This window comes from Amia ocellicauda, chromosome 1 (genome assembly GCF_036373705.1).
Source record: "Amia ocellicauda isolate fAmiCal2 chromosome 1, fAmiCal2.hap1, whole genome shotgun sequence".
Taxonomy (NCBI): domain Eukaryota; kingdom Metazoa; phylum Chordata; class Actinopteri; order Amiiformes; family Amiidae; genus Amia; species Amia ocellicauda.
Window position 1 is genome coordinate 45,372,809 of NC_089850.1, and position 72,089 is coordinate 45,444,897.

General features: G+C 36.1%; 1 protein-coding gene across 1 annotated transcript; it reads right to left on the bottom strand.

Annotated features, from left to right (window-relative positions):
* Positions 1-12,103: 12,103 nt before the first annotated feature.
* tfap2d (transcription factor AP-2 delta (activating enhancer binding protein 2 delta)) lies at positions 12,104-21,670 on the bottom strand. Its single transcript, XM_066706711.1, has 7 exons — positions 21,103-21,670; positions 19,271-19,331; positions 16,508-16,673; positions 15,978-16,096; positions 15,430-15,571; positions 15,084-15,197; positions 12,104-12,516 (listed from the first exon to the last, which is right to left on the bottom strand). Exons 1-7 carry the CDS (start codon positions 21,652-21,654, stop codon positions 12,297-12,299), a joined length of 1,374 nt encoding a protein of 457 aa, XP_066562808.1. The 5' UTR covers positions 21,655-21,670; the 3' UTR covers positions 12,104-12,296.
* Between the last annotated feature and the right edge of the window lie 50,419 nt (positions 21,671-72,089).

Genomic DNA, 72,089 nt, shown 5'->3' on the forward strand with positions numbered 1-72,089 from the left:
TTATTAATCGCAGTACACAAATATATTTACTTTGATCTAAAATTCGTTTTCACCTGCTGTTTATTATCTTACTCCAAATTTCCCCCAATCTAGTTTCCCTTTGTTAAGGGTAGACGAAAATACAAACACAAAATTGTGTCTAAGCCATAAAAAACACCTTATAATGTCCACCATATCCTGTTCACCTTCGATCTCTGTTTAGTTTCATTCACAGTCGTTTATTTATTTCTTTAGAAGAAAAGAAGAAAACCCAAAACACAGTCTGATCGTCACCGGTAAACATGCATTGGGCCTTAACTCCTAGAAACAAAAAGAAAAGTTGTTTTTGTCCTTTTCCTTGTTCTAGACTTGCTACGGTCCTTGACATTCTTCTTCTTCTGTTATTATAATTTTTTTGGCCCAATATTTTTTTTTCTTTTTTTTTTTTGAGGAAGTAACATGGTCTTTCCTTAATATTAGGTTGTCCTCTTATATTCAATTTCACAGAAACATTGTGTTATATATTGTGTTCATTATGATGATGATAATGATGAAGAATATTGAATGTGTCAATAAATGTTAATGTGACGAAACATGATCAGCTGTCAGTGTGGATTGGAATAGAAAACCTCGCCTGAGTTTCCACTGTGTTCGCAGCGCCCCCTTGTGGACATTTAATCACACTTTCATCTTCATCCAATATTTAACAATAATTTTTGTTTTGTTTTGATTGTTGTTTGTTTGCTTCTCTCTCTATATGTCTTTAATTTAATCACTGAAATATTGAAATTAGTAATTGATGGCAATTAGATACACGGTTGCCATAACCCTTCTCTCTCCTGCTATCCTGTGATGTCAGATGACGACTTAATCTCAGTTGTGTTACATGCATTGGATACGTATTGTCCCAGACATCATTAGACGTATTAGTTAGTTGACATATTTAATCAATCATTTAATATAATCAAATTGAAAATGTACACACAAACATAAAACCTTACTTTTAGTAATGTATTGACAAACGTCAAGTAGAGCCAAATGTGTATTAGTATATAATATTACATATTTACCTAAACATATTCAACTAATTATTTAAATAAAATATTTAATGAGGGTTGTGAATAACAACTATACCGAGGTATAGACGGTAAGATTAGTGTTTTGCTTTCCGTCCTGAGTTACTCTAGGAATTGATAAAGATGCAGAAACATGATTAGTACTAGGCAGTCATTAGCTCCCCCCAGTGGTAATAATAATAATAATAATAATAATAATAATAATAATAATAATAATAATTTAGCCTGTGTGTGAGTGTGTATGAAATTGTATGCCATCATTATATGGTTATTAATGTTCTTGAAAAACATTTCTTTCTTTTAGAGCTTATTAATCTTTTAAGAGAACAGAGAAACGGAAAGCAGACTGCTTGCTAGCTGTAGCTACATAAAATCATTGTGTAGGCCATTTCCCATTTATACCTCTTTCCTTGAACTCTAATGCACAGCAAATGCTAATCTAAGCTGTGATACAATAGAAGAGCTCATAGTGCGACTATACTGTTGCCAACCTTGTTTTCAGAGTACTGATTTTGTAATAAAACACAACATGTCTTGGGTAACAGAAGTAGGCAGGAAATAAATTCCCTTAGGGGGAGCTGTAATCACAAAACTGGGACATCCGCATCAGAAATGTGCCGGGCTCTTTCTCTTTGGTTTTTGTAGCTATTTTATTTTTGTATCTCAGTGATTTAGGATCGTATTTGCTGTACTTCTTAATTATAGACAGCAAAGGCAGCCGTGTTTCAGCAGTGTTAAAGATGTTCGTACTGTAGTTGTTCAGAGGTGCAGGGAATCTCACTGCATCGGGATTGATCAGTCTCCCCTCCCCCCATCGTGCACAAACACACACAAACACGACGTCTGGCAAATGTAGCAACTGGGCAGTGAGTGGAAACCGTGTAAAAGAAAAACAAAACTGCTTTTTGCAGGTAATGAATCAGTTCAGCCGTGTATTGTTGCTGTAATTGGATACACCAATGCTCTTGACAAAGTGTAGCGAACACTAGACCAGCACAATCTTGGTACCAGTTACTCAGCACTCCTTGAAATGTAAATGAAAAATACTACAGCAGGGTTTGAAGTGAAGGCGTGCCTCAGGCCAGGTGACTGGAGTGGACAAAAAGAAGGCACAAAAGGCTTGTGGGCCTAAACAATGCTGATACATTTTGTAATACGAGATCTCCTGTAGATAAAGGAAATAGTTGTTTTTCCCATACAGTCATGACATACTGGACTCTAGTCTTAGGCATATGATAATGCCACAGAGACTCCTAGTAGCTTAGTTTAAATAGATATTTATTGTAAGAATTGTATCTATATTTACTAACTTGGATTCTTTGGATTATTGGCGAACTATATTTGGATATCTTTCTTCTTTACAGGTGCATATTTTAACAGTTGTGCTTTCTGCTCAATTCTCCAGTGTTAGTAAATGTGAGGTTTGGACCATCAGAGCGCCCTGTCCTTTCGCAATGCAGGAGGCAGCTCACAGGCCCTGGGGAAGATTGCAGTATTTATGGTTTGGAATTTTTCTGAAAATTAATTTGGGGGGTGGAGACAAATTCCTTCTTATCACTTTAATTAACCTGAATGCTCCTGAGCTTTGTCATGTATCCTTTCCCACAGGTTACACTGCAAATGTACAAAAGTGCCGAGTACAGTATGTATAGTAAATCCTTACAAGTGTTTGAAATTAAAATGAAACGTTATCCCCTTGCGCTTGATGCCCTCAATACACCATGTGGAGATCAGCTTCTAAAATAGTCCAATGTCCTATGGTCATGAACATGCATGTGCATTTTAAATGAATTAAGAAGCTTGTTGCATATTTGTGTTTATTTTGCTGGTGGAGACTGGGAATCTATGACCTGAAAATATGTCCCATCACTCCACTTAAAGCATCTCTTATGTTAGTTTGGGGGGCTTATTGTGAAAGTCTGCGGGATAGGTGATTAGCATAACCATGGTTTTATACAGCTTCATTAAAAGTGAAAGGTGAAATAAAAGGTGTCATGATGTGAGGGTTTTACAGTGAGGGAAGTTGTTTTTCAGTAATTTATATCTGAAGCTCATCTCAGATGTGTTTGTGGTAAAGCTGCTCTCCTAAGATCATTAAATATTGCCAATATCTGAAATATTTATGTTAACATTCAATACTGAGAGTAGGCACAGTAACACAAGTGAATAATATAGTGTGGAAGTCTCTCCAGAGTGTGGCCTACTTTCATCCTAAAGAGGAATACAGAGAACCAGTCTTGTGATTGCCAATGTCCCGTAGCCAGCTACATAGATGCAAACTGGCACTGAAACAATCTCAATGGGTAAAGGGCTTGAAGCTCCAACAGATGTCCCTGTCAGTATGTGCAAATAACCAGCCAAATGCATTGTTTCAGAAGGTGAATTTTGTCATGTTATCCATATGAGCATCTTGGCGATTGTCATCGTGTTCACCTTGTTCGTGACCCTCACAGATCACGAACGCATCGAGCTACCTTTCTTTTCTTTTTCTTTTTGTCAGAGAGGTAATAGCGACCTAACATAATAGACATCTTGAAACCAATTGGTACCAACAGCTTGTCGCTCCATGCCCTGCAGAATTTGCTTTGAAGCTGTTGGCACATTGTAACAGATGCAGTGCTGCTAAACAGAATCTAGACAATAATTTAGTAGAGATTGTCACTTGGTACTTTACACGTCTTCTTTTGCTTGTGAATAAGTATCTGACACACACACACATTCACACACAAATTACATGTTTTACGAAACAGCTGTTGCTTTTCCTATATCTCAGCTGGTGCAGTTGAGTTGTTTATTTATGTTTTCCAGTTCATGTAGTCAGTAAAAGGACAAGGATATATGATACTGTAATAGATTTGTGACAAGGAAGACTCCTTACTGTCTGAATTTAGGAGAACTGCCCCTGTAATGTGGAGTACAGGGAGTCTATGTGAGTAAATAACCCCTTCAGAATCTGCCTGGCCCTGTGGGCACTTGATCACTATAAAGCACTGTGGAGCGTCAGAATAAATACAAACACACTCACACTGTACAACTGTATTTTGTTTGTGTGTGTGTGTATACAGTTGTAGTATTCACATCCTTCATTTGAATGAGTGCTTTCTGGCGATTCATTTAGTTTAATAAACATTGTTCATTAAACTATACGTATTGCTACCTGATATCCGAGTGTGTCGAACACTGACTCCGCCTAGACAGAAAAACGTTGATTGAATTTAGTTAATAAGGAGGTATGTCACCACTCAATTGTCACTTCATAGAAAGCCATGGAGTGAAAATTAAAAGTTCACACTTGTTCAAGTTTGCATTGGATGCGCCACTCATGGAGAATTATTGAAACCCAATTTGATTCGCATTTCATTACATTTAATTGACGTCTCCTTAAAGACAGTGAGGTTTTAAAACTGCACATCAACTTTGGTCCACAAGATGGCACTTAGGGACTGTTTGAAATGACTTTGTATGGGGAGAAGAGTGTGTCTCAGCTACCAACATGGTGAAGCTGTGTTGTGGCTCAGTAGGGAGAAGCATGTATTTCAATGGCTCACTTAAACACACTTGGTTTCGCATAACAACTCTACCCAGAGGCCTCTGTTATTAAACAACAACAATGACAATTCATATGCTCAACAATTGGGTGGGGCGGTGATTGAGAATTTCTGTGACATGCATTTTTGCTAGAACTTGTAAAGCTGAAGACTGTAATATTAATTTCTTAATGATAAAATAGCAACACCAGCAATAATGGTTCTGCAACTAATAATGCAAGGATTTTGCACTCATAGCATCCCTTAATGAGCATTAGTAAAAGCATAATCTGCAGTGTCATGTTTTGTGTTTTATTTAATCATTATAATTCATTTATCCGTGTGTGCATTCATTTATTCATACTTCTTTCACTGAAAAGCCTCTGTTAATTAGCATGAGTGAACAGCATCGCATTCTGTCTGGGATTTTATTTTCAGTGATCTTAAATTAGAGATGCAGCATTATATATATACACTCACCTAAAGGATTATTAGGAACACCTGTTCAATTTCTCATTAATGCAATTATCTAACCAACCAATCACATGGCAGTTGCTTCAATGCATTTAGGGGAGTGGTCCTGGTCAAGACAATCTCCTGAACTCCAAACTGAATGTCTGAATGGGAAAGAAAGGTGATTTAAGCAATTTTGAGCGTGGCATGGTTGTTGGTGCCAGACGGGCCGGTCTGAGTATTTCCCAATCTGCTCAGTTACTGGGATTTTCACGCACAACCATTTCTAGGGTTTACAAAGAATGGTGTGAAAAGGGAAAAACATCCAGTATGCGGCAGTCCTGTGGGCGAAAATGCCTTGTTGATGCTAGAGGTCAGAGGAGAATGGGCCGACTTGCTCTTCTATCAGCTTGAATCACTTTGACTGAAATAACCACTCGTTACAAACGAGGTATGCAGCAAAGCATTTGTGAAGCCACAACACGTACAACCTTGAGGCGGATGGGCTACAACAGCAGAAGACCCCACCGGGTACCACTCATCTCCACTACAAATAGGAAAAAGAGGCTACAATTTGCACAAGCTCACCAAAATTGGACAGTTGAAGACTGGAAAAATGTTGCCTGGTCTGATGAGTCTCGATTTCTATTGAGACATTCAGATGGTAGAGTCAGAATTTGGCGTAAACAGAATGAGAACATGGATCCATCATGCCTTGTTACCACTGTGCAGGCTGGTGGTGGTGGTGTAATGGTGTGGGGGATGTTTTCTTGGCACACTTTAGGCCCCTTAGTGCCAATTGGGCATCGTTTAAATGCCACGGCCTACCTGAGCATTGTTTCTGACCGTGTCCATCCCTTTATGACCACCATGTACCCATCCTCTGATGGCTACTTCCAGCAGGATAATGCACCATGTCACAAAGGTCGAATCATTTCAAATTGGTTTCTTGAACATGACAATGAGTTCACTGTACTAAACTGGCCCCCACAGTCACCAGATCTCAACCCAATAGAGCATCTTTGGGATGTGGTGGAACGGGAGCTTCGTGCCCTGGATGTGCATCCCACAAATCTCCATCAACTGCAAGATGCTATGGGCCAACATTTCTAAAGAATGCTTTCAGCACCTTGTTGAATCAATGCCACGTAGAATTAAGGCAGTTCTGAAGGCGAAAGGGGGTCAAACACAGTATTAGTATGGTGTTCCTAATAATCCTTTAGGTGAGTGTATATATCTGTGACCTATATATATGTGACCTTTTTCAAATGTATCACAAACTGAAAAATTGCCTCCGAGTGCATGATCTCATTTGTATTTAAACACCCTGACTATGAAACCATACGATATCTGAAGTGTTTTTTGGAGCTACAGACAAACCTTTCATCAGAGCTCGCTGTACCCAGTGTTTGGCTCATGAGTGCGGTGTCGTGATGGTGCTTCCCGGTGTCTTGTGCTGTCACCCCCTTGACAGGGAGCAGAAAGTCGACATCCAGATCGTGTCCAACTGAAAGCGCTGTTGTAAAAATCACCTAATTGTTTGTAATTAATGACTGCAGGCACGATGCGGGCCTTGACTCCCCAGGTTAGATTCAGTGCCCCCCAGAGTTTCCCGGTCTAAACTGACATAAAAAAGAACAACAAAATAATAAAGTAAAGCACAATATACGTATTTGCTGGCTGAAAAAAAACATATTTCCTGAAATACCGCGTTCCAACCCCCCGGCGAGCGGTCGCCTAGTGATGACGTGTACAGCCGTGCGTCGATGGCGCTGCGTCACTGTGCGTGAAGACAGAAACTTCGAGACTTTATTGTAAACGTATTTTTCAATCGGCTTTGAAAATGCCTGAAACGCAATGAAAGCCGACAATGTGGTGCTAGAGGCAGCAGTTTGTTACTTTAGCAGCTGTCCCTGAAGAAAACAGGTCGACAGTAACCGACGAAGGGCAGCAGGTGGCGACGGAGCTGCTGCCGCAACGGAGCAGCCGGGCCAAGGCCTCCGCAATGACAGCGCCTGACGATTGAGGCGAGCAAAATCCAGCACCGGTAACTTTCCTTATTGTGATATTGGAGTCAAGACAACAGCATTTGTCAGTTTTTGGTAGAAAACCAGAGAGTGTCTTAAATACTCACAGAAAAGTCCATACACTTCTTCAGGAAATGTTTATCTCGCATGCATTTCTAGGGGAGACTGATTGGAAACGTGACTGAATGTCATATTTGCTCATAATCATATACATCATTGCATTGAATAATGTAGCTCAGCTGCACTGCTGTCACTTTTCGTAGAGAAAATAGGTTCCAATAGTAGCCTGTTATTTTTTTGTTTAGTATAATTTGCCCTAGTAAATAATTGCGTCCAAGGGAATAGCGTTTATAAGAGTATGACTTTTATGTCAGTTGAAAGTAAGCATTATGTCCATTTCTGACTTTACAGTAAACATGGTGTGTATGTGAACCCATGGGACTGAGAAACCATAACCAGGCTGGTTTGCATGTCATTTTCAACAGATATAATATTGTAATGAGTGCAGTCTTCAATACAACATTAATTTCCCCCACAAAACTGGGTGATCCACCCGGGGACATATACGTGAGCTTATCAGTGATTCTCACATTTCTGTTTACTTACACAGTACTACCTATATATAATGAGGATAAACTTTATAAGTATCTCTATAACCTACTGAGGTACAGTTATTTCCTCCACAGATGCAACTTATATTACTTCCATTTGTACTACTACCGTGACTTCCACTACTGATAATAATCTTCATCATCATTATTCTCTTCCTCTTCATATCTTGCATTCATGTTTTGCACTCATCCAAAAGGCACATGTGCTCGACCACGAGGAGCTGCTTGCAGTGTGGGCTACAGCAGCCATTTTGCACCAGTTATTTCCCCCAACAGCATATAGGGTAAGAAGGAATTACATAGCCAATTAAACTTGAGAAGGAAATTAAATTAGAGCAGACTGAGAAAGTCAGAGCTGGACTTGTGCCAGGGTGCTGGGGTGATAAATCATACACGTCTGGACAGATGGATTGTTTAATGACCATAAGTAGTCAGAATCGCCTACAATGCAGGCTTAATGATCAACAAACTCAGGATTGGGTTTGAATTTGCTGCTCCAGAGGAGGGCATCTCATTGGTCCAGCAGAATCATGATTTCTGCCCTCCAAACACATATTAGACCCAGCTTTATCCAGTTTTTGGGGTCAGGGTGGTTTAGCTGCTGCCAGTTACTCTCATTATGTAGAGTATATGAGACCCTTTGTCCTTCCAGTGTATTATTTTGAAGAGCTTTGGTTTGTGCCATTCGTAAAACTGAACCCGACAAAGATCAATTAGATAATTACAGGGCCGAGATGTCCTATTCCATTGCAATATTTCCCTCCAGAGGCTTTGTTGTGAGGAAGAAGATTAACATGGCCAGTGATTACATAACTCATAACATCAGTGAGTAATGAGTGACCTTGAAAAGGGCAGCAGAGGTACAGTGAGAATAGTGAACACCTGACTGACATTTGTAGGAAAGGTAATTACTAGATTTATTACTGAGTAGGCACTAACCGCTATAGAAATCGAGCTAGGCCTGGTTATTGAGGAGCATTCCTAATAATTATGCAGAATATATAGATCAAGGTTTGGGTTTAAGAGCTGCAGCACTACTGTAGCCACCCTGAGAACCTGCAGAGTCACAGAGTGGGCTTTACAAATAAAGACAACTGGGATATATACAGACCAGCTCTCTATAATTTATACTGCAGGTATTGATTGCACGAGGTACCATTATAATTAATTTAGGGTCTGCTAAGCAATACTATTTTTTCTTTAACATTCAACAATGTACAAAATATCGATGCACATATTTTTCATGATAGGCTGAGAGGCTCATTCCCAGCTACAGAAAGCTTTACATTGTTTGCTATATTTATCTCCGTGTGGCAATCCTGAAATCTGCAGGAATGTTGTCTTTATTAACGGGTATAAGTGGTGGCAAACAGCTGATAAACATTTCCTCAGCTGTCCTCATTCAGCTCCTTAAAGCTGTACTTAGCATGCAGTCGGAGTTTAATTGGAAGTGAACTAAAATGGTTCTGGCAGAATGAAAGCCCACAGCCTGTTTTATTTAAAGATATATTTAAGATGTTCAAATTATGATTTTTCATACACATTACTGCTCACAACAGTCAACTTAGAGGGTAACATTGGACCTTATTATTTATTACAATGATACTATCCATATACTCCTCAATCAGTCTTGTAGAACATTGTCCAGTTGGTTCAATGATGATTCAGTGGTACCTCAAAGACTGGGAAAAGGCTCTAGGCTCCAAGTGTCTGCAGTCTGAAAACCTCTACAGATCACTGTTGCTATATTTGTAGAGCATTCTGAACACAACCAAACAAAATACTAACAATATATATATATATATATATATATATATATATATATATATATATATATATATATATTGAATTTAAGTCTATGAAATGTGACATCAAATGTGTTCCTCTTAAAAGTCAGTTTCACCTGTTAAGGAAAGTGTCTGGAAACGTATACATTTGTACCACTAACATTTCATTTGTGTTTTTGCGAAGTGGAACTTCTTTGATGAAACCGGGCTTATTCCTGCCCGATATATTTACACACTATTTCAGCAGTTTTACCTATTTCTACCAACAGCTGAATGTCCAGAATCAGTGTTTACCTTCAACTTTGGTGTGCTGTATTTATATGTATTTATATTTATCTTAATTATTTTCTAGTCACCTCCTTTGGATGAGGTGTAGATGTGCAAATCTTCAAACCCATATTTTCATACTGAGCTTGAGGATTGAGGCTTTTGTGAATAAAATGCAGGGACATTGTCAATGAAAAAGTCTTAAACTAATGATTTCAGTAAAAATGAATTGTTTTACCTTTAGCTAAAAACACGTGCCTTAACTATAATAATGGGACACATTTTCATTTCATTTAATGGCCAAATAAGGAGGTAAGGTCTTTTATACAACTGTAACAAGACATTCAAGAATGAAACAAATGATATTGGAGAAGAGGTGATCTTCCCAATACCTGTTCTCTGCTTGACCCTTTTAGTATGATAGGTCACTGTGGCCCAAAAAGACAAGCTTACAGGAAGAACAGTGCCCCTGTGGATCTTAATTTGAGAATCGTATCAATTTTAGAGGAATTGTCGCTTCTGAATCCCATATATATATATTAACATATATGTAATATGTGTGTATATATGCATTAATAAGGGATCCATGTCAGATAGCTAACTTTCGTAATTTTGTGGCTTCAGGTGTAGATTAATTTTAATTTACAATTATTATAGATGTCCGTGGGCTCTAGTGGTGCCATGAAATTTGTAGGGAATTCTTTATTGTATAATTTGAGATCATTGTGACTAAATAAGACAAGATTAAATTGAGTGATTTGTCCTGTTTTTCTTTTTTCTGAAGAACAAAACAGCATTTTCAGGCTCCTGGAAAAGTTTTTTCAAGGCAGCGTAATAAAAGACAATAGGCCTACTTCATACCATGTAGAACAGTTTTTAATTTTACATTTTATACAATGTTGAACTGTTATATTCACTTTTTGATGCAAAACTCCTTCATCTGAACCCTGCCAGGCTGTTTATTTTCAGTGTGTTAAATATAAAGCACATATGTGATACGAGATCACGCATTGTAACGGGGAGTTATTTTTTTCCTGTTCTTTTTCTCAAAGACCACATTTTTCTTGTTGTGAGTTCTCTCAATATTGTCTTTACAAGGAGAATACCGGCTGACCAACTGACCAACATTAGCTCAAAAGCCATACATTTTTAATCTAGCAAAACTGAGAGTATGAAGCAAATTAAAATTTCAAATATGTATGTTTTACAAAAAGAATCAATACCAGGTAAGATATTACAAATGTATGTATTTATTTTCTGATTAGCTAACCTTCAATTTATATTTCCCTGTCAATACAAATTAAAACTAAGAAAAACAATATCACCCTTTGCTTACCAACCTTTTCAGCGTGCATATTTTTTGCCCAATTGTGTTTATTCTTTGTATTTTAAATTTGTCTACACATAACCAAAAATGTTTGTATATGTATTTGAATTCTAATTGATTATAAACAATCATTAAATACTTTACTTGATAGTAAAGAATATAATAAATCATAATAGTATTAAAATACACTTTTGTTATTTTTGTTATACCACCTTATTAATATTTGATATCATATGCATTATAATACCCTTATTATCTATAATATTACTCTAGTAATAACATAATTAACAACATGTTTATAGATTATAATTTCTAATAAGGGATACTGGTTAGAGCACTTTAGTTAAATCATTATAAAAAAATATCAACATTATTACAAACAAAAGTATAATACACCTGTCAATGTGCATGTTGTTATTGATTGATAGAAACAAATATGACAAAAGTGTATTATAATATCCATTATGTGTATGTATGTTCTTTGACTCATGTAGAACAACAAAAAACACATGTATAGATTGTTTATAATCCATATAAATGAATGGGTACAACATTTTTTACCATAAAAGGGCAATCTGAATGTTTGTATTGCCTTGTAATTTGGTTGGCTAAAATTGTACAGCACAGGAAGTGGTTTATCATGCAGTGGCTTAATGGAGGAATCAAACAAATCTGGTTCCAATATTAAGCCAAATAAGGCACCAAATGATAACTGATAGTTCTCTGCACAACACATAGTAAGTGTGTTGCAGATGGCATAAAACACTAACTTAGCCCCAAACCATAAATTACAGTAGAAAATACTAATAATAATATGAAAAGGAAAATGTTTCTATCAGGATTTTAAGCTTAATATTATAATATATTTAATATATTACATTTTAACCTCTCAAAATAAAAAAGCATAGTTGATATTACCTTCACTCAGATCAGTGTCGTATTATAACCGTTAAGTGGAAGTGCTAGTCAGTTTGAGAGCAGCGATCCTGTTTTATAATGCAATTGAAAAGTTACCTTCATAGGAGAACCACTTCTCACAGACATTCAGGTACTTGAAAGGATTATTGTGTATTGTGTACAAACAAATATCACAAGCACAGCATACAGTATAATCAACAGAAAGAAAAAGTGGAATCTTTACAACATTACATATTTACAGTCTTCTTATAGAATTTGGTCCACGGTCCCAAAACTATAAAATCTTCAGCAGCAGAAAAGCTCTTCTAACCAATCAGGCATAGTTTATTCTGTCTTTTCAATCTTCCCATCTTTAGACTGTGTTTCTGATGTTTTCCGCAAGGGTGTTTTATCCTGGTTTGAATTAAGCTGATTGGAGTCCGGTGTGCCGCCATTTTTGTTTGTAGAGTGTTTCTCTAGGTAGTTTAACATTTCACTTAAAACAGTTTGAAAGGTGCTGAGAGCAGCACAGATAGCTGGCGTACCAAATCCATGTGTTATTAAGCTGAAAAGAAAAAAATATATATTAGCTTGCACAAACAAACAAAATAAATACATTTATGGTAAAAAGAGGTTAGGTATATGATATACAGAATGTGAAAGAAAGCTATCAATATTGTATGTAGAACATGCAAAATATGTAGATATAGATATAGAAAAGCTTTACATTGTATTCACTTTTAGTATATCTAACTCCACAATGTTCACATTTATTCACAATTATGACAATGTTGTTGATCTAAGCCTTTGCCGGGATAACCTTTCTATGGCACTGGAGCTTCTGTACCTCCATCAGGTTTTGTGGACTTGGTTTGCAGAACAAATGTTACATTAGATGTGAGGTCTAGCGATAATAACAGCATATCGAAAATAGGAATTTTTATAGTCCTTCAACTACTTTGATATAGACTTGGATATATGCTTCAGATCGCTGTGCTGCTGGAAATTTCCTTAGAGACCAAACTGGAGCTTCATGATATTTTCTGGGCTAAAATATCCTGGCATACTTCGGAATCCATCTGTCTCTCAATTCTAACAAGGGCACCAGAACCCGAGGATGCAAAACATCCCCTAAGCAAAACCGGTCCACTTCCATGCTGTACAGGCAGAATGGTGATCGTCTCAGTGTGAGCATTCCCCGCTCTTTCACAAATATGCTGCTGGTATGCATGTCCGAAAAGCTCATACGTTTGTTTCATCAGACCCTAAACTGCCGTCTCAATCGACATAGGAGTCATTCTGTCTCTTGTTTTTATATCGCCTGTTCTGCAGAACTCTTTCATGGACTAGATAGTCATGTAGCCCAAAAGTCCGATCATTGCCCTTGGGAATAAGCTAGCCTCCCGGGTCTCCTTTCAGATTCAGACTGCGTCTTTCTTGTGTCTTTGTCCTGGCATAATAACACCTGTATCTCTTTTTAGAGATTGGCAAAAGTCTGATGACTGAAATGTCCACATTTTTTGCAGAGGAAATGTATGTATGTGTGCGTGAGATTCTCTCATTCTCAGTACTCTGTTTTGGAAGTTGGTCTCCCAGCTACACAGAAGAGTGTGTGTGGACTGTTTTCTTAATATCTGTATCTCTTGTTCACAATGGACTACTTCATAATGGATGCTGTGGTCCAAACTGGGAGGTTGATCTGCTTTTAGATGGACTTTCTGCAAACTCATTGAGATTAATACCCTTCTGCCCGAGACCTTCTGAGCAATCGTCAAACGTTCCCCAGTGAACACCGAACATTTGCTTTGGTGTAAAATCTAATTTTACACCCAAAGGCAATCAAGGTCACTTCCAAAAACCCTGCAGAATCACACCTCATATTTAAAAATAGTAAAACCCTGAATTCTGCCATTCACTGGGAATGACACCCATGAGCCTTGTGTTAACTGCGGTCCTTGGGCAATTCCAGTGGTCCATGTATTCCATCACACAGATAATGTGCCAAGTATGGGGTGCAATGCCATAGAGCAAGACTGCTGAGCTTGTGCACACATCAGTCAGTTCACTGCAAGCTCATCCTGCTCTCATCTTCCCAATGTTATGCACAATTTCAGAATCAACAGGTGTCATATCCAAACACACACATGCCACACACACTAGACTACTACAAACACGGACGCACCTACACACCTGCACAGTCAACATAACGGTATTTGGGATATTCTTCTGAAAAATAGCTAATAAAAAGCAATTACAAAGTGATGACTTATATGAGAATGTGTTCAATATAAATGTGTGATATACGATATTGACAAATGGAACAATTGCCTTTTACTTCTAAACCTCCTGCCTATGCAAAAGAGCAAATTAATACCAAACCTTAACATTACTACCTGCATGCTATGTTGCTGGTAGCATACAATATTCAGATTATCTTTCTGCCAATTTTAATTTTCTTCCCGCATTGTTTCCTAATGGAACTAAAAATTTCAGATATAATTTCCTGTGGTCAGAACACTCTTATCTTTTGCTCATTGGAGAAATTATTTTGTTTTGCTGCCCTTTCTAGGTATTTTTGGCATTTTCCGCATCCAAGCATCCAAGGTTTTCAAGCTTCAACTCAGTCCATCACATCATCTATAATATATGTATTTTCTGTGCCCTTTGAAATGGAGATGGTGTATTTGACATTGAGATCATGAGAAAGTTGGGCAAAGGTTAGGAGAATGAGTCTTGGACATGCATGTCAATCCGACAGTCTTCTCTTTCGGTTGTCTTCCACTTTGTGCAGCTGACTTTTTCCTTTCTAAATCTGCCAGTTTCTTGTATCTGTTGGCTGTGATCTGCAATCACTAAATTATATTTTACAAATTCCTCAGTTTCCCAACCATGATATTATGGATACACAATCATTATACTTTATCTTCCTCTATATATATATATCTGTATTTTATCTTGCCATATTTATAGTGCCATGTGGAATAATATTGTAGTATGTCTATTTTCTTTTCAGTTGGATAGTAAAGTTTTGCATGAACCAAGCATTTAAGAATGATTTTACCTTCAGAATAAATTCCAGCTGATCTGATAATTTTGATGGTCAGAATTGTATGGTGAGAGTAATCGCCTTACCTAAAGTGTGTAAGATGTCTCTGTATGTCTAGGTCAAGGATGGGGGTGGGTCTTGAGGATCCAAGCGGTGATCTGTCCTGGCTTAATAAATCTTGGAACTCCTTGCAAATCTGTCTGAAATTTCAAGTTAATTTAAAGAAAGTTAATAGTTGGCATTGATGTATTTATTCAGTCATTCCATGCATTGCAAAAAATGGTGTAGTTGGAAGTTAAGTACTGAAAACCTATAACAATTAAATAGTTAAATATGTGTGTGCCATCAAAACATAATAGTTAAATTCTAAATAATTCTATTAATTCACCATATCTATATTAATGCTGAAAAAATAAATCAGTATGTGCCTACTTGGTTGCTAATATCATCTTCTTTCGTGCTGTCTGCTCCTTCTGTTCGATGTGTTGCCTGGCCAGGTGTTCCCCCACTGCTTTTGTGGGAAACTCTGTTTCACAGGTGTAGCCAAAGTCCCTGGCCAAATGAAGTGCTTCACCTAAAAAATAAATAAATAAATTATATATATATATATATATATATATATATATATATATTATAAATTACTGGTTCCTTACATTACATTATCCTTAGAATGCCTGTACATTTCAACAAGCATTAAAAATGTTACTTTATTCTGCACTTCCACTCCGTGATTAGCCTTGATAAATTAGTAACATGTCATTATGTTGTGATTGATATCAGTTTGATGGTAATTAAATTAATACTATGCAGAGTTTTTAGTATTTCACTTTATAAATTACAATATGGGTTAACCTGACGTGACTGTAGATGATAAACAACAATTAATTGTGACACTGACAGAACATTGTTAATAAAATCCCCCTATGAATAAATAAATAAAATACAATAAAATGAAATAAAATAAATGTAGAGGCGATTACCTTCTACAAGAGAGGTCAACAAGGTCACATTTGCCGCTTTCCTTCTTCCAGCTGGTAAATTCAAACCCAGCCTGTCGAGTTTTTCTCTTAAGCAGCGACCTCCATTTTTTGATTTTGCTCTTTTAAAAAATAAAAATAAAATAATGAATAATAATAATAATAAATTCATATTTTTAATTTGAGCAGTATTATGTCAATACGTTATTCTGTTAATTTGTGTAATACTTTTGCATGTATTAATGTAGTTAGTACCGAAGATAGTTCAGGAAGCGTTCAAAGCAAATGTATATTGTCTTGAAGAAAAACGAAAAGTAAAACTAATTTAAAAAGTATTATAGCCATATGCAAATATAATTTATGACATCTAAATAATCTACACAATATTAATAATTAAAATGATAATAACAATTTCAATCTGGTGAGCGTTTCTTTGCTTTTCAATATGCACCTAAAGCATATTTTAAGTCCGTGCAAAACCCTGTGTATAAAGACGCTTACAGTGAAATTGGGTTTATTCTTGCATGTCTTACCTTCTCAGTATACCCCCCAGAAGTGATGCATTGAGACATTCAGGGGGGGAAAGTCGCCTTTTCACCTCGGCGATGGTCACTTTATATTTGGAGGTTGAACTCAGCAGCGACAGCCGCCCGGGGACAGAGCAGAACAGGTCCGTAGGGTTGACCACGCAGGTTCCCCCTGAAGCAAAGGAGAGACACTATGAACACCACAGACTGGATGGTGCATGACATTAAAATGATAGCACTGAAAGAAAACCAATCAATCAATCAGTCAGTCAGTTTTTATTTTGTATAGCGCCCTTCGCACGGTAGCCACAGAGCGCTTTATTGCGCGTCAGTTGCATTCACAGGTCATGCAGACTGCGTAATAACCTTGATGTGAAGCCAACCCAATAAGAGTGCAATGAGACTGGCTGAAAATGAAGCAATGGATAAGAAAGTACAATGGAGGTTAATGTGTTATTTAATTTGAGTGTAATGGAAGCTGAGCCAAAGAAGAAGGCATTTAAATCCAATAAGATCTGACAATGTTTCTGGCTATGCGTTCATGCCGCTGCCTTGCCATGTCAGTCACCTCTAAGCGATCTGACAAACCCAAGATCTCTTAAAGCATGCACGGTTCAGATCATATTAATTCCCCAAAAATGTTTTGATTCAAAGTAGTTTGTATTTTATGTTGCCAAGGGCGATGGAAGAAGAGCTATTGCCGGTAGTCTGGTCCTCTCTTCATGGCCCAGAGGCTATAGCCGTATTTAAGCTGCTGAAGTTTGCCTGGGGCACCGAGGCTGCATGATCACAAAGCGAATCAAGTGTTTTTTTAAGAGTTTGCCACGAAGATTTAAAAAACGAAAGAAAGCAAGAAAGAAAGGAAGGCATGGGCCAAATTTCATAACGTTGCTTTTTTATGCACATGTTTTAAGATGAGACCACCAAACAATTAATATAAACTTAATTGCCCATCTATAAATAAACAAAGCACAGCTCATAATAAGTTTAAGGTAATACATTAAAGGCTACTAGTAAGTCTGATCAAATTCTTCAAACCTAAGAGGGATTTCTAATGATTAAAAACACAGAAGACTCCTCTAAATAGGAGCCTCGTTTCTTGAGTGATTTCTTTTGAAAAGGGGGATCTGAATATTCAACGCAGGCAAAGCTGCAGCCTGTATGAACAACATTAATATGATCTCTGCTGAATTTGGGACTGAGACACATTAACATATCAAAGCAGCTGCCCGAGGCTAGAGAAGCTATCGATACAGGAGCACTAGGTAAAGCAAAGATTATTGGTTGTGATGGGGAGGATAGTGGGGCTCCGGGCGAAATCCTGCACACCATTAACTGGAAGTGATAGCACTGGGATCCCAGCATCCATCCGAGAGAAAGCACAACACCTAGACAGGGTTGATTAAAAATGGAGAACCCAAGACATACCCTTTGTGTTTCAAAGGTAAAACTGTGTATATAACTTTATAATATATTGACTGTGTGGAAGAGAAAGAGACAGGCAGACAGATAAACAGACAGGGAGACAGATAGAGAGATAGATAAGGAGAGATTAAGAACGTGTGTGAGAGAGAGGCAGATAGAGACTGTTGTATACGTAGACATGCCACTGTTTTAACTAAAATACATTTAAGCATTTCTATAATAAGACATGTATTCAAAACATAGAACACGTTGCTTTTAATAAAGACGAAAATGCAGATTAAGCGTTTTGTCATATTTCTGAATCATACATAATATGATTCGGAAATAATGTTTTATTATTATTATTATTATTATTATTATTATTATTATTAGTGATTAATAATATATTACAAGGTGTATGTTTTAATATATTAGAAGCTGTGATTCTCATAATACGACTGCTATTACTACTACTACTACTATTACTAATAATAATAATAACTATTGTAGTAGTATTGGCAGAAGTAGCAACAGCAATAATCAAAACAATAATAGTATTTATTTTATGTATTTATTCCGGAATGCGCGTGTTTGATACATATTTAAATAATGTCAGTCCGGTCAACATTATTTCTTCATTTTTTAAATTTAATTAGAGCCTTCTTATTTATGTGTTTTGTTCTGTTTCAAATGTGTAATCTGCCCAATCCATTTCCTATTGCTGGTGTGAGGTGTGTTGGATATCCAGCCTCCACCCCCACCCCCCTCCCTACCCCCGGTGCCACCAGTTATTTGAATAAATGAAATACAGTATTGCGAAAATATGAGCCCCTGCCATAAATTAGTATCCATTTATTTATTGTCTTTTTATAATTTTATAATACATGTTTGTACAGTTTTATTCCCAATTACCAAATTTTAAGGAACATTTTTAATTCAAACAATTACAAACTGCTTATGTTGGTACAAATATGGAGGCCTTCGTTTTGTGCTGTAAATTGTTCTAGGTGATTTCCGGGGTATATATATAATTTTGGAGCTAAGATACATTGTGAAAAGTATGTATTTGTAAAATAACCTCATATTTCTTACCCTATATTTCAATCGTATAGGCCTATATAAAGTATGTGAGGCTTATTTTTTTGTTTGCTTGTTTCGAGATGGGGGTGAGTTTTAAGTTGAAATAATAATAACATTATTATTATTATTATTATTATTATTATTATTATTATTATTATTATTATTATTATTATTATTAATGTATCATCCTTACTACTGCACGGCTACTACAAAATGTTGGCTTTCATGATGCTTTAAACGTCAGAGAAAATTATTGTATAAAGTATTTTAATTCAAAAGCCTTACCTCTTCGGATCACTCCACCTTGGCCGTTCAAGACTAACCCACATTGCGCCTCCACGGATCCCTTGTTCAACAAACAACATGCAAACACTTAAGTAAATATCCACAGAGAATAAACAAAAAGACTACAATACAATGTATTAGAAAATAACTAAACATGTTGTAATAAGATGAAGAAATAATGACAATAATTGCTTAATTTGAAATTATCCTGAAATTAAACACCGAAACTGACATTATTTTCACTCCGTATTTCCCCTAGATTTGTCAAAATAATTGCATGTATTATTATTATTATTATTATTATTATTATTATTATTATTATTATTATTATTATTATTATTATTAATCAGTAATGTAATTCACACCAATCTGTCATTCCTCCTGAAACGCAGGGTCTATGGGACTTAATCCACCCATAGGCCGAGCTTTAGCTTTGGGCTAAATCTGGAGACTGAAAACTATTAAAAGAAAAAGAAAAAACTCTCACTTCCCTGGTTCCTTGTGTTTTATAAGCCCGCATTGAGGCGGTCTTGTAAGCCTTTTTAACAAACTCCGGGTCTATTTTTCCTCTTTTCCGAAGCTAAAGTGATTATAAAATCAATATACAAAACTCAGAGATCAGGCATAAATTAGACCGGTGAGGGGAAAAGGTGTGACAGGTCCCTTTGTTAGGCATGAAAATCTGTTTAGAGGCTCAGAGATGCGACTCTGCCCATAAACCTGCTGCATCTGTTCATCTCACTTCACTCTTATTGTGGGAAAGATATATTTACATGTGTTGCATTTCAAAAGAGTCTCGGCCACGCATTTCGTTTTCATTAATTATATTATTGCATCCATCGACCTTCGATACGTTAGACATTGATATACTTTCACAGCAATATTATATATGTGTGTGTGTACAACAAACACTCGCGCACGGAGCGTTACAAATAGGTTGGGGTTTTTTTTTGGGGGGGAAAGCGCACATTTTGCACCTGAGTAATGATAATACATATATTTATCACAATAATCGTAACGCAAATACCTTGAAAAGTGCTAAATTATAGTATTGTGTTTTAATGTATTTTATTTCAACGCCCTAGTTAAGCAGCATCGCCGTGGTCGCATGACATTGCATAAATAACCAGTTGAGTGACATTAAGTCGAAAATTGGATAAACTACGGTGCTCTTTTGCAACGGATTTTCCTTTTGTCCGGACTTTCCCAATCCCCTAATCCCTTCTTTTGAAAAAAAGAGAAGAAAAGTGCGCTATTCAATGGGTGAAGGGGGGAAATACAGACAGGGGAGCAGCAGACGCGCTCCCTCCAAGGAACTGAAACATTTTCACTTTTGGGCAGTGAATTGCAACCTTCTCCACACGAAATAATTTAAATAAATAAATAAATAAATAAATAGTCCTGCTAAAATTAATATTTTGTTCAATTCAATTTGTTCAAATGCAGTACTGCAAATACGTATAATATGTATAATAATAACAATATGCCTTTAACTTCACACACACACACACACATATGTATTTATTTGTACGGATATCTAAAATTGTAAATCATTTAGTAAATGATTATCAAAGTAAATGCATGCATGTGAATGTAAAATAATAATCAAACAATATATAATATGGTTTCAGTTCAATTTGGACAGTGCGTGTGAACATATTAACAAATCCTACCCTTTTAAATCCACGCATTTTGGAGTTGGTTTACCGGATTCATTTGGCCAGTGTGAGGACATTTAAACATCATGTTTACTGATTGGAATCACTTTGATAATCGGATGTCCTGAGGTGTTTCAACATGTTTTAAATGAATGGCTACAGGAGATGATTTACCTGCAAGTCGTCGGATCCTGGCGCTGGCAGCCCCAAACTGGATCCTGGCAGCAGTCTCTGGTCTGGGTGCATGCCATACTGGGAGCCATGGCTCATGAGAGACAGGTCGTGCCGGCGGTAGGCATCCAGGCAGCCCAGCTCCCTCCTCTGCTCATCTAGGCAGGAGGACTTCAGTGCCCGGGCGTTATGGAGGTTTATAAAGTCGGCCGGTTCCCCATGGTGGATTTGCTGGTAGTATTGCTGGGAATGGTGGAGAGTATTGAGCGAGTACGCATCTGGGTTCACAGCCGGGTGACTGTGCTGGAACTCATAGTGAAACGACTGGTGATGCAGGGGGGTGTACTGGTGGTTTGTTGAGAAATAGGGGGACGCAAACTCGGTCCCCGTTGTGGAGTAAGTTAGTGGAGACGACGAGGAATAGGCGACAGTGGAGTTGGCCACAGACTCCAGGCATCCGAGCTGCATCAAACGGTAGCTGTTAGATCCATCGTGACGTATCTGCAAGGAGAGAGAGAAAAAAAGCAGGAAAATATGAGCTGTGTCATTTACCATACCTTGCAGCTACCAGGGTGCAGTCTGTTTGCTCTGTAAAAAAAAAAAAAAAATGCTACAAAATGAACTCCTTGGAAAGCCAGCCTTCCCAACACCATTCAAAGTCCGCTTTAGAAAGTACCTGATGGCTGTGTCATGTTTCTGAAAGCCTGGAAGGTTGTGCGTAAAGCATCTCCAAAAGCCCTCCAGAAAATTGTACATGTCTATCAACGGATCTGAAGTGCATTAAAACACCATGCGATTCTGCCTCACTTTGTAGCTCAAAGGTAAAATACCCACACTGGCGCCCATTGAGTTGCAGGTAAGTGATGCTTAGATAGAGGTTTCCATTAATACACATTTGTAATTGCACTTTCCTCTTTTATTGACTTACCGCTGCACGGAGAAGCTTCATCGGTCTTTAAAACATAACAAGTGGCGTTTAACACCACTACCTGAGTAATAATATAATAATACACAATGCCTGTGTGCATCCCCTTCCGAAACTACTTTATTCTTTGTGGAGTATGAACATTTCGTTATGGCAACTGTGCCAAAGTAAGGAGTGCCATTCCCGGCGACAGATGTCATAACGAATGTTTCTGTCTTTTCCTGGAACAGATTTTCATTAAATATAACGGTTTTGTGAGTGAAAAATAAATGTGAAATAAAATACCTCCGCATCGTGGACCAATCCAGGGAAGGCGGTTGACATGTTTGCGATCCAATAACCCGGTTTAAGGCGCTATCGAATAAATGCGCTTAAATCCCAAATAGATTCTCCAAAAATCAGATTTCCTCTCTCAGAGCCCCTGAAACCTGGATGAAATAAATTTCCCCTCTGCACAAAAGCAGCTCCCTGGTTCAGATTTTGTACTTGCTGGGTATTTCTTTGGCTGATGTCGTAGGTCCCTTGGTAATATAGAAGTTTTGAAAATTAAGCATCAGCACAGAGAAATGGGAGGACAATAGATGGAAGAGCTTCATCCCAGGAGACAAGGAATAAATATTGTATCTTCGCCTAATAAGGAACCAAGTCGTCTTTCAACATTTTTTATGATATTTTGTGGACATTTCTTTTTAGCCCTTTCTGGTTTCTTTGCAAGGACGCCTCTGGTTTCTTCGCATTATCTCCTTTACTCTTATTTGGAGACACGGCAAAGCATCGAAATTACATTTTGGGATTTTCTACAGATATGTAAGTTCCCTTTGGAAACATTTGCATTAGTACCTGTCATAATGAAAAATAGATAATAACATTGAACAACAAACAATAATCATTTTCAGTATGCTCTTTTTAATTTTTTTTTCCAGAGTTTAGTATTTTGTCCAGTACAATAGATATATACCACTCACATTCATTTTCATGCGTTTAGGGATTTTTTTTTTTTAAGGATACTTAGAATATTCTACTGTAGATTATTATTATTATTATTATTATTATTATTATTATTATTATTATTATTATTATTTTATTATTTTTATTATTTTCATTATCTTATTATTAAATAATGTTCTAAAATTGTATGGTTTTGAATGTATATTCTGGATGCTTATAGCTTCTTCATAATGAGTTAGATATAAGATATCTGTGCATAATTTAAACATTTTGTCGATATTAACGAAAGTAACAAGTTTTCTTAACCAATAAGTATTCTGTGGATCAGAGACACATACATATATTTAATTACATTTATATTGAATAAGGCGTAACATGTGTAAATATACTTAATTGGTACTTAATTCGGATTGTGTGTGTTTTTTTGTATGTTTAAGTAACACAATCTCTTTTGTAATGAACAGCAGGCGATCAGACATGAAACTTTCCTGTAAAATAGAGTCTGAGCTTTTGGAGGGTTTATTAGTCTCTGTTCAAGCAGTCTAACAAGAAGTGTCACCCGGCCCTGTTGCCTTTGTGCGGATCCACAATGGCACACGACTGGACTTGAGCTCCATTGTGTGAGTCCAGTGTGGTTATCCAGGCGTGCTGGGGTCACCATCCACACTTCCCAGCACGTTTTATTAGCCTGCTGCAATATAACTGGGAGGGACCTTCAGATATTTAAGACAAAAGAAGTGGGGATGTTTGTGTGTGTGTATGTGTATGTATGTGTATATATATGTACATATATGTGTGCATATATAGATATGGATATAGATTGGTAGATGGATAAAGAGAGAGAGACTTTCAAGATATGCAACATTAGTATTACCAGGAGGAACACAGAACAGAAGAATAAAAAAGAAAAACAAAGTATAAAAATAGGATGTATATTGTTGTCCGGTATTAAATGGCAAATAGCGCGCCTATGTATTTTTTATATTTTAGTTCCCAAGTGATGATGAATAAGAGTCCACATAAAGAATATACGATTTATGCACAATTCCGAAGTCTTGTTTATAAACAAAACTAAAATGCCAATTTTGCTCAACTTAACCTGCTATTTAATACTCCCCCCCACCCCCCACCCCACCCAATGCCCAACCCCTCTCTCCCCCCCAATCCTCCCTAAACTTACACAGGATACATACATCGGAGAGAATGTCATATCGACCACTTTATTAATAAGAAGAAAGATTATTGTGGAAAAGATCCTTCTGGGCTGCGGCCTCGTCCTTCATTAGTAATAGTCCTTTCAGATTTCAGATCGAAACAAAGAAAGAGAGAAAGAAAGACCGAAAGAAAATAGACAGGAAATGCTGGTGAGCTTTCTAACGTATAGTATCTGCACCTAAAGAATATAAATAATAATTATTGAGCTTTAATTCAATTATGTTCAGTTATATATTATACATTTTTATTGTAAAGCATAACTTGAATCGTTTACTCGCCTTAACGAAATTAATTCGTTTCTTTTTGTATACCTAACATGTTAAATCTCTTTTACATTTACATGAGAGTGTATTTTCCCAGCTCATAAAAATGCAAATTGGACATATTTCGATTTTGCTGTATATTGCACTGTTTCAAAGCGAGTATAAAAGTTTTAAACATCCATTATGTCTGTGTCTGTAACAAAGCTAGTGTAAGAGAATGTACAAACAAGAAAGAATCGACTTAAGTTTATTCAGTCTTATACAAAAATAACCAAAAGGTAAAATCTAAACGATATCAGTTTTGCTTTAGTCTAAATGCAGCAGTGTTAACGACATGATACACCAACAGAAATGCAAAAGGAAAAGCCATTGGTGCCCAAGCTCAGCACACAGAGGCGCGGTACCAGTTGCATGGTAGCCTTTCTCCTTCAGCTCCATGCAACGCCGGCCCAGCCTACATGTCCAAGACTGTGCTGTGCCATATGCACATACTGGTCAGATCCCCCCCATCTGCTCGGGTTGTCTGTGGTTTCTCATTCTGCTCTGGGACATACAGTCGTGTGCTCGCCTCCATTTTGAGTGCTGTTGTATGATTTGAGATATACATCAATTTAATAATTAACGCGGAGAGTATCTCCCAACAGGAATATACCCCAGTTCTTATGGATTGATCGAATTCATGTTTTTGTTTGGTTTTGTTTTGTTTTTCATTCTGTAGATCTTTAAAGACAGAATGACCAAATGAAACAATGATAACCTGCAGTGTGTTGCAAGTCCACCAAGTCATTTAGATGCTTCCCATCGGTCAAATTATATTAATAATAATAGTAATAATTGTTACTATTGTAATAATTGTTCCACCACCACTGGCGCTGTGTATTTTTTTTTTAACGATCATACCATTTCATACTGCAAGTTGTAGGCCATTATGTACTAGCTGGCAATTCTACATATGCTAAACTCGCCCTTCGCATCCATGCACCCCCCTCTCCGACCGCCCCCCACCCCCCTCCCAAAAAAATAGTTGTGAAATATTGCTCAGTGGGAACTCTGATACATGGGCACAATGTAGGGGTGCTAATTGGTTTGTCGTATAGTTTTTCATTTACAGTTGGCAGGTGGATTGAAATGTGGCTCAGGCCAAGGTGTATTTCCTTAAACTATAAACACAATAATAATAATAATAATAATAATAATAATCATAATCATAATCATAATCATAATCATAATAGTAATAATTGGAAAAGCCACCGTCTTTGTGTGTTTAAAAGGCTATATGTTAATTTCATTGTACATAGAATTTGGGTGTTTCCAACCACATTGAACAGTTTGTGATGATTGTGTTTCCTGGCATAATCATTCTCATTGTAATATGATCATATGATGCTGCGGGTGCACGGTAGACTTTTAACTTGAAAAGTCTTAGGCAAACAGCTTTTGCAAAATATAGACACACATAAGGTGTGTGATGTGGTATCCACAATGTTTTAAGACGTTTGTCGCATAACATTGTGTTGCGTTTAATTTGGAATGTTGGCACTTGATGTAAACTTATTAAATCCTAGACCACATCGAGACCATGATACACCCCCGAATCACATATTTCAAACTTGCAGTTCAACCATCGCGCTTTATTCAAAAGAAAGCGGCTCCTGACAAGAAATGAAACCACAATAGGGCCCGTTTTCATCTGACTTTAGGTTTTTAGGTTATAGGCTATGCATTTTCCACCCCCTTTCGTTTAATGTTGCGTTTATTATTATTATTATTATTATTATTATTATTATTATTTAACATAATTGGTGATAAATACCATACTATAAATAGACTACCCTTTACGTAGAATGCCATTAGATCAAACTTGATGTAGCCTAATACAAAAATACAATACCCCACGCCCCCACCCCCTAGTTGTTTAAGTATATACATCATCACGTCAATTAAAATTAAGCACACAGACATGACACCCAAACAAAGAGAAGTACATAAAGATTAGTGTTAAAGTTGCGTCTCTACAGGTATTTCAAATCCAGGTACATAACAACACCTGTTAAGCGTCAGTAGGTCCCTTCAGTCGCACGTCCTTACTTTCTAACAATTGAAATGTTCCCATTATGACGTTAAATCCTTTACCATTTTGACCGCAATTGCCCCTCATTTCAATGGAAACCATTGCTAACTGACCAGTACGTGGCGGTCGTGGCGTGTCAGATTTAATTAAATCTACAGTTAAAATGTGTACTTTTTCCTCATAAATTGCACTTTTAACATTTCCAATGTAAGACAACGACTTTGAAAGATTACGGAAAAGAATATTTGTCTTTTTTCACCATTAAAAGGTATTTAGGTCACTATAGGTATCAGTACACAGTGTCGGATATAAAGTGTGTATTTAAAGACTGCTGGAAATAGTTTTTTCTTTTTTCTTTTTTTTCTCTCTATAGGTTGACTGTAGCCTATATGAAGTACACCGTAAAGGTAAACATATTGTAAAATAAAAACTGGGAATAACTATAATAGCTATCACAAGAGAAGGAACCCAAACAAAAGTGCATCATTTTATATTATATTTATTATATTTACCTACTTCTCCCCCCCAACACACACACACATACATACAAACATACATACACACAGTGGCGTAAGTTTCGTTTAAGAAGTGGGGGTGCGGCAGAGTTCTGGAGTAGGGGGGAGATTACACCTGTACATGAATGATCGCGTCTTGTGGGGGACGATTTGACACATTTCAAAAAGTGTGTATTTCTGTGTGTGCACCACCCGAAAATTGACAAATTATTTAGGTGGACAAATTTACGTTCTCTCTAAAACGGGGGGGTTAAGTCCCCGAAGGACTTGTTTTTATTTCAACCCGCCCATGGGGGGGATTAACATTCTTTCAACATTTGGGGGGACCTGTGCCTCCTAAACCTACGCCTGTGTACATACTTACATAGGTACATACATACAAATCAATAAATACAGATTAGCTTCTATATGAATTCTCAATTTCTCAATATCACAATGTAAATAATCTTTTAGTATTGATTAACCCGTTAAACGAGGGCCAGTCTGTGCTGAGGAAGGATTGTAAATGTAATCCACGCAGTTTGTTCCAGACCACAGCATATGGGACTCAGTGTATCCAAACTGCATCTTATGACCTACTTAACACATGTAACGAGCACAACTTTTGTTTTTACTGCGTTATGCAAATTCTCAGATTTTCAAATCTTCAAAAGATGTTTGAGATGGGAGGGGTTGTGCTGTTTGGTCAGTTACAGTATTTGGTTTACTGTTAGGCTTCAGTCACATTCAACATAAATAACGTTTAAAAAGTAACAGGTGGCCATGATATCAAAAAAGCTGCGTTACATCAATAAATGCCGTTGGGATAATGTGCAGTAAAACAATTGTTAGATGGGATGCGTTTCTTTTTCTTTTTTTAATATTGGAGCCCTCTAATGGGATTGAATTATAATAATTAATTAATGGAGTATAAACACTGTCCAAATGAAAAAGTTCCCTCGCTCTGTATTCTGTACTTAACGTGTAACGTAACAGTGTAAGTAAAGTAAAGCTATAGCCTTTGCGCGCAGTCTGTTATTTTTAGTTGTGGGAAATTAAAAGACTCGATGCCTAAGAGTAAATGATGTGAATAAAAACGTACCTGGTTTATGGTATCATCTTTTGATTATACATCTACGATCATTTCCTATTTTTTGCGGTTTTAAATATATTGAGGTGCTGTAGCCTATTTCTCATGATATTTTAATTGCAATAGCATTCAGTTCTGATACCAACTAGATGTGATGTATCCTAACTCTAATAAGTGTAGTCATATAATTTGTGTAGGGCCCATTGACACATTTAATTAAAAATAATAATAATAATAATAATGATAATAATAATAAAATAATAATAATAATATATATTAAGTCATTGTCATACAGCAAACATAATTCCAGCAAAATCCAATTAAAACTTTATAATCATCAACACACCATTCAAGACGTATTTTAAACAACAAGTGTTTTCACCAGATATTATAATACATAATTGTGGTGGGCTCATAGGCTATAGCACACCCACGATTATGTCTGTATTAAAATGACCGGCTTCAAACGAATACATAACTTTCACATAGTCTACAAATACACCTGATAAGTCGCAATTTAATGATCTAAATCAAGCTTTAACAGGGAAATAATGGTTACGTTCATTAGCCGGCCAGGTTTGATGGCCAGTCGGTACTAGAGGAGTGTTTATGAGGCCGATGGCTGTGTGGCGGCTGTGCTGTACGGTGGCCGGCGGGACGCGTGGCTTTGTGTCTCAGAGAGCGGGCTGACGACCCGCAGACACGTGCCAGCTGCGCGCCAAAAACAAAAGAGCTAAATAGTGACTTCATTAACAAGACCGATCTGCTGCGTGCTGCCCGTGCACACAGGCCAACGGAAACTGCATATGCTTTTGTGCATGTGTGATCTACATAGAAGTGGGCATCGAGGCTATTGAAACGCAATCATGCACTGATGAGGAGACATTTCAAAAAGTAATACAATATTAATTAACAGGCTGTACTTGTATTGTGTATTGTTATTCGCAAGACAATGAGAATCACCATCTCATTAATATACACTGTATGCACACGCACACACACATTTATATATGTAGCATGTAAGTATGTACGTGTGCGCGCGTGTGCTTCCAGACTTTTGGAATAAGCTTAATACAAATACATTATCATATGAATTTAAAAATATATATATATGCTAAATACCTATATTGTTAACATAGACCAAGTTGTCCATATAGTCTATTGGAACCTTTTTAAATCCTTGTAGAGCATGACGGCATACAGATAAAACAGGGAGGGAACGTCAAAGACTGGACTGTCACATGTCCATTGGTATGTTACACACACAACTTCAAATTTCCTTGCAGTAGGAGTGGGATTAAGACCTGATTAAATCAAAATATTGAGCCACCTGTCCAATTTTCAATACTTCAGCCAGTATTGAGTACTGTCCATTAAATTATTGTTTAACAGGTGGGTGGACGTTTTGATTTGGTTTGGTCACTGACACTGATTTGAAGCTCTCTGATTGGCACAGACTGGAATTTCTGATAGGAATCCCCTCTAATAATAATCAGGAGACTAGTGTGTAGTGCTCTGTTTAGTGATGTAATTGAGTGGGCTGCAGTGTTAATTTAAATATGGATTATGTCAAAATGTTTACTTTGTACACAACAACCAATTGCTCAGTTAGTTGTAGTTTTAATCATTCGATGTAACATCTTACAAGTGGAGCTTACTGAAAAAAAGGGTTAACTCAATGGCTGTTCTGTTCAGTATTTTTGGTTTGTTTGTTTTTTGTTACATCGGTTTCCTGCATCAAAGTGAAGACTGAAAATGATTAAGTTTGTGCAACTTAACTGTTCCTACTTGAAAATGATCTAAACAGTAATGTTCATAACAGAAGAGCAGCAAACAGCAATCGTTTGACTACTGAAGCACAGACCACTCATAAGCACTTATCTCAATAACCAGCACTTAACATACGTGATACAAAAACAGATATTAGATTGCAACTAAAGTGGAGCAGACAGTGGCTCACTCTGGTACCTGACTTACTCATTAGGGTGCATTGTCTTGAGATCACAGCATAGTTTTTCCATTTGTTTTGGGAATTTCAGGTCCCTTTTCCTCTGCTCACAAAATAATTCATTTTAGGATTTCTGCATCAGGTTATGGCTTGTAATATTGAGATCTGGAGAGAAGTTATGTCACTGTCATGATACCGGCTGGTAATAGCTTGATCTTCTGATTAAATATCTCATGATTATGCAATCATAAAGATCTTTTCTTTACTTAATCATGGACTCGGATTACTGTAACTGTTACATTATCATGAAGTAGCACGAAATGCCAGCTGACTGAATGAGAAACGCAGGAACACAGATCCAAGGTCACATAGAATATAAATGTTTACAGTAAAGGATAACAACAGTAATAATGAACTCATTCCTGAATTCATCTTCATAGGAACTGCAAAATGAACTTTCATTTGTTCATTATAACAAAAACGTATTACAAAAAAATTAATAAATGTAACACAAGCCTAGACAATATCTTCATACAGGTTAAATGTACTGTTTGCCCCAGACCAAACAGGTGACTTTCAGTGACCGGCCAAACACATTATTCATTGCCTGCAGCCTAACATATTTCGTATATGTATATTATATATATGTTTATTAGTTTGCTGGTTTGCGCCAGTTGCACTGTAACTTTAATTAAGTTAAGACCATTTGAAAACCTCAAACAGAATGTGTACCTTGTTTTTTATATATATATTCTTCATGTTGCCCTTGTCCATTGTGTTTAACCAGCTCCTCAGATTGTGTAGAAATTGGTACAGAACAGGAAAGCTGATCTCAGGACAGAACATCAGTCAGATAGACCATTTAGTGTCTAGTTCAGTGTTGCCTCACCAAATTATCAGCACTCTGGTGAATGCAGGGTTATAAAGGCAGAAACTGCGCTCACAATAACAAATATCTCCTCAGCTTGCTCCTTTTTCAAATAGGTTAGAGCATCCACTACTTTACAATAAATAACAAATTGGATTTGCTAGAAATTATTTGACATATTCTAAATATTCCCTGTGTGAATCGATCAAGTGTTTTAATAAAAAAGGAGATCCAAGTTTGTTTCCATGAGTTTGGCTGTTCTGCGAAGCATAACAGGAAGTTATGAGCTCTTCAGGATAACTGCCAGCAATGAGAGCTATGAGTAGGCCTGTTTAGGCTAGACATTAAGTCTTTATTAAACTGGAAGATGTATTTCGGTAGCATGTAATATTGCTTGGAAACCTGTCTCACTCTGCCCATATACAACATTTTGAATCCATGTAATACAACTTCAAGTCAAGAAAAAAAGTGATTGTATATTGACTTCTCTGAGAATGAAACACCAATTAATATTGAAATGACAAAGCTATTTCTTCTTAAGAATACATTTGCACTGATCACCCATTTAGAGTAAGGTTGAATCAGTCCAGCAGCTGTTTCTCCCATCTCAACACAGATGTTTTTACCTTGACTTAAACTGATTGGGAAATCTGTATTTTTAAATCCCTGCATAGCCTTGCAACTTAGTTCTTAACCACACCCATTTATTTTAATGAACATTTGCCAAATCCAAAACTTTTATTACTTACATGCAGCAACTGTTGAACCAGTTGGTTTTTTTGTCCATATTCATGTTAATTCTCAAATGCATTAAATTAATCTTACAGCTTTCACTGTTTGAGGTGGTAGTTACTGCAATATTTAATCATGCCTGCTGCTCATTTGACTTAACATCAGATTTATGTTTTAGATACTAATGGTTTTAATCTAATTGTATTCTATTCAGAGGATTGTAGTATTACTGAAAATGATTCAGCAGATCATCTAGACTTTTGCTTCACTGGTCTACAGCTGACTCATTCCACAGCTGACTGCTGAATTCAACAAAACTACTTTCTATTACTGTCTTTATTACACATTTCACTTAGATGTCAACCCCCTTAGGATAAAATAAAGCACAAATTTAGACCTGAGACCCAATATTCCTAAAGTCTTTAACTTTTCAGTGTCTTTTTTTTAAATACATTATGATGTGTTCAAACTCCAGTAGACCCTGTCTACTGAATATGTCTGCCTTTGTTTTGTGTGAGACTAGTTTAGTTTCCATGCTCATCAGTTCTGTGAATCCTCTTTGGGGGTGTGGGCGGGGGGTCACCACAATACCTAAAATTGTGTTGAGATTCCTTTGATGCTGGGCATTTTGTTATTCTTAATTGAGACCACTACAATTATTTAGATTCCCTAAGCCGGACTTCTTGGCAACTACATATTCCAAACCACTGCCACTAATAAAATAGGAATTCTACATTTTATCAGCAGATGACTTGCATTTGAGTTGAGCAGCTCTGAATCTTTTGCTTCCCAGAAGAACAGAAATGCACTGGGAAGAGTAAATGCTGGGAAAATAGAGGTGAAGCTTGTGGATCACAGTTAAACTCAAAGGTTTAATGATAAAAAGGAAACTTTTTCCAATTTCATGTCTGTGCTGCAGTTCAGTGCTTCACCAGGCAGTGTCTTCTCTATAAATCATTAAAAACAAATTAAGGATAAGGGCAAGCTCTGTGGCCCTTTAAAGATTGTTTGCTACCCATAATGCAAGTGGTCAAATGAAGGTACTGATCTACAGTAAATAAAGGATCCTAGAGTTTTTGATTAAATGATATCACATGGAAAACTCTTCAAACCATTTCAGTGTTTCCATGACAATTACTTACAAAAATGTCTGTGCAGGTTCCCCATTCAGCTTGTTAAATAAAATCTTAATTTCGTTGTTCAGATTAATTCATTTTTTTTTCTTCCAGAATTGCCATTTGAATTTTGAAGTGAAGGTTTTGAAGTGAAAATTCTGAGGTGTTATCCTTCTAATACAGGTTTTGGTTGTTGCTGTATTTTGTGTGATTGTAAAACACAGACTATATAATAATAATAATAATAATAATAATAATAATAATAATAATAATAATAATAATAATAATAATAATAATTATTATTATTATTATTATTATTATGACAATGACATTGTGTAATTTGGTTTGTGGCTGCTGAACTGCTTCTCTACTGAATTTCTTTTCATACCCACTTCGGTCTGGCTCTCATCCCCATGAGAGGCAGGAGATGTAAAACTGGCGCTGACTCATGTATTTTCCTGCTTGTGATCCCTAGCACCAGTCAACAACTTAATTTATCAAGTTAAGGGCCTACCAACAGTTTTCCTTCAGGCTTGATGTGACTTAACATCCCCACAGTCCTATTGAGTCTTTTACCCGAGAGCTCTTTGATCCAGGAATCCAGCTTGCTACCACACATATATTGTGTCTGAACTGTAAAACACAACATTTACAAATTGATACGCATGAGTCCGTGCTTGTCTCTGTTTCCTTTGTCTTTAGCATTGTGATTTCACACCTTTTCATTTTGTTTCCCTTTATATCTTGCAGTGCAGACTTCAGCCACCAGAGTGCATCTTGATGTATGTGTGTTTTAAGGACCCTCAGGCAACCACCCTGAGGGATAGGATTACCTTCAGCATTCTATCAGTAGAAAATGGATTCCGATATTAAATGTATTAGGTGAAAGGTTACTCGTACATGCTTGTTTTATGTACAGTAATGTTGATTAGGTAATTCCTTTTTTAAGCTTTTAAGTGAAAGCGTTTGTTTATGGATATGCAGTGCTCAGACAAGGAAAAGTCTTCCTTCCATTGCCTTGTTAGCGGAAAAGTGAATTTGATAGCCCTTTTAACCTTCAGCCAACAGGAAATAACAAAACAGAGAATGATTTACAATCTAGTTTAAATGTCTCTTTATTCTGTGAGAGAAAACTAGTCAAACTTAAACTTTTTTCAAGCAGCTTCTCATAATTACCACACAAACTTTAAGTATATTATACCCGCAATCTGAAAATATTTGAAATCGATTGTCCTTAGTTTAACAGTTCAACTTGTAATTGATTTTGTATGATAGCACATGGAGTTTCCTATAACTTTAACAAGGATTATTGAATACCAATAATTCACAGAGGCTGTCAAATAGGACTGTCTAAAATTATTTAATGGATGATAAAGTCTGTAATAATAAGGTCCAGGCTTTTAATGGTTTGGGTGTGATGGATGTGTATAAATATGCTGAACACGACTGTTACTGTAAAAAACACTTTTTTTAAAATAAATACTTTATCAATGACAAACCACATTCAGATTCCTATGATATTTGAAACATGAGTCACAAAACATTATACAGTACTTTAAAGTTAGACATGTCAGGCCTAATAAGAACAGATTTGTTTCGCTTCATGTGTGTTGTTTTTATAAACCTGTATTTTATCAGATGTCTACATTTTTGCAAAAGGCAGTAGTCTGGACAGTTTTGTGACTTGCTTTTCTTTCATCATTCCTTTGGTAAATACAATAAAAAGAATCAAACATAACAATGTGCCATCGTATGAAATGCTGTGCTGTTTCTAAGAGCTAACCGGACAAGCTTTTCCATTGAATTTCCAAGTGTAAGTGAAAGCGCTTTCAAACAAGCACAGGAGACAAACATGAGGTCACCAAACTTGTTATTCACATGGGAATATTTGAGTTGTTTATTTATTTATTTATTTATTTATTTCTATGCTTTGTTCTATGTCTCACAATGTTTATGTTACCCAATGATAACAGCGGGAGGAAAATGTCTCCCAGTGCTAGATTTATATTGTGTAATAGGATCCTACATCTGGCACATTGGATGCTCTACCAGTATTCACTAAGTGAGGCAGAACACTTTGCAGGACTGGTCAATATAGGCTGATGGACAGCTTGGTTCATGTTGGGCTTTGCTTTTAAGCAGACACTGTAAGGACATGAGGACATCCTCTCACCAAAACTCAACTGTGCAAAACATTAAGTATGGACTGAGTAGTATTATTTATGGTTTCCACCAACACCTGTCTTGGAATGCTGGGATCTCTATAAGACAAAATGTTTTTTTTTTCTTCTATTGTTTTAGCTATTTTCTTAATATTCAATACTTCTTATATGTATTTCTCATTACTGCTTGTATCACCATTGTGATGTTTTAAATAAAGGAATAAAATAAGATATTGTATATATGGGTGTATTTATTTATTAATTAATAGATTTATTACCATATTTATTTATTTATTTATTTATTTATTTATTTATTTTATGAAATGTGTACTTAAATCCTTATCAGCCAAAAATCCAATTACAAATACACAATAATGGAAGTTTTATCTGATTAAATAATATTCCTGCTTCTGGGAGTCAGTTAGAATCAAAGGCTCTAAAAGATTATCTGGTGTTTGAAGTAAAAGCACACAGTGTGAATCTATGCCACGTTACTCAAGAGAACACTGGCATGCCTCAGTATCTAAATCATTTTCAGGCTTCTGGAGTGATATGCTATGATAAATTTCACAAGATTCTGTCATTCCCCACTGTCATCTTAGTATTTTTTTCCACCACTTGCAATCATCTAAGTCTTCATCAAAAAGCAGAACCTCGGGATGTCACTATGGTGCTCTGGGATTCCATTTTCTGTTTTTTTAATTCATTTTTTGAGGACTCGGGCTTTAAATAAAGCAAACGCCATAAAATGAGCTTTGCAGGGGTGGCTATATATAGGATGTCGTTTCTTTTCTCCATGTTGTGTGTCTTTCTGGCATTGCTTTATTTAAACTAGCCTGGCCCAACCTTCCCACCCCTGGCACCACCCATACCAAGTCCCTCACCCTAGGACCTGGAAGAAACTGTAATTTGTATTCAACAGGTCTGAAAAGATGTTGTGATTTATAGCTCAGTCTGCAGACGGATTGCTGGGTTAGGAGCATCAATAAACTCTTGAAGGTTGCCAAGAATAAGTCTAAGTTTAATTGTTCTATCAATCGATGGCATCTGCCTATATACGTCTGTCTCATATATAAATATGTGTGTTTGTGTGCGTGTGCCTATGGAATTACATGAAAAGGAATATTTTTATATTGAGTAAATCTGAAATAGTAGCCTTGTTCTTCTTAGTTGTTTTTTCATTATCATTATAAAGGAGATACATGTGAACATAAAATAGTGAAACTAGTGAGTATCAAGTTATACTGTCAAAGACAAGGGGATTGTCCCTCTTGCATGTATTATGCAATATTAGGAACATGCAGTGAAATACAACCAGAGCAGTTTGATTTCACTAGAAAGCCACATCACAAAGAAACAATATAGATACCCACCATATACTGCACCTGGAAAGGGGGTCACATGTTCTGAGGTGGTCCTATAAGACAATATGTTTACGTGATTTTAGCAACTTTGCATGCACTCTACTGTTTGTTTTCCTGGCAGCTATGGTTTTACCGAATGCACTTCAGTTGGATACCTGTAAGGCAAAGGTGTCCATTACTTTGGTCCTTTAATTCTTCAGATATCCAGCTGTTGCCTTAGGTATGTGCTTTAAATCATTGAAGTGCTAAGGGATCATGAAGCTACTTCAAATGATTCTAGGATCATTCCAAGTGGTAGTATCTTTTTTGTTTTGTTTGAGTCAAGTCTGAAGTGAAAATGTTAACGTGAAGTGAAATGTTAATGTAGTGATTGATGATAGTAAATGACCGCAGCCTTGCTCTGCCTGTGCTGAAAGATAGGTTAATTTGTGCAATCACATAGAGAACATGAACTTGTTTAAAGCTGTCACTTGCCTCACGTCCAACCTTTAACCGCCTCACGTGTGATTGTATAGAACAATATGTATAAATAGGGGGCATTTGCCATGAAGACTTATGTGAACCACCCACTCAGACTGCTAAAAGAACAACAACACGGAAAACATTTTCTTACATGTGGTTTAAACATAGTTTATACAGGAGGATGAATGCTCTTCTAAATATATAATTGTTTGTTGGGGGTGAGTGCTCATTGAGTTGCATGGACTCTGTGGGGCTGCATTCGTCTTCGCTGTTGTGTTTTGTGTTATGAATATGTTGGGAATTTGTTGAATGTCAGACGTTGTATTCTATTCAAATTCTCATATCTATTTTTTGGTATAAAACGGTTGACACACAGCTGGATGAGCTTAAACCTACATTTTATCCACTAATTTATGAGAATATTAGCACAGAAGGAAGTGAACAAGAAATGAGCCCATTTGTCCCAGCTTGTTTATTTGATGTGAAAGGAACTTGAACTTTAAAAAAAGTTTTGTTTCTTTGCCAATGCACATTTCTGTATTCATTTGAAAAATAAACGAATTATAGAAGAATGAAAAACGTCAGTGTCTTATGTTTCCCGTGATATATAGGTTTCATATGATGCTTATATGTATTTATATAAAATAAAGTAATTTGTTGCGCTATCTTAAGCACGGTGATTGTTTTGAGAGTGCTCTAGGCCTGAAGCGTAGAACACCCCCTGTGGGCCTAGTACTCTGAGGGTTAAACAAGTCTCCATTTTAAAAGGACCAAGCAAACATGTATTGTAAAAAACAGTTTTTACTACACCTCTGGACCAGAGCTACCTTAACGATATAAACCATACAAAGCTATGAAAATGTGCTGAGGTTACAAAAAATGCCATAGCTAAACTGTCTATACATATTTTCATGGTATTCTTGTATAGCCTTTGTTCTTTGTAGGATAGTTGGGGTGAAGGGTTGTTTGTATCTCTATCCCTCAGATGTTGTTTGCTGTTTATCACTTTGTACTGTTCATAATGAAAATCAATAAACAGAGTTAAAAAAAGGACTGATGGATCACCGGATTGACATCTTATCTATCCATTAAAATGGATTGGTGAAAAATCATTTGAATGCACAATTAAGTAACTTTTTAAAGAGTACCCCGGGGTCTTCAGTTCTTTCTTGGCAAAGCTCACAACCCTCATTGTGTTTATTTTAAAATGCCTGACTCAATGAGCAGAAGACATTTACCAAGTAGGTGCTAATTTACAAAAAAACATTTTCACATATTTAAATTCAAAGTCAGCTGACAAAACCATGACAAAAATCCATGGCAGTGCAAAAAGGGCAATCTAGACTATTTGCTTTGTAGTCAAAGAAATCCTCTGCAATGCAAACACCTGCATTACAGTTTGTTAAGCTTTATTTTATAAGGAAGTCTATAAAAGCATACAATTTCATTCATAAAATGCCTAATCACATCAAATTTCTAATTTCTAATATAATTATTTTAAAATAGTTATTCGTATTATTATTATTATTATTATTATTATTATTATTATTATTATTATTATTATTATTATTGATGTTGTTGTTGAATAAAATAAAATATAATTCACTCACCAAGTCCAGGTGAGTGTCAGGAATGTAAAAATGGAGTCTTTCAAAAAGGATATGTAACTTTATAATTAGGCGCTGAAAGTAAACTTTTTATTTTTTATTATTTTACTTTTTTATATCCAGTGCATCTTGTGAACTGTAAAAACAAGGAGTAAATTAGAAGTAAAAATAATATGTGGACGTAAGTGCCACAAGCAACCCTGGAGGTGTCATTACAGCGCAGGGATGATCTATTGAGAAGATCTCTGCATCATTTATTGACTATTCCTACAACCGATTCAAAGGAATATTTAATGGAAGGTTTGTGGCTATAGTGAAATGATGCTTACAGATGAGTCAGTGGGATGGCACTGAGAGCCAAGATTGGGTGCAGTTGGATTTTTATTTTTTTCTTGGAATGTAGGATAACAACCCGGTTACTTATTTAGATAGAAGGTTTTTCTCTTTGAAAAAAATAAGTTTTGCAGTCTTAAAGTTTGTTCTTAGCTGGGATCACACAGGTTACATTTTAAATGAACATTGATTAATGAACACTCATTAATTACAGATGAGATTTAAAATGATTTATGCAAGATGTAAGAATTCAAGAATGGCACTACTGTGTGATGCCGGGACAATGAACCCTGACCACGCTTAAAGTCAAAATATATGTGTGACAGTTTGTATTGAAGTTTTGATTTAATATGGACCCCTGTCTTACTTTAAGACGATTGTGTTTCATGGTATACCATATTGTATGCTATTGAATAGTAAATGTTGAAATGTACCAAATCATTCATGATCCTTTTATAATATTTTAGCTGATTTCATTGGCTTGCACTTCAGCACCATTTTTCCTTCAAATGTGTGAGATAACATCTTTCAGGGGTGATTTCAGAAGTACATATTAAAGAAAAGAAAAGTCTTATAAGGTGCTGGGTAAAAATAAAATTCAAAAGTAAAAATACAGTCGAATGCACACACTAGGGTATAGGCTCCAGAAGAGTTTTATTAAATCAGAGCGAGAGATCAATGCTTTGATCTAGTAAAGATCTTCATTGGGTTTGGTGAAGATCTTTAGCACATCGAAATGTTGGTCTGTCTCTGCTTTAAATTAAACTGTTCTGGAGTATATACCCAAGTATGTGGGTCTGACTGTATTTTTACTTTCATAAATACACTAATTCCTTTCATCTCTAAGTTATTGGCAGATAAAAACAAAATACAAACAAACATATATTTGTTTGATGCACAGCAATCGTTCAATGAGCCTGATTTGGTAAAATAGCAGCAGTATTATATATTTCGGTGAGTGTCTGCTCAAGGCAACAAAAGCACCTCTAATGTGTTTACCCTGAGCTGCTACAGTAGACATTTCATTCCCTGACAAACAGGAAATCTGAAAGATTATTTTTCTGTGGACTTCTCTCTGTGACCTCCTTAACAAGCATCCCCGAATGGCTGCCTGAGCAGACAGACGTTCACATATCTTCTTCCCAATGCATTGGTGCACATGGCTCCCTCTGCAGTTTTATTAGCACAGGCAGTGTGATGGAGATCGGGGTCTTGCCTCATCCCTTTGTCCATCTCACTTAAAGCACTTAAGATTTCAGTCGGCCAGACGATTGTAAGCACTAGTTCTCTCCTCTCCTCCCTGGTGTAGCTCGCCATGTGATGCATTCAGAGCTGCAAAAAACACTGAAAATAGAAGCCATCTTTATGAGATGCAGCTCCAGATATGACAAGAGAGCTTACAAATTGACTGTAGGTAGATACATATGTTCCAGCATGGGGGGGTTGCCATGGTAACGCATTAGTCTTGTGGCTCAGGAAACCCACACAGACTCAGCTCCCTGCAAAAACACACACACAACGTTTCCAGGAAAAGATCCTCTTTCAGAGGGTTCTTGTTAAGAGACTAACAATGCTGGTAGACTAATATTAATATAGAATACTTCAATACATAAACTGCTTTTTGTTCTCTTATATATATATATGAAAATCCAAGAACAAACACTATGGATGTTCTTGCTTATTTCCGCCCCCCCCAAATTAAAAATAAGAGATGCATTTTCCTAGTGTTGTATAGAAACTATAGCGTGAAAAGCCTTTCAGGGCAGGCAGCAGTGTTTAAATGTGCACGGCACCTCCGAGGATTAATGTGCAACCCTTAATGAACAGTAACGTGTGTGTGATGTAGTTTCAGCCTGTAATTGATAAGAGCCTGGAATTGGATATTTTAGAAATGGCTGTGAGGTATTTGAATTACGCAGATTTCTCAATAATAATAATAATAATAATAATAATAATAATAATAATAATAATAATAATAATAATAATGCTATATAAATATGAATGCTAAAATGATGCATCACTCCAATGGTCTTCATTTCAGACACGCACACACACACACACCTCATGGCTCCCGCATATTAAGAGCAAGCCTGAACCCATTGCAGCATCAAAAACATAACCTTGGTAGGGCTCAGCATCTGGCATGGGAACTGAAGAACAACTATTTTCAAGTTACAATCCACAATTGACCTCGATTGTATTGATTTTATTCGCACTTCAGGGATACTGAAGTGTGAATAATATAAATATAAATAATATAAATATAAGACTTCAAAGGCAGAAAAGTAGAGCGTGGCCTTATGAGGCAAATATGCCAAAACATGGCTGCTTTGAAACCGCACAGTGGCTGTACATTTTCAAAAATAAACGAACATATATGCTCCATGTGCTTTGTGATTACCGGTATAGATTTTAAATAATAAGGCATCAGCTTTAGCTGCAGCCCTTATTGTTAATGTACCACATCATCTTAGCATGTGGTGCTGACAAAGCTAAGACAGATGGGCAAATGTCTGGTGGTGTGGGAATCTGTACCTCAGAGAAGGATTTCATTATAAAAGTATTAATTTAATATTCAACGCATAACAAACATTCTGAGCTTGGAAGGCTTTGCTATTCTAATTCTAATTGCTATAATAATCCTAATTACACAAGGTACTGTTTCCTGGAGCATTGTCTAATAATAATAATAATAATCATCATCATTTTTGAGAAGGGCATAGCAGATCCTTATCACACGCCTGCTCTGATAATAACCAATTTTTTTATAGCTGCCATTACTGACAACCAATATAAAGATGGGACTTTAATTTCCAATAAATGAAATACAAAAATCACCAATGTAGGTGTTTTTAAACAGATTCAACTGGGAATGCATATGTATTTTAAACCATGGTAGGATTGTCTAAATTAAAAACAAATACCAATCAGGTGGTTTTGAAGTTGATACACAATCCTCAAACACATTTTTCACACTATTTTCATTAGTATATTTCCCTCCATAAATAGTAATATTAGTCTTTCTTTTAATGTTACCAAACATGTGCATTAGCCGAATTCAAATTTGCATAGCCATACCAGCTCCACCCATACAAATAAAGTGGAAACTTCATATGAATTAATCAGGAAATCTGCTTGTGCAGAATATACATTAAGTCATTATTTTCCACTCGTGGCAAACAGCTGATTGAGAATTCACAAAAACATAACTGATATCTTTGTAGAAAATATTAGCTACAGTTTCATTTTACAAAACACAAAAAGGCAAAAAAATAAAATAAATAATAATGTTTACTTCTAACAAATGGGTCAAATATTGAACTTCTAAATGGCATCAGTCCTATTGTAAAATGAGACATCAGGTATTATAGTTATCTGCATATACCAGTTGCAGGATCAGTGAAGTTTGAATACACATGAAAGTGTTTGAATTCCCACCGGGTATCTTCCTATATCAGCAATGAAAAGCAAGGAGAGGAATCTATTGTGAAAGTAGTCCACTAATCTAGAAACAGCTGTCAGTTTCAAAAGTATTGCACGTCATCTGTACTATATAAAATACATTGTCAATTGTGAAAAAAGTTATGAAACTATCTATCATTTAAGCCTCATGCAGAAAAATAATACCATAACTTGGTGATTCATTATAACTCATATCAACTGTTAACAATTCAGTTCAAACTTTCTTTGGGTACAAAAGCTGAAAGGTTGAAGTATGTCTTTTGCTTTTTTTCATAATCTTAAAAATATGTGTACAGTTGGCTCTTTTCGACAATTGAAAGCACCAATTCTAAACTGTCTGAAAAACATTATAGGCGAGTTATGGATCACACAATTGTTTACATTGCAGCAATTACCATAAAACACCAAGAGTCCACAGAAAATTACTCAGTAAAGAGAAAGGTCTATTTGTAAAAAGTAAATAAGGTGCCAAATTGACAGAAGGGTTTTTCATACTCCAGTTTTAATCTTTAACCCTTAGGCTATTCATTAAATATTAATACAGAAGGTCAATGAAGAAAAAGCTAAAGTAGTGCTGTTTATGTATATATATATATATATATATATATATATATATATATATTACCCACCTTGTAATACCCCTCATATATATATATATATATATATATATATATATATATATATATATATATATATATATATATATTCTTGTATATATAACTGTAATACCCCTCAGTTTATATATATATATGCAAATTGTAACCCACTTTATTTAAGCACATGATTTAACATTTTGAAACATGAGGTATTACAACTTTCAGGACTGACTGTATTCATGTATAACACATACAATGAAACTAGTTACTATTTAAATGATTGTATTTACCCACATAAATTCAAATGTACAGTTAAATGAAACCTACTCAACCAGCCTGAATGATCTTTCACTCTCTGAGAAACTGAAATGCAATGAAAGCGTGCACTATGGAATGGAAAAGCGTTTGTAATCTCTGGAACCAACTGCTAACTCGCAGAATTTAAGATCATTCAGTTGTTAATGCACCTTGATCAAAGACCCCAATCCAACACTGCCTGGGTTTCACTAACTTAGCTGTGGAAGAACAGAGATTAGAGGGAATCGAAAGGAAGGGGAAGGCTGACTTGTTGCCTGAATTATAAGAGTGATTTTCTGCTGAATTCAATTATTCCACCTTTCAGTTCTTCTTGAATCGGCAGTGAAACAACAGGTTAACATTGCATAGGTGCTGGCAAAAGAACACGGATACGCAACAAGAACTTTATATATATATATATATATATATATATATATATATATATATATCAACCTATATTTATTTATTTTTGCTTGATGATCAAGTGGCACATTCAACAATGTAACATTAAAAGGGTCCGATCCTCTGAAAAGCTCCAGGGGCCTGGCAAAGCACCAGCAATCACAATTAGTAATGCAAGTAATTTTCCATAAACCCCTGCAGGCAAATTCAGTAACCTGCTGTGCCTGTAGACTGTGAGTCTTCTTTGCCCAGATATTAATATGCATGCCCACACTAATGAGGCAAAACGGGCCTAGGTGAAATGGCTCCAGAACCACCACGCTTGGCAATCATGTTGCAATCGCAATCTCAAAAAAAGACATTTGAAAATTTCCCAACATGCCCAGCTCTCCCAGATTTTTAGTTTTCCTCTCGCAACAACACGGGGAAAAAAAAGGCCCATCTATTTTGAGTTCTTTGTAATGTAATATAGGACTTGGAATCTCCAACTGCCTGTCAATCAGTCATTATGGGCCATTCGAAAGAGATTGGCTCACTGAGATAAAAAGCACCCACTGTCCATTCATAGGTTTTGACACATAGGTCCAAATAGTGAGTCTTAACAAGGAGGGACAAAATTAAACCTGAGAAATATACAAATTGAAAAGATACCTATAATGCACATGAGTTTAAATACAAAACTTTGATTTGATTAGCACAATACATGAGGCGATTCAAAATATTTGCCATACAGACATTTGAAATGTTGCAGTGCACATGGTGCTGAACTTCTGTTAATAGGCTACATTCAAAGGGAAAGGAAAATCTGCGTCTGTTTTGATCATTTCAAAAGATGTTTTGATCGTGATTGCAAATTGAGATAGTGAAAAGATATTTCTATTATCCACTGGGAGGAGAGTGAATGGATTGAGAGTCCAATGTGGAAACAAAGGCACAATTTCAAAGAAAAATAAAACAAATGGGATGATATAATAATATCAAGAAACAACCTGATGGGAAGAAGCAGCAGTTAACTTATTGTTCTGTGTAGTTGCTTGATAGTTTCACACTGATAAGAAACCTTTTCTTCCTTTCACTCCCCTCCTTGTTCCTTTGTACCGGCTCCGCGATAGGCCTCTCTTCCTCTCATCTTCAAAATAACGCAGTTTTTCTTAATAATAAAACACTCTGTGTCTACCAAAACGATATCACAGCTGCCAAGTCTTACATTCCCTCCTACATTTGAAACGGTTAATTTTCTTTACATCTCTCAGGAAAGCCAAACGTAAAGCACTCCTTTCAGTGGAAATACATGAATTCTCACTCCTGGCTCTTTGAAATGCCACTCGAGCCCTTGTTCTTACCTTGACAGCTCTGCAGTGCACTTCGCGGATGTATTTTAATTGTGCAATTTGGATATACTGTTCGGCTGTGGTGTATGTCTATCTGTTTCACTAGTCTGAACTTGGCAAAGTTTAAATACATACTAACAAGAATGACTATGCTCTTCATAAAACAGATTTTTCAACCAAGCCCCCGACAACAAATCTAGTGTCAAAATAGCATATTTTACATTTCAGGAGAAGGGAACTTATTGTCAAAAAAACATCCAGATCCCCAGAGATGCCTCACATTAATTGTCAAGTGAAAGCTCCCTCAGGCCATCACTAGGGAGGCACATTAAATGCATAAAAGGAACTTGACAGGGATCCCTGCAGAAAATGCATCTAAATTGCTGAAACTCTTCATAGGAGAATGCTTTCTGGCATTATTCTGAGATGAAATCCTTGTTCACTCCCCCCCCCCACACGCACACTCACTTCTGCATTAGATTAAATGTGCATGTGTTGTTTTCTTTTCTCTTTTTTATAGTTTTCTTATTTACATCCAATTTGGAGTGAAACAAATGATCACTGCACACGAGGCAGTCCCGGAATAGGCTCATATACATCTATTGAATTAATTAAATAAATAAATAGAGGCATAAATAAATAAATAAATAAACAAATAAATAAATAAATAAATAAACGTTCCAAAACAAATAAGATTGCAACTACTTTTGAAGTTCAGGGTGAATATATATGTTTTGCTTTCCTGGTAGTTGACAAAGAACTCCACTAGAGGGGGCACAGGTAATGCAATTAAAAAAAAAATCCTTTTTCTGTTTTTCAGGCATGAACCTTACACCTCTCCTCTCTTCTACTCTGGATAGGATAGATAGATAGATATATGGATAGACAGATAAATAGAAGTGTTGACTGTTGACCGTTATAATATTGTGTAAATAAAGATGAAGTATTTTGAACATATTGCAATATGCTGTGTCTCCACTGGGCAAAACCTGCACTGTTGATAATACAGTTGTATTGCGAATATGATAAATAAATGCATACATATATAAGATTGTATAGTATTTACATAGTGTATTGGCATTGTTTTTGTCTTAATTTCATTTTGTATTTTTATTTGGGTATTTTATAAGCATGGTATAAGTTTTGGAAAGAAGCATGCATAATATATCTCAACAGTGTCTCCTGTTCAGTTTTAAGAGAATATAAATTAATTTATACATCATATATATTTATATATTTGTATATGATTATTTTATTCACCCTGGCATATTCATTCATATTTGTCCATTTGGCTGTTGTTAAGACTTTGTTGCACTGTACTTTTTCAGGTGGTTTTACATTCTGACTGTTTTGGGGGTTTATTTTAGCAAACATATGATCAACACAATTAAAAAAAGCATAATTCAGATAATAAATATATCTCTTTCTTATAAAAATAAATGGTCAATCAAAAGCATTGATTGAAATGTTTACAGGGTGGCAAACCAAAAACATGTCAATATGCAATGGCACTTTACTGATCTATGTTCAATGCTGCACACATGAAATATAACCCTTGATTTCAGCAGCTGTAGAGGATTATTAGATGAGTGTGTTTTAGCCTTCGGTTACATTCAGCAACACACAACATTCTCAAGTGCATTCATTTTGTTAGGAGGCATTGAAGACAACACCTTTGTTGTCCTGAGACTAACACACCAGATACAACAATTGTCTGAGCAAGAAGCAGGACAAGATTCACAGGGCATAACTGAAAGGTAAATATGTCCCTATTTGCTTTTAAAATGGCCAAGGCCATTTAAAGATGTGTTTGTTACACAATAACAAGGATTCCATTAATCAAATATTTACACACCTTTCATCTTTAACATAATAGTAGGTGGTGCAAGTATTGAGAGTATAGCCACTGAATATGAAGCTTTCTAGTGGTAGAAAAAATACATCATATATCATATATCATAAATATAACATCATACCAACCACACAGGATGCTGTGGATTTATAAGGGTGTCCAGTCGCCAGGCTTTCTGAGAAGAGTCCACTTCCTTTTGTTTTTCTCTGATTTCTGTTTTTAATGTGAAATTCCCAAACAGACTAAACCGAGCTTGTGGGATTTGTGTTCATTCCTACGTGTCTTGAAGCATCACATTAAATTAAAACTGATGGAAATTCTAATGGTAGTTTTCTTAGAAAATAAAAATAATTATAATTATAATAATAATGACAATTTTATAAATAGTTTTATTATACAGACTTGCATATGTATTATTATTATTATTATTATTATTATTATTATTATTAAGTTTGAATTATATGTGATTAAAAGTGAATCATACTGCTGTAAAATAAGACCAATGCACACAACACAAAACACATATTGGATGATTTCTGTCAAAGTCAATATTGTATGTTTTCTTGTATTACACCGTACAGGGCTTTTAGGCGGCACTCTGTTCTGTTCTTAGCAATGCTGTCTGTTTCTCCTGTCAATAGCAAGAGGTGATCAGAGCACTAAAAAATTGAGTGAAAGCTATCCACAGAATATACGGCCTACTGTGTTCATGTGAGTTTACAAAACCAGCTGCGTTTCCTCTCAAAAGCAGTGCGCAGGATGAGGAAATGTATTCTTTATAGTTTCGAAATCCTGGACTCCTAACCTTATAAATATTTAGTGAGAAAACAGCTAGCTATGAAATAACAAGCTCCTCATTCTGCTGTCATAAGGTTGGTATACCTGGTCCATCTTCGACCTAAAACAGAAAAAAAAAAAACATTGATATGATAATGATAATAATTTGAAGATGACAAACATTTTTTTTTTTTTAGTTTTAATATAATAGATAATGTTTGCAGAAAATTATTTTTTTCTCATTTACACGGCTTCTCATGAGGCCATGCTGACAAAAACATATTTTACATATATATGATAATAACAAATAATATATCATAACATCTCCAGAAGTGCATTTTGACAAGAAAACAGACATGCTTGCAGGACAGGACTAGGTCCAAAACAGCATAAAATATTGGAGGTGCATTACTTCCCAATTATAACATAACATGTTTGATTTAATATGAGCAAACCTTTGATATTGATGTGCAAACTTGTTTTTATCACTTTCACACTGGTAAGCATTAGGCTAACTCTGGGAAAGGTGTTGCATAGTGGTGTGAAAATACAGCACGAAGAGAACTGCTGTCTTCTCCACCAAGTAGCTGTCTTCTATGCTTTCTTATTTTTTGTTTGATACACACAGATGGTGCAGACGTGTTGTTAATGTCCAATCCTTTGCTTGGGCTCCTAAACGTTCAATTACTTCTTGCCCCTTCTGACCCTCTTGTCTCTTTTCATTATGAATGGAAAATATTAAAACAGAAGCTGTAAACATGGAGGCGTCACTTACTCACCCCTACCTGTGAATGTAGACAAGCTTGTTATGGTTGAACAAAATACAAAAAATGTAAGCACAGATTAATTTTATTTAAATATTTCTGCACCGACTAATGTTCAACTTTCATTAATAAATTCTCCAGTTTAGTCATTTTATTGGAGGACAACAATCTCCACCAGTTATTTATTGCTATGGTAGAGAAACTGCCTTTTCTCTGCACTAAATTTAGTCTGTACATTTACAATTAAAGCCTCAATATTCAGTCCATACATAGATTACTCACAGAAATGGTGAAGACTACAGATGAGTCAGTGTGAGTGTGAATTTATATATATACACACACACACTATACTATACTATTTATTTATTTATTTATTTAGAAAGGTTTTTTTTTTACATGCAATTTGTTTATTCATTATCACAGTAATCTGTTTCTAATTAAACATTGTAGGATTTTATTTTTAATATACATAGCCAAACAGGCTTTTTATGAAAAAAAAAAGTTGTATTTGCACTATTTGAAGTATATGTGTTAATTTGCATTTATGTACTATTTCTTTACACATTTGTGTCCTTATTGAATGTTAAACAGCAGGTTGGAAACTATTTATTCACATTTTTGTGTGTATGTTTAGCTGTCTTCGCTTACAGTGGTTGAATTTCTCAGTAGAAAATAAGTGCGGCACCACAATCCACAATAAACAGAAAGATAAATAAATAAATAAAATAAAGACAACATTGTGTTATGTGGTTTAAAGTTGCTTTATTTTTCAGCTCTCCCCGCCGCACTACAGTCCCACCCAGACGAATTCAGCTGTTGTGGGGTTAATGCGCCCGGTATACCAGTCACTCTGATGGAATGTATTTCACTGCTGCAAGTTCCAGTTCATGACAGCTACAATCAAGAGTGGCTGGAGGCAGCTGGTTAGCTTGAGGCCACGTTCAATTATGTCGGGCTGCATTAGTCCCTGGCGAAGCTGTCACCCTCCAGCCTGTGAATTGATAGCACGCAGAGTCTCTAGCCCTGGCACTGTAATGGGAACAAGGGAGCAATAAGACATTATTCAGCAGTATGAGCACTCACTGAATTATATTAAGTCACCTATAACTTTAAGTACAGGTGGATCCAGCAGATGGACACCAGTAAAATGGATTTCCTTGGAGGCATTTGTTTTTGTGTCTGAGATGGTGACCACAATAAATATAATAATAATTAAAAAAAAACAGACACACATTCCAACACAAACACGCACACACAGACACACATGCAAACACATACATGCATACATTCACAAAAAAGCTGTTTGGTAATGGTGGAGTTATTATACTCTGAGCTCAAGGTGTCTGATACACCGGTAACCAAAGAATACTGTATTTAAAAAGTTGTTGAGGTGTTGATCAATGCCCTGTAACTTATATATAAGAATGTCAGTATAATTTCATTAGTATGTTTAAATCAGGCATAGATGTATACTAATATTTCTATTAAATAAGTATTTGACCATGTAAATTTGAAATAATGTAGTCTAATTAATTGTGTGTGTAGGTGTTCTTCAAAAATTGCATTGTAGGCCTTTACATTCACTGTTCATTTATTCATTATTTTGTATTTACTTTTTTTTTTTACAATGCATGGAGGCTCTTTTGTCTGTGAAGGTTGAATATGAAGAGAGGTTGTTTAAATACACAATCAAAGTAGTTTTAAACAGGCTGCAAAACATGCCTAGTGAGCCGACATTCCCACCATGACATCCACCATTTAGCTCCTAAATGACGGCAGCGTGTTTTTCCTGGACCACGCAGCCACATGGACAGCAGTAAACAGTGATAGAATGAATCAAGGTTTCGCATCCAGGTTGTGGTTAAAGGGCCTCTTTGCAACAAAGAAAAAGCAGCTCGTCTCTCAAGTGTTCTCCTGTGTATTTACCTTTTGAATGGAGAATGATTGCCTTTGATCATCATCTCTTTAAATTGAAAGGAGCCTCTAACCCGAAAAACACCCCAAAAACTAAAATCAATTAATTGCTAGTAACAGGTGTTGGCCTAGTCCATGGAAAAGCCTGACCGGGTTACCTTCCCCACATTGTTTATGTTATTCTGTTTTCTTCCCCTCAATAAAGTAGCATATGACCATGACTGGGCTCTACTGTCCGACTGTATTTATTTAGAAGTGAGGAGGCTGAGAGGATTAAAAACCACTTGTTTCTTTTTGATTTGTCACCACAATAAAGTTGCCACTGGCTCCAGGGAGTTCTGTGTAAAGTACAGTGCCCTGGGCTATGGGAGATGGAGCTTCGATAAGTGATATGAAAGGTCCCTAATTAAGCACTTAGCATTTCAAGGCAGCTATCACGGCTAGCCCACAGACTGAATTGGCGGTCCGTCACCACTGATAGGCCAGCGAGATGACTAACATGAGTTGAGCTGAGTCTTTTGTACTGCAGGCGAGGAGCCCCGAGGCATAGGCTGATCCGGTGACCCCCTCGGATTCTTGTTCGCTGCCGAAAGGAGCTGCATATCGGATGTGACAACTTTGCAGAAGGGAAAGTTTTTTGAGATTAGGCTTGAGGGGAAACTTGGAGTGACACTGGCAGTAGCTTGAGTGATGTAGCTCAGTTTGTCAGCTTTTTTCTCTGTAAATCACAATAAATCACTCAGCAGAATTAAAAGCTGCCGTTGCGCGTTGAGAATGGGAACATTTCAAAAAGAGGATAAAGATGTTCCCTGTTATCTGTGGAAGAATTAGCGTCATGTATTAATTTGACTTCTGCCGCTCACAGCCAAAGAAAAAAGTTATTTTCAAAGCGTGGTGGCATTAATGCTTTCAGCATTAAGTTTTCATGGCATACAGTAATGTACTGTGTGTGAGGAAGGATCAAGGACGGCTCCTCTTGCTCCGCTCACAGTTCAATGCGTGAGGCAGCTTCCCTTTTATTTCCCAGCCTTATGTTTGTCATCCGGAGTTACAGTTCATACTGACTCCACAAAGCAACTGAATCAGACACTAAGATGTTTTCCGATTCACAAAACAGCATATGTGTACTTAATTCAAGAAATGATCTGAGAGAAAGGCAGCCTACACACTGATGCATGGTCATTAAGTTGTTATCTTAACCTTTACGCATATATGGAGCCATCTAGTATTATAAAATGGTCAGCTGAACATTAAGTGGAGTTAATGCATCTCTACCACTGTACTGAAATCTATTTTAAGATGCAAGAAGGCATTTGTGCAGGCCCAAGTCGCAGTACCAATCTTGGCTAGGGAATAGGGTATCAGGGTCCACTTCCTGGTGCAGGGTGAAAGCACCTGCAGAGCTATAGTTTTAATTTATTTACATTATTTATTTTCACCTTGAATAAAACACCTCTTTTATACACAGACAAGAGGCTAATGACATATGTTAATTACACTTATAGGACACTCTGTCCTCATGCTGGTAGTGCATTTCCATTGACAGGATATTGTCAAAACATTCAGGCACGTATAAGGACTGTATCGAATGTAAATTAACCTTTTTCATCGGCTGCCGTATTGACGGTTGCATTGCATTGTGGGAAGGGTTATCCTTCCTGTTCAATGACTAGGCTAATGTAACTGCCAGAATGCCAGTGTATAAAGCCGGTTACAATTCCCTTTATTTTGTGTGGAGAAATAGTTATGTTTCCTTCACAGACTAAAGTTACAATTAATAGGGTTTGATTATGTATCAAGACAAAAGCACATTTATTTGATGGATTTGATAGATGATTATTCTCACCATTGGAGGAGAAGACATGCATACACTTCCATTAACCAAGGGTTTGTTTTCTCCAACAGAACATTCAATTAGTATGAATGGCAAAGAAAGACAAATAGATGGAAAGAGGGATTAAAATCCATGGGCTATTAATATCCAGCGGTCTTTTATTATTCACTTTAAGTATACTGAGATATATAGTATCCAAGCTGGAAGGTCATGTTTTCATATGCAATATTCATACAACATTAAACAATAAGCACGGGCAAGGACAACAGCTTTTAACATATTCCTTGCATCAAAAGAATTTGGAGCAGAAGTACAATGATAGGCCACTGGATATTAGCTTTCTGTAGCCATAACTAAACATTGAGACCAAAAGATAAGATCACTACACGTTAAATTTCCATTTTGTGACAGAATCGCAGTTTAAAGTGTAATCCTTTCCAGGCCTCCTAACCTCTCTTTTTTTCTCCTTCAGCTAAAAGGGTATTGTTTTTATAAATTTATGTTATTAAAACAAAGTCCTGAAGGAGCTTTTGCAGGTTCACAGGGATCACTCTTCTTTTCCCTCTCTTGGGTAATTCTCCAATGCACTTGCCCCGAAACAGCAAATGATAATGCACCTTTTAAATGCAAATAGATTATTTCATTCTGAGGAAGTCTGCATTTCTTAATATATCCAAGGAACACAAACAGGGGCTCTTAGCCACAGGGTTATTAATGTAGTCAAATGGTGGAAGATGTCTGCAGTTTCTTTTCAGCTCCAGATTTAAATTGCATTAACTTTAAAGTTAATACATATTAACAAAGGTGTCTCATTGGATGCTGGAGACATCACTGGTTCGCTCATGGGCAGCAGAAGTAAAGAGCTATCTGGAACACTGGGTTTTTAGTGTTTATATAGTCGGATTAGGCCCCTGAGGATTTGACAGCAAATCATCTATAGCTGCCCTGTTTTATTTATTTTTTTGTTCACCAGAGATCTCTTTTCTCAGTACACCCTTCTATAATCATTATATAAACAAAGAATTTTAAAAGTTTTTCTGTAAATATATCTATATATATAAACATACAAATCACATTGTTTAAGTGTGTAAGGAAGTGTCTACTGTCTCTCTCTCTCTCTCTCTCTCTCTCTCTCTCTCTCTCTCTCTCACTCTCTCACATCACCCATGCATTTTGTCCTGATTTTGAACTTCAAGGGAAGATTTGTTCGCTCATCTCCTTCAAAACTTTATTTATTTCCCTAAACTACTCATCTCCAATAATATCTCATGATAACTTTTGCTGGAGGAAGATTTGACAAATAACAAATAACAAATACTCCAGAGACAGGATTTCTTCCCACAGTGATCATTTCCCAGCTCTTTAACTCGTCACCAAACAATGCAGAATATCAAGAGCCCCAGTTACCACAGGACATTTACGAGTACATCTTACACATGTTCAGATCTGGGTGATATCCAGTTTGTAGGAATACCCCCATGCTACAAGTGTGGCAGAGAAAATAATACCCCCGTCTCTTATAATATCCCAATGCGGAACGAAGAATTAAAAACATATATAGTTGTAATACCCCAAGGTTTTAATTAGACCATTAACAGTATATTTAGTTTAATACATAGGCTACATTTTTAATAATGTTACTTTTTCAGGGGAGGAGTCACATCCCAGCTATCAGAGCTCAATGAATTGGGCGACCTGGAATGGTGATGGGTCCACTTGATGGGCCATCAACTTTATCCAGATGGGAGCTCAGTTTTAATAAAGCAGACAATGAGAAATATTACATTTAAACACCATCTGTCAAGACTATCGAGGAAATCTACCCAGGCCTGGATTCATAAAGCATGCATATCACATCAATGGCTTATGAATCTGTTGTATTACTGTTAATCATATCACGCTCCAGATTCCCATACTACTGGGAACGATTATACTTCATTGCACTTTATATTTATCCCTGAATAAAACTCAAATATTTGTATTTTTTTCTGAGGAAGACGTCTCAGACAACATATTGTACTTGTATTCCAAACACCAGTTCACTGCAAGATGGTTATACCCTCATCAAAGCACTCACTTTCATACTGTATATACTATTAACATTATGGTTGGTATTGCTAATTTGTCTTGCTCTTTTTCCTCTTCGTTGTCCTCTCAAGACTCCCTGAATTGAGTGTGGGGGCAGTGAAAGGGTTAATAGGCAGATAGAGCCTTATATTTTAAAGCAATAAAAGAAAGTCAAACTGCTTATAAGAGGCAACTGTTTTCTGGTACTTGGGTCTGTGTCAAGCCATGGATGTGGAAAATTAAACCCATACTGAGGGGATAAATGAAGCGCGTCTAATACATCTCCAGCAGTAAAACAGCCTCGCCACAACAGTAAAACTGGGGCTTACATCAGGAAAAAGAAAATCAAACTATATGTCAATTCCACATTCTGGGACATGAAGTGTCCACACAAAATTTATTATAACCATTTGGCACCATTTTATTCCAGTGTTTTATTGTTATTGGGAAGGGCCCATTTCAGAGGTCTTCAAACAGACGCGAAAATCGGCTTCAGCTAAATTTTTCAGCACTTATTTTAAACCTATTAGCATTGCTATTATATTTTATTATATTCTAATGCACTCATACTGGCAATTTGGTACCGTTCTTCGTTATTAAATGGCATTAAGTCGATCTCTTTTAGTGATATCTTTTAAATTGTAATTCTTTTTCCATGCCAATTTCAGTGGTGTCGCAATATCTCGTCAAAGACTTTAGGCCTAACTATTTATGTTTAGCAACATGTGGGTCTAAATTGATCCGAATATATATTTTCAAAGTGTTTTTCTAACATTGGTAGCATTAATATTAGGTGCTTATGGCTTCTGAACCATTTTCCACATGCCATTTTTTGGTGTTAAACTCTTGCATCGCATTTCTTTGAAAGAATTATCCAAATTGAACTTGTCTGGGATGGTCATACAATATAAAACATAATGACATAATATTAAAATTACAAAGAAAATAACTTGTATTTGTTTAATATGCAAATAAAATGTCTTAAGAAATATGATTCATTCAGGCTTCATTAATTTGCTGTAATTACCTATGCTGAGTTCAAGACTCTGTATAATACTATTGTTTACTGTCTGACATTGTGTTAAAACAAATCACTGCAACCATTAAAAATAAGTTCAATATGTACATAAAAAAATTAAAATAACATTTCATGAGAAAGAAAGATTTATATTTGAAAATGCTTTGACATAAAGAATAGGAAAGCAAATGTCATTGCTATACATTTTTTAATCACATTTTTATTTTTATAATACATTCCATTTGCAAATATAGAGACAGCAAAATAAATAAATATATAGATCTCTCGGAGACTGTATCACTGAGAGAGAGAAAGATGAGTAACTAGATTAATCCCTGGGTTAAAGGATATGACTTACACAGGTAGGTGAAAATAATGGAATCATTTTTGAGAAGAACAAAGAAAGCTTCAGGGAGATTTGACTGGGGTCTTCATAATCCTAGAGGAACGAGTTACAAAGTGCTGCAAAAATAGTCTCCCTCTTGATAAGCATACCTTCATAAATAACTCAATATGTAGAACATTGTCATTGTTGTTATTATTATTATAATTAGTAGTAATAATAATAATAATAAATAAATAAATAAATAAATAAATAAATAAATAAATAAAAACATGTTTGTTTAGACATTCAAAGATTTTGGGGTGAAATGTTTGGGAAAATGCAGAACTTGGTTCAACCCGTTGGAGGTTTCGATTTAAGTGCCGTACATCGACTTCTCGCACTAGAGGGAGATGTTTTATCTGTTTAAGGTGAATATCGGTTGCTGACAGGCGAAGAGGACATAAGGCTGGCTGAGAAACAAGTATGAGAGCAACATTTAAAATATGGCTCTGTCGTTTTGTGTAAGTGGCAGTGGAAATCCGTATATTGTTCTGTCTGTTTAAAACCATTTCTTGCCTTTGGATCTGGTATACTTAAAAAATCATCGCTCATATTACGAGGATCATAGCACAATATCGGTGACATTGCTCTGAAGGCTAGTAGTGCGAAGGCTGTTTCTGAAATGTAGTGCATGGTTATAATGGAATACTCCACTTTCTGTCAGTCAAATGGTTGTCCTGTGTGATGACTTGGGTTATTCAATTGAGATAAATGTAATCAGCTTTTACAGCAAAGGAATGATCCTCACACTTTATTTTGTAAGTCCATAGACACACCTTGAGCAGGAAGTGCCAGTACAAATCAACAATTCATATTCATTCTTCTGATCTAAGAGAAGATTATCTGATTATATGACATAAAATTGTAATTGTCATTTTAAAATTGATTGGTTGTCAATTAAATTGCTAATAGGTAAATTAATCCAATGTGCAATCTGCCATAGACACACAATGAATGTTGCGAGGCCAGAGAAGACCCTGCCAATGCTGGAGTGACACCAGAGCAGGCTGGGAAAATCATGTGATGGACTAGGAGAGACCATATGCTTCATCCAAACCATCGCACAGGAGAGCAGTGATCGCTAAGATGGGCCTGCAAGTGTTGCCCCATTTCGTAAGTAACCCAATATTGTGGTTAATGTTAATTTTCATTACTCAAATCACAGCTAATGTGTCTGTAAATCATTGCTGTCGGAGTGGTCTCAGATGTATCTAATTGTGTGGACACGTTAATCTATTTTCAAAATGATGCAGGGCCCTCATGCTAATAGTCATGGATATATATATATATATATATATATATATATATATATATATATATATATATATTACAATTACATACAATTAATAAATACATTACACTTTTACAAACAATGCAAAACATATAATTTGGAAATTGCCCTGGATAAGTGGTGTCTGCAAATAAATAAATAAATAAATAAATAAACGTTAATAATACATACATTAAGTTAAAGGCAAAATGGTTCACAACTGTGAAGAAAAATATATACATCCTATTCTCTTTAATAAGAACATTAATTTTATCTGTCTGGTGTATAAAGAGTGTATAAGAGCTGAAAATGTAATCATCAATGGAAATGTTTCCTAGGGAAATAAATGAATCAGTACATGGTGTTATTTTCACCAAAATAAAGTTCTCATGAGATTCTCAACTTAAAAATCAACAAATACATTTAACCCTTTTATCCCTTAGGTTGTTCATATGATTCAGAAATACGAAAGTGAAAAAGTAATTGATAACTGCAGAATAAAAAAATAATGTTACTTACATTTTTTACTGAGTTTGTACTTTTACTGACTTTGTTCTTTTTAAATTAATTGTAAGTATTGTAATATGTTAAAGTGCAGGGCAAACACAATATGAATGTATATGAAAATACACCATGTATTTATTTTATGTGTCAGTCCTATGTGTTGTATGAAAATATTATATATGGGCATATATATGTGTGCATTTCCAAAGATGCATGGATTCTGTTATTCAAAACCAATATTGCACACAAACATGCATTCATCAAAAGAAGCAACACAAACAAGCCGATGACAGACCCTGCTTCAGTATTTACATAAGACAGGATAGAAAAGAGGTTTGTAGACTCTTTGAGAGGACGACATTTTCTCTGCTGTGAAAGATGGAAGCTGACACGTCAGTGCAGCTCTTTGTCAGTAATACAAGCCTAGGAAAAGAGAGCAGAGTTAAAAATTTAATCTGCAAAGCTATTTAGAGAGTGGATAGGCCTTGACAGCCTCCCTTAAGTATTAGCAGAACAAGCAATAGTCAAGTTATGGAAAAAAGCTGTTGCAACTAACCGAATGAAAGTAAGTTTTCCTGACAGAATCAGTTTGCCAAACGAGTTTTAAAATGCAGTGTGCCTTGTTCTTTTTTTTTCTTAAAGAGTCTTTAATTTAAAAGTCTCTCAGAGAAACAGATGCACTCTTACCTCATTGTGAAACCGTACGTCCGCAGAGAGCTCGTCATCTTCTTGTTAATTCTTTATTGACCTCAGGATAGAAAAATTAGGACAGCATCATGTAGTTATTATGACACATAGGGTAAATCCAATGTAAAGAGAAATCCCTGTATTATTCTCTAATGCACTAAACAGGATCTTATTACTCACATGGTCAGTATACTGTTTTAACAGCCTTTTTTAACAGCCTAGTTAGGGCTGTTTGTTTTTAATTACTGCAATAGTTGTTGTTTTTGTTTGAGTGTTTATTGATTTGTTGTATTAAAATACTCTGCTAACTAATACCATCGGACAAAACAAATACATTACAATTATTTATTTTATATTTGGGGCGGGCCTGTAATATTTACATATCAGAGAGCTTGATATAAGTGACTCAAATAATAATAATAATAATAATAATAATAATAATAATAATAATAATAATAATAATAATAATAATTCAGTGATAGGTTGCATGAGTAATTATCATCTCAATTGCATAGGGTTATTCAAATAAATTATAAAAATAACTGATTTCAAACAAGAGTAGGATGTGTCAAGATTGAGGGGTTAAATAATTAAATATAATTTCTTGCCAGTTGTATTTTCATCTGCCTTGTGCCCAATGCTCAGAGAAAATACAATATACATATAACTTCAAGCATGAGTGTTTGTCAAGCTTTTTGAAATATTTACGGTTATTGTGTTCTGACCTTAGCCCGTGACCTTGGCTTTTTAATCTGGGGAGAAGAGCTACAGCACTATTTGTTCTGATATTTGCACATGGCAGTTGGTCAGCCGTAGATCATAACAATGTGGCAAATCGGATGGCTATTGATTAATATAGAAAAAAAATAGCAATGCTTTGCACTAAAAATGTCTCGCATATGATGGATGTATAATAATCATATGATTTATATCTGGAGCAGAATGTATTCTATCCTGTTCCATTGCTTCATTGGGAAACTTCTTAATTTCAATCACAATTTGCTATCGACAAAGTACAATTAAACAAAAACAGTGTTTATTTAATAAACTCAACCAGGTTTTTAATTGTATTGACACAATTATAGATATAGATATAGATAAAGATAGATACACACACCCAATTTTATATCCTTTGTGGAAATTAAATGTCTTAATGTCTTTAGCTCCTAACTACTGTCTCACAAACCAGTCTATGCATTTTCCATAATTATTTACTACAGTGTCAGTAATCTCTATACCTCCCTGTGAAAATCTCCTCCTTGATTTGTTTAGAGTGGAGAAAATATATTGTTATTATCATACATTTAATAACACCCACTCTGTGTTTGCGTATTCATTTGTGTGACTATGTAGCACAAATTAATTCCCACCTTGTTTTGTATTTCTTTTGTTTAGTTTTCTTGCATTACATTCTTATTTTGTCTTATCAAAACCATTAGCTTATCCGATGAGATATTGCTCATTTTATGCATGGCATAGCAATCAGATCAATAGTTTGCTGAGAAGCATGTGCAGGCTATGCTGTCCAGACACTGCACCATTTTAGACCTAATTAGCAGCTGTTCAGAGCAGGAAACAGGTGCACATTCGGGCCCAGACTGTGCAGGCCTTCCCGTAATTAGCAGGGAGAGAAAGGGGCAGATATTGGAAGGAATTTCAAATCTCACTCCACTGGGGATGCCATGCTGACCTCAAAGGCATAGTCACCTGAGATCTTAGGCATGCTAATGTAAATTATGCAAGCTTTCAAACAACATGGCTGCATAATGAATGGAGGCAGAGGACTAGAAATGGGGGACTTTCAAAAGCTTAGAGAACTGGCAACAGCCTTGTAGCGGTACTATACTGCATGCTGATATGCTTAACATTGCGGACTGTAAAAAAAAAAAAAGCAAATTGATATCATATATATATACATACATTGCAGTTTGAAAATAATTCAATAAAGACAAACAACTGAGAGGATTAATCAGACTAATATAAAATATGCTGACTCTCTGTGTGCATCCTGTTCCTTATTTTGTAAGAGAAGAGAAGAACTTGTCCAGCTGCCAAGCCTCAAGCTGGAGAGCCTGTTACAAATATTGATTTACATTGTTTTTAGATATATACTATTTCTATTCCTGCTCTTGTGATTAAACTTGCAGTTCGGTCACCAGTATTCATAGCTGCACAATGCTGGAGGTTTAATGTTCATTCTACTATGATTAGTTCCCATGGAAAACCCTCTATAAAGAGATGATAATCTCATTGGAGGTTTTCACATGACAAAATGGTCAAATAAATGTTGAGCTGTTTTATATTTAATGAGAGTTTTCTTGCTACTCCGGCATGTTAAGATGCTTCAGACACATAATTAAAGAGGCAGCCAAAGAAGGAGCTACTGTCTGTGATGTGGTTAAATTAGACACGATGTTAATAATGCCCCCGCAAATAATAATAATGCAAACACACAATAAAAAAACAATACACAGAAAAAAGAAAAAAATTACAGATCTGATACGTAGATTGTTTATATAAAACTGGAAATTAAAATGTAACTGTTTTCCTGTGATCAAAATGTAATATTAACATGTAATAATCTGTTATGTTATTTCATATTTATCATGTAATTATCAGACTCAAAATCATTTTTTTATATTTTGTTTGAAATATATATATATATTAAATTGAAGTAAGAAAAAAAAAGTTAAATCATTCAGGGTCATGCAGGAAAATAGACGTTTAAACCTAAATGGTCAAGCAGAACTAATTTTAAATGATAAACACAATATGTTATTATGCAACAACTATATCCGAAAATTGTATCAAATTTATTAATGACATTTATTAAATGAGAATCACTTTTTTAAATGGGCATGAAAATTATATTTAAAAAATTTGAAACAAAAAACATTTAACCAGTCCAAACACAGTAGGTCAAAAACAAAGGAAAAATACAAAAAACAGTGGAAGCACGGCAATCTAACATAAGGTACAACTGGAATTGCACAGATCAGTTTATAGCTTATGCATTATAAACAATACCATGATTGACCTTCCAAGCAGAACAAATAGCTTATAATGTCAATTGTAAAGCATGCAATTACATTGATGGCCTTAATGTGAATACTTCCAAACGCTTCACTTGCAATATCTGAACCCAGTGTCCAAATTTATTCCAGTTTATAATGAAGTAAGAAATAAGAACTTTTAAGCTTTTATCGCACATTGCTGGGGGTGTCGTTCCCAAAGAGCATGGCTCTGTGACTTAAGTATTGCATCCAGACTAAAGCTTAACATAAATTGCACAAATGTCAGAATGACCAGTGATTTAAAGGATACATCAAAATATTACTCAGTCATCCCCTGAAATTCATTTGAGAAATGTGTTTGTGTGCAGGGAAGCGGTGGGGAATGTTTATCACGGACCTATTGAATTGTTAATTCCACTGTTTTTTGTTATGATGTCAGTTAGGTGTTCAGTTGTGGTCACTGTTAGATAGTGAACCTGTGTTTGACGATGATTGCTACAGACATTTGGAATGGCAGTCAGGTAAGGATGTTGCCTGAACTCGATGAATTTGAATTACTTTAAATTCGAATGGCATTTTGACAGATGCTTAACTGTAGATGCGTATATTTGTCCTTGATGCTTCATTTTTCAGCTTATTAATGTGAACCATGACTTCCCTGTCACGGAATTAAAGTCATATTTTGAATCAGGAAGTCTCTGGCTCCCCTCCATCATAAATCATTTCCATTAAATACAAACCCCTAAATGAGCGAGGCCTTTTGTCTTCGCACTTCTTGGCCCCGGAGTCCCCTTTTCAATGGTGTAATCTGTCTGGGGGCCTCCGACCTGCAGGACCCTGCCTAAAGGCCTAACTGCTGCCCAGCTTGACCTCTCAGAAGGTGACTCCCCGCTGAGGCGGAGGGGGGGCCTGGCTCTGTGCACTGACACCGTGTCTATAGCTCTCTCACACAGCCTTTTGTCCACAGCAGAGATGAGAGCTCTGGGTCTGGCGAGTGCCTGCAAGGGCAATTGGGATTCAAATCCTAACCTCCATGTCCATGGAAGTCACAAGATTGGGAATTCTTTCATAAAATAATTATTATTACCGCAGTAGACATTATAGCAATAATATTAAGTGTTACAACTCCTGCTTTGGCTTCTCCTGCAGTACTAATAATAGCAGGTTTACAGCTGTGACCAATTCCCTTTCAGAAACGTCTTATTGAAGTGATCTTGGTTTACTCGGACCTCTCAAGGGAAAGTCCAAGCCATTGATGTCCTTAAATGGTCCTAGAAACGTGAAAGAGGTGCACAGATTCATAGTCTTCATACTCGCCTTATGAAACTTGCAGTTGCTCATAAACGTTCCAGTTGCTGCTGAAGTTTTGAATCTTTTCGCTCAGTTAGGAAGCATTTTCAAAAGGTTGCTTACATGAAAGATTTTGAACACTGTGATCTACCTGTAAGGTGGTGGATCGCCTTATCATGTTGTCTCCTCACAGTGCATGTCTTGGCAGTTTGAGACGCTCTCAATAACCGACTGATGCCGTGCCGTTTTCAGGGTTGCCCGTCCTCATTCCTTCCATCACACCTAATCTGTCTCTGAATCACAAGACTTAATGCCGGCTCAGATGTATCACATTTTGTCGATGTGTCATCAGTCTGCTTTCAAAAATGTAACACTATATAAACCCCAAGCCAGGGCAAGGGGCGCACTAGAGACTGCGTTCTAACAGGTGAACATAATGGAGTCTGCGATATTGAACACTGCGTTAGTATGAGAGAAAGTTACGTGATTGAACAGTGATACACATTTGATCTTATAAATACATCCATATTCGTATATACACACACAGTTACAAAAGGGTATAGGCCAGCACAATCTGGAGTAAAAGCTTGGCTCTCCCCAAAAGACCCAAGCTGATAGTATTTACTGGTCCATTAAAAAACACCATCCTAGTCTCCCATATGTTATGAATGTATTTGTATTTTCATATGACTAACATGATAGTAAGATTTAATATTTTAGCTCCGAGGCATACTATGTAGCTCTGAATATCTTATCCATATTAATAGCCTTATCGCAGTAATGGGAAATCAAAGAATGAAAGCATTTCTATATCTATAAGTATATACAAGGATATTGGTCTCGCAGCACATCCTTCATGTTTTTGATATCATTTCCCGCATTCCTTTTCTTTCCTATTTTTAAGTCAGCTTTGAAGTAAAACTATTTTACTGGCTCCTCATTTAAAAGCTTTTAGGGTCAGAGCAAGTATAAATTGGAATAACTTATTAGCTGGCACAGAAGTGGAAGCCTTTCTCCCAGAGTAGGTGGCTTGAGACGTTAAATATTTAATTATATTTTTTCTGGTACATCACCCATATTTTATCAGAAGATGTTGACACAATTTCTGTGTTCTACATCAGATGAAAATACACAGCTCTAATACTACTAATGTACACTCACCTAAAGGATTATTAGGAACACCATACTAATACTGTGTTTGACCCCCTTTCTCAGAACTGCCTTAATTCTACGTGGCATTGATTCAACAAGGTGCTGAAAGCATTCTTTAGAAATGTTGGCCCATATTGATAGGATAGCATCTTGCAGTTGATGGAGATTTGTGGGATGCACATCCAGGGCACGAAGCTCCCGTTCCACCACATCCCAAAGATGCTCTATTGGGTTGAGATCTGGTGACCGTGGGGGCCATTTTAGTACAGTGAACTCATTGTCATGTTCAAGAAACCAATTTGAAATGATTCGACCTTTGTGACATGGTGCATTATCCTGCTGGAAGTAGCCATCAGAGGATGGGTACATGGTGGTCATAAAGGGATGGACATGGTCAGAAACAATGCTCAGGTAGGCCGTGGCATTTAAACGATGCCCATTTGGCACTAAGGGGCCTAAAGTGTGCCAAGAAAACATCCCCCACACCATTACACCACCACCACCAGCCTGCACAGTGGTAACAAGTCATGATGGATCCATGTTCTCATTCTGTTTACGCCAAATTCTGACTCTACCATCTGAATGTCTCAACAGAAATTGAGACTCATCACACCAGGCAACATTTTTCCAGTCTTCAACTGTCCAATTTTGGTGAGCTTGTGCAAATTGTAGCCTCTTTTTCCTATTTGTAGTGGAGATGAGTGGTACCCGGTGGGGTCTTCTGCTGTTGTAGCCCATCCGCCTCAAGGTTGTACGTGTTGTGGCTTCACAAATGCTTTGCTGCATACCTCGGTTGTAACGAATGGTTATTTCAGTCAAAGTTGCTCTTCTATCAGCTTGAATCAGTCGGCCCATTCTCCTCTGACCTCTAGCATCAACAAGGCATTTTCGCCCCCACAGGACTGCCGCATACTGGATGTTTTTCCCTTTTCACACCATTCTTTGTAAACCCTAGAAATGGTTGTGCGTGAAAATCCCAGTAACTGAGCAGATTGTGAAATACTCAGACCGGCCCGTCTGGCACCAACAACCATGCCACGCTCAAAATTGCTTCAATCACCTTTCTTTCCCATTCAGACATTCAGTTTGGAGTTCAGGAGATTGTCTTGACCAGGACCACACCCCTAAATGCATTGAAGCAACTGCCATGTGATTGGTTGGTTAGATAATTGCATTAATGAGAAATTGAACAGGTGTTCCTAATAATCCTTCAGGTGAGTGTATATAAGATATATAATGTATATACGGTACTTATCACACAGCATTTGTGTGTTAAAAGTGTGTATAGATAAGAGTGTGCATTTTTTAATATCTGTCTTGGGGTAAAATTCAAAACTATGTTTATATCTTTATTTCAATCTTAGATATGATATATATAGTTATAGAGTTTGAAGTATAATGTCTTGTTGCTTAAAATGATTATTTTCTGAGTTTGCTGATCATTGAGCACTGATGCCTGTTGGAATCAATGTAAAGTTGATGTGAGATGTGAGAAAATGTCAGTTTCTAAATATTTGAATACATTTTTGATTGGCTTTGGCCTTAATTGGACTTATTTGGACTGATATCAATATTATAATGTGAGAAAGTGAGAACCATCTGTTGATCATTGTAGTTAATAAAGAATGTTATATATATATATATATATATATTTAAATGCAAACATCATAGCCAACCATACAATTTGGAATGCCACCAAACTATTAAAACACAAATATAAAAACGTATATGATATATGAACAAGTGATTCCTCACTGAGTGACTTTCTTGCAGAAACAATTAAAGCTATAAAATAGCAAGTAAACCTATCTCAGAATAAAGACTGATATGACCCCTATACTTTCCAATACATTCAGCTTGACCACAACCACCTTTAAATGTGAGAGATACAACCCAGCTTTCTGCAGCACACTGTAATGAAAAAAGCACATCCTACTGTTGCTGCTGTTTGTGCTTCTCAGACTCTTACAGAAGCTTTTGTTCTTGAAACCTGCTGTAGTTTGGGCTGATGCAGCCCACCCTCTCACCTTTCTCTGCTTTTTTGATGTAACTTGTCGGCATCTAAGAACTAGCACCACCAGCCTAGTTGGCTCAAGGCTAGAAGTGGTGCACAAGCAAACCGAAACAGCAAACTCCAAGTGTGGCAGGTCTCAAGCAATTCTGGAATATGTCATCCGACACAACATGGAATGGCATGACTGAAGAGCCTGGAAACTTGACAATGCCTTACTTGACTCCCCTGGCCACCTTGATTTTGCTTTCAAACAGGGCACAATTGTCAGCCTTTTCTTACATGAAAGTAAAATAAAAACAACAATATCCAGTAGCTAAAATAGCAACATTTTAAGTGCATATCAATATTGCTGATAATAATATTATATAAATGTAGTGTATGCAGTTATTGCAATTAATGGATCCACAGGTCCGCGCTTGAAAGACATACCATATATTTGCCATATTTTCTTAGTACTGACAGATCAACAAGGGAAATTGGTAAATCTCAAACAAGTATAAAATACAGCACCTAAGATTTTCATATTAATTATGCAGCTGAAGACCACTTTCCATTGCATAATCACAAAAAAGCACTATTGCAAATCTTTTCTCCTTTAATTTCATATGTAAAAAAATCGAGAAGCGCTCAGTGCTCCACACAAGTTCATCTTAATCTTAATCGGAAACCCAGGATAAAATAAAAGCACTGTTCAAGTGATATCTGATTAGTTGCTGATATCAGTTTAATCTCATACTGCGAAAATCAGACCCTTCCGCCACACCACATTTGAAACAGGTATGCAGAGGAGTTCAGACGTGATTAATCCATTTGTCTCACTGAAGGAGGTGCATTCTATTTTATTTGGATTAAAATGTTTAAATTCTTTGAAAGATGTAAAGTTTTTTTTGCTTTTCCCTCCACATAAGGCTGTGGATATGGTATGGAAAATGGTCTCCCAAGTGGAGTCAGGGCATCCATCCTTCTTTAGAAGTTTTAGATCAAGGCTACTCACAAAGAGCTAGAGAAAGCAGCCACCAAAAGGCAGAGGCTTTGATAACTGACAGGTACAGACTCCTTCTGAGCCATGAAAGGGAATGTAAAATGATCTCCCTGACAGGATACATCTTCTGTTTGTTTGGTCTGGACCAGTTGTGCTACAGGCTGAGGTAAAATGTCTGCTCATGCCAACCTTACTGTACATCATTTCTGAAGTTCGAAAAGGTAACACCCTCTTACAGGTAGGGAGTGATAGGTGTCTTGTCCAATCAAACTGGCTTCTGCCCTAATCTCTGCACTGCTAGATCAGTACTCAACCTTTGGAGTACAGCCAAAAAGCTGGTATTTGTTGTGTTGTGTTGTGTTTATTTATATAGACAAAAATGCTTTAATTTTGTTTTTGGTTATAAGCCTATTTGTATACAGTAGGGATGGTATTTAAAAAAAAATGTTTAATGAGTTTAAATATATTGGACAGTACAAAATAAATACATGTTTGTGTGTATTTGTGAGACACACTTTATGGAATAACAAAATATTCCTTCAATACATTTTCATCTTAAACCGCAAGGTGCTTTCACAGATAAGATAGTGGCCAGCGATGTCAATATGACATGTACCAGTGCGCCCAGTTGTTTGGGTTCCCATTTCAGGAAGTGAGAGGCTGATTTCTCAGACCACGTAAGGGCTGACAGTACTTGAATTAAATGTGTTTCCTGAATGACAGGAGAAGGCAGCATTACTGGAATTTCATTGGCCTAGTTGTGCACACAATGCTCCCCCTTCAAAGGTGAGCTGTGGTAGGGTAGGAGAATTAATAATGTCTCTGAATTTTAAAAGTACTTCCTTGGACTTGAATGTTAACTGCCGAGGAGAGTGAAGATAAAAATAGAAATAAACTTGAGCACTTTGTACAGCAGGCTGCATTTAGAGTTTACAGATTGGAAAAGGATATACCTCACCCTGTAACAGTTTAGCATTCATCCAGTGACAGTACGCAATGTGCCTCCAATAAGGATGTTATTTTGTCGCTCTTGACAGGTATGCACTTTAGAAAGAAACGTTTTTTTCCTCCCTTTGATCACCATCACTGGAAGTCAGTTTTCCTAACTGGCTTTAAGAAACATGCTTAATGTTTACGGCTATAGTGAGGACAGCACCAATAAGCATTGTCTTTATCATTTAGCAGACCAAATAATAATGTGGAAATATGCAAATTAATCCATTGAGAACAACTGACGAGATCATTCAAATGCAAAAACTGTTTTAGGCAATCTTAATAAATATGTTTGGAGAAGTATACCTTTGAGAAGCATGCATACATATCCACCAGCTATACCAAATTCTTTCTGTGCATTCTCAATTGCTGTCAATTACAGTCAATAGCACATTAGTGGATACATGATGCTGTCTGCAGCCAAACAGTCCTCTTAAAATCTTTAATATCGCAGTGTTCAAAGATCCTACTGTTCAGCACCGTGGACAGCTCTCTGCAAGGTATGTCCATATTTATTCACTTCAGAAAGTCCCAAGCAAGACAAAAGCAATTGATACACAGCAGAGAAACACTATTGATTTGTACATACCTACTAGGCCTTAACGGTTAATCAAAACCTCAATATTGATATGCAGGGACTTCAAGCTGACAGATGAACCCATTCTAAGAAGTTTTTGCAGCTGAGTCCACTTCACCAATGCAACAATGTTTGTGTGGGCAATCCAAGGAATACATTTTGTAATTTAATTTAATTTTAGCCTGGTAAATTCTCAGGAGATGGGGAGGATTTTTGTACCAAGTACTATAAATCATAACATTATTATCATTCTATATATTATATATGGAGAATGGGAAGAATATGTTGAATTAATTTACACATTAATATTATTATTATTATTTTTACAATAGGAGCTGTAATTTATCAGATATAGTATATATATATATATAAATTGTGCTGCAAATGGTTTATGGTTTTTGGTTGTGGAAATAAAAACAGCCCCAGATAGCTCTTAAGAGGTTAAAGTCAATATTCTGAACATAGAAAATAGGATTTTTTTGAGGGATTTCACAGATTTGGACTTGCAGACTATAATAACTCCCCACGCTTCAGGTTATTCAATGTTCTTATCACTCAAAGAAGCTCTCATGTAATTTATCAGGCATTCAGACCCATCAGTGTCAGTTCACACACAAGGAACAAGAAGCGTTATTTTTAAAGCTCAGCAATACATTTTGACTAAATCGATTCATAAAGGTTAAAAAATGAAAACGAGGACTGAGTGTGGCAGTTTAAACTAAGACAAGCAAACGTGACTGTTAATGGGCAACAAAACACAAATCCGAGCAGTTCTCCTGAAAACCTGCAACAATACACACCATGTTATTTCACATTTTATGAAATACTATATATATCTTTTTTTTTAATTAGATACAAATATACAATTTACATTTGAATTGGGTTCTATGGATAATAAAATAAATAGCCTATCACGTACAACTATTACTATAGTAAAAAATCTTAACTACACAGACAAAGATTTTACATGAAAAGACTGTTATACCTTACCTATCATTCTCTTTTTGAATTTTAAAGATCATTGCTTTTGAATTACAATAATTTCAATAACTTTTAAAGTAATTTTAAGTGGACCTTTTTAGAGGAGAGTTGAAGCAGTTCCTTACCCAATAAATATGTGTACTATACATAGAACAATGTCACCGCCTCAGAGGTTACATTTTAAATAATTTTAAACATATTACAATTTCTTGCTTCCTAGTACCGATACAAATATAATACAAGTTTCTAATGTCACTTATGCTAAACCTCAGTGCCCCCTGTCCATTTTGGCTTAGGAATGGCCACCAATTGAGCTATCAGAACATCCTTGTTCCTTAAAAGAGACACTCTTACCTGTATTGATAGATATCTCTTAGTCTTCAATTACTAATTACCTGGAGTAAATACTAATTCTGCCCAATTAAGGGTAATAATTATCAAACACTTGGGCCTTTTGATTTAAAATTGTATTTAAAATAAAGGTGTATACAAGATGGATACTTATTTAGCAGATTTTTAAGTTAGCTTTAATATATTAAAATGTAGTGTTAGTATTGCAGTGGGACAATGTTTTTTTTTTATCTAGAGACACCTGTGATTTGACAATTCATGAAAACTTGACTCTAAGTCTATTGAGACCAGCGGTAATGGACTGTGCCTCTGTAAATGCTGTGAGAGGAGCTTCCTTGTCGGAAAAGGTGGATGAGACATGGATACACACAGCAGGTCAGCCTGTGCAGGAGCCAACCATGAAGCGCACTTGAAAGATCCCCCTGTATTATATCTGACTCGTGATCCGTACCTCGCAGGTTCCTCCAAGCTGTGAAATATCTGGATTAGCACAGGGATTTGTTTCTCAAACCAAGAACATGGAAAATAAAATTTAAAGTGATTAGCTTGTTAATTTACACCATCCACTTAGAGTACTACCGTATCCTAGCTGCACAATAATCGATAGGGAAATATTCTTAACTCTGTGAAGCATTGCAGCGGAAAGAGCTACTTTAGGTAATACCAAAGGGGAATGAGGGGGGATGGGGAGCCAACATAATAAAACAATTATTTAAAGACTAATGTGTATTTTATATAAAAAAATATGATAAAATGGTCAGTTTTAACAAAGTTATTTTACTTGTTCTGTAGTACATCTGAAATGTTAATTTAGCTATTGTTTTTATCCTCACCTCTGCTCTCTTGGCTTAGTGAAAGCCTGCCTGCCATTCTAACTCTCTACAGGTACATCCAATTCTGTTTGATGTTGCTGATCTGGGTTCGGCTCATAACATTCCGACTCGCTTCACCTGCAAGATCAATAAAGGTCTGTTCAAAGCTAGATTGGCTTCATAGAGCCTTGGATTTTATTAATTTATAGAAACTTCTTCAAACTTTCTCAAAAGGGAGATGGAAAACTTTATGCAATAAAAGACCATGGTAGAATTATTAAAGCTTCCTATACATTTCCAAGCCTTGACGTAAGGTAATAAAAAATGTGATGCATTTGAAGGATCAAATCAAAGTGATTTTGGCTTTGCTTTAAGTCGTGTAATTGCACATGCTTAAGTGAAAATTGCTCTTTTTAAACTGGGAAAGAAATGGCCCTTTCACAATAACTAACACCTTATAGATATATGTTTTATTATCATAGTCACCATCAAGCAGTTTTATATCTCATTCCCATATTTGTTATCATTCACACAATTCTTTGTAATGCTCTGAATTAGGCTTGGCTCGATCGTGCTTTGAGATACTGGACAGAAAACTGGACAGAAACAGCACAAATCTGACCTCTTTACATAACTATGCCATTGACAACTGTAGAAATGTAACAATAAAACACAAAACAAGCCTTAATATATACATTTCTGTCTGGTTTGTTGTCTCTGGTTTGGATCTCATATTAATAAGTGTGTGCAATTAATCTTTCTTTAATGCTTTTCAGTCAGAAAGCCTTGGTTTAAATTTATTTGTATACTTCAAGGAAAATCGTTATAGAAATATACTTTTACATCATCAAATTAATAGCAAACCCATTGGCAGATGGGTTGAAACTATGAAGGTGCTTACACTGTTTGTGGTGCTGGAACTACTATATAGCTGAAATGTGATTATGTCCATGTGTAGTATAAGACAGTGCTATCATTCTTCCCAGTATTATTATTTTTTCATATGTGTGTGTGTGTGTGTGTGTGTGTGTGTGTGTTTATTCCCCTGCAAAGGCAAGTATATACTGTATATCCCTTTGCAGGTATATTCCCCTTTGGGTGTCAGTCCTGTATTCTCACAATCTAGGAGACCAAGTACTCTGTGAAATCTTCCCTTTGAAATCTCCCAGCTGGTTAGGAATATGACCCTTGTTCCAGACCTGCAGAACTGTAATCCAGGCTCCAGTCAGCGCCATTAATGCTCAATAACAAAATAAAATCCTCAGTGTTTGTGAGTAAAGCTATTTTCCTATCATTGTAATTTAGTCATAGAATGATCCCCTGTTCTTCTCTCCCTTGAGCTACAATGGGTCTAATCATGGTGATTAGTATTCAAATTAGAGACAACACAATATCAGAATCACTCTTGATGTTTTATATATGTAATTTGGATGATTCACGGCCTGGTATTATTATTTGTTTTTGTTTCAACTACACACATTCACAAAGCAGCAATGTTTTCGATGTTACTGTATTCACTGTGTGAGAGCTTACACTGTTAGTTAGGTATACAGAGCGTCCGTTTAGCACAGTGGTCATGATTGCTGTATTAAAACGAACTGATCATGACCATACTTATGATGGGAAACACTGAAGTGCATTCGTAATTAAACGTATGTGAGAGCACAATAGTCTTGTCTATCTTAATCAACACGCACTCAGTTAATTCTGGATTCCTCCATGATGTCCGTTTTTGGATTATTCCTTGATTAATATGCAATAAATAAATGCTAGAAACTTATACATCTCAAATAAACCTTTACATTTAGACACATTTTTAATGATGTGAACATTTAATTTAAAGTACTTGTTTGTTTGTGATTCGTTTGTGAGCTTATAACCCTCTCAAACATTTCTGGCCCGCGGACCACTCTGATGATGCAAACATTTCTGCAGACCACCTTGCCCCCCCACCCCTTGTGACAAAACACATTCATTTATTTCTAAATACCAGTAATTATTCATATTACCAGAATATAAAAACTTTAAAAGGCAGCTATAAATTGTTGGTTTTAGTTGGGGGGGGGG

What these genes read in the sequence shown, in the direction of transcription:
- tfap2d (XM_066706711.1), bottom strand. Translation starts at nt 21,654, where the DNA reads ATGGTAAATGACACAGCTCATATTTTCCTGCTTTTTTTCTCTCTCTCC. An exon ending in CTGGGGGGTATACTGAGAAG is followed by an intron (nt 16,097 to 16,507) that starts GTAAGACATGCA and finishes ATTTTTTAAAAG; the next exon opens with AGCAAAATCAAAAAATGGAG. An exon ending in AAGATGATATTAGCAACCAA is followed by an intron (nt 15,198 to 15,429) that starts GTAGGCACATAC and finishes TTGAAATTTCAG; the next exon opens with ACAGATTTGCAAGGAGTTCC.